Raw genomic sequence first — 72089 nt, 5'->3', positions numbered from 1 at the left:
GTAGCAAGAGGAGTCCTTGAGGTAAGCATTCAGGTAAGTCCTTAGATGCAAACGAGACCAGACAATGTGACTGTGTGTGAGTGTGTCTTAAGTAGTGCTGGTAATGAGTGTGCCGATAAGGTGCAGGTGACGGTGGTTAGTATTCCGGAGAGGGAGTGCGCTGTGATTGGAGGGTGCTGGAGCCTGGCGTGTCTGTGACATTAATAAATTTGTTATTCCTTATTCAAATTTAATCTCTGACATAATCATTGCTGGACTGCCTGGATCTCATTTTCTCAAGTTTTTGCATCAAAAAACAAATCTAATAACTGATTTACGTTGTTTGACAATGAAATTGTAAATGTAAGAAATGTAGCCTAATTTACGTCAGGTTATGGTAGCTAAAGTTAGTGAAGTGTTGGTCAGCTAGCTGCAATTACAGTCTAACTGACATTATTATCTTCCAATAAACATTAACTAAAGCTGGTTACATAAAATACAACTATTAACTAGATTCATGAAGGGTCAGTTAATGCGTTCAAATGTCAAAAATGCAGTAATTTCATCAACTTACCAGCAAGCGAACTTAAGAATCACTGAAAATGAAAGAGTTCAGTGCTGGAACTATCAGTGTTTGGACTATTGGCTCCACAACACGTGTTAAGGCTGATTTATACTTCTGTGTCGGACCTACACCAGAGCCTCTGCACCGTAGGCTATGCGTCTGTTTTCATTTATACTTCTGTGTCGTTGTCCGCGTCGACGTGCATGCAAACCACTAGTAGGCAGTGTCCGCAGTAATATTGAGTATCAAAACAAAAGCCGAAGAAGAAACAGCTTGTAATGTACGTTGTCAGAGAAGCTTACATAAAGAAACGGTTGAGAAGGGGCAAATAGGTAACGACTTTTGTTGCAGTTTGACTGCATGTGTGCCCTGAAACAGAGTGTTTTTCATCCATATGGAAGGGTTAGGTAGCAGGTAAGCAGCACCATCATCCACGATGAGAGGAAGAGGGGGTTCCTCGGCTGTGCCAGGCTCTGTGGGAACAAAAACAGAAGGATGGTGAGGTTTTAACAAAGAGACGTGGAATGTAGGGTGAATTTTATACTCAGGTGGGAGCTGGAGCTGGTAGGTGACGGGGTTGATCTGCCGAAGGATGGAGAAGGGGCCAATGAACCTGTTTCCTACAGGGCAGGTGCATCCTGATGTCTCGTGTGGACAGCCAAACCTTCTGTCCCAGCTGGTAATTTGGAGCGTTGGAGTGGCGAAGGTTGGCTGTCATCCTGCGCCTGCGTAGGGCCCGTTGGAGCTGATGGTGCACGGAGTCCAGACCCTCTTGCTCTTCCGGAACCAGTAGTCGACCGCTGTTACATCTGAGGGTTCCCCTGACCAGGGGAACAGTGGGGGTTGGTAGCCGAGTACACACTGGAATGGGGTGAGTCTGGTGGTAGGCTGCCACAGAGAGTTTTGGGCGTACTCAGCCCAACCCAGGAACTGGTTCAAAGAGCCCTGGTGGCTGTGACAGAAGGTACGGAGGAAGAGTCTGCCCATTCGTCTGTGGATGGTATCCTGAGGAGAGACTGACGGTCACACCTAGGAGTACGAAGAAGGCCTTCCAGACCCTGGAGATGAACTGTGGCCCTCTATCTGATACGATGTCCTCAGGAATTCCATAATATCTGAAGATATGGTTAAACATAAGTTTAGCAGTCTCCATGGCCGTAGGCTGTCCCCTTAAAGGAATCAGACGACATAACTTAGACAATTGTACCTGCATATTGGTGGTTGTTGACAGATTTTCTGAGGCAGGAAGATCAGTGATGAAATCCACTCCTAGGTGCGAACAAGGATGATTGGGAATGGGCAGAGGTTGGAGGGAAGATGCCGGGGACTTTTAGAGATGGTGCATTCCTTGCATCCCTGCACGTACCTCCTGACGTCCGATGCCATGTTCGGCCACCAGAAGCGTTGTTTGAGCAACGTGAGGATTTCATTGAACCGAGGGTGGCCAGTGCCCAGTAACGTGTGAGATGCGTTAATGAGGGGAGTGCGCCGTGGTCGGGTGATGTAGAGCAAACCTGGGGGGCAACCTGGCAGAGCATTTGTGGAGGCATTGAACTCGGGAAATGTTTCTTCAGACCAGGCTATGGGGTTTATGAAGAGCTTCTGTGACAGAATCGGTTCCAGTGTTTCAGGGCTCTCATCAGGACCATGGATGCGAGAAAGGGCGTCGGCTTTTATGTTCATGGATCCTGGGCGATAAGAGATGGAGAAATTAAAGCAGACTCAGGAAAATGGTCCAGGAAACAGTTGTCACCCCACTTCAGGATTTCCACAGTCTTCCACGATATGACTGGGTTGTGCTGCTCAAACCACGGGCGCCCGAAGATCACATCAGCGGTGGACTCCTCCAGAACCAGCAGATGGAGTTGCTCAACAGATTCTGGTCAGCGGAGTGAAGATAGAAATAACGGCTGGCCCTGCTGCTCTTCAAGACACGACTGTATACGAGTGGCGAACCTGATGGAGAGTTGAATGAAGTGTTCAAGCCTGATGGTATCCACGTATGCAGTGAGATGCAACCGCACGCATGGATCCAGCCCTTGACGATATGTGGTGATAAGGGCCTGCTCGTCCCATCCGCTAGCTGCAGCAAGGGTTCTGAATTGGAGAGCATAGTCGTTAACAGTCATTGAACCTTGTTTCAATTGGTATAACTGCTCACCGATGGATGTATCCCACGCGGGTCTTCCAAAGACTTCTTTGAAGTGAGCGATGAAACTGGAGAGAGACTGGGTAATGGGATTTTTCTGGGACCAGAGCAGTTCAGCCCAGCGAAGTGCCTTGCCATCTAGTTGAGAGATTATAAAAGCTACCTTAGCGTTGTCTTTGGGATAGAGGTGCGGTTGCATCTCAATGACCAGTGAACATTGCAGGAGGAATTCGTTGCATTCCACCGCCGAACCAGAGAAGGGCGCCGGTTTGGCCATGGGACTGGCAACGGAAGGTGGTAAGGAAGAAATGGCGGTAGATGTGGAAGTGCTCGCTGGTGAAGATGTGGGTGGAGTGGCAGTGAGTGCTCGGCGCAATGCGTCCACGAGCTATTGGAATGGATCCAGGGTGCTCATACTGGTGTTCAGCGGTGTTGGTCCGGTCTTCTGTTACAATAAAGAAGGGGACAACGACACAGGAATGCAGGTAATAGTGTTTATTGAACAACCAGTAGAGTGACAGAGTGCAGGTGAGTGATGGCAGGTAAATACGATGGCAGATATTGATGTGGAACTGATACTTGTCTTTGTGTTGCAGGGATGGCAGACTTGGAGCTTGGAGCAAACACAGATGAACTCACGCAGGATGAGAAGACAAAGAGGAGATGAGGGAACACACTGGAGACAGGTAAGTATCTTCAGTGGAGTCCTTGAGGTAAGCCAACAGGTAAGACCATGTGCAAACAAGACTGGACAGTGACTGAGTGAGTGCGTGAGCCTTTTGTGCTGCTGCTGATGAAGGTGCTGATGGGCTGCAGGTATGCATTAAAACTCCCGTGATTAAAACTCCGGTGATGACATGTGCTGTGTCTGTGTGAGGGTAGAGCCTGGTGTTTCTGTGACAATTATGTCATGATATTTAGTTTTTCAGGCGTTCACTTACGATTTTTTCCCCTATTTGTACATGAATCAGAAAGTTTCTACTTCCCGGCTAACTCAGAAGTCCTAAGAGAAATGTATTCCAATCTGAATATGTCTGAGATTCATTTTCATTAGTTTTTGGTGAGCTGATTTTCCGACTGCCCGCTCCAATTTCATCATGGATAAAGGTCTTTTTGTCATCTGACGAAACATTAACATTAAATCAATAAGAAGATCCTGATCACAGAAAATAATAGCAGAGTTAGGTAAGAATCTAAATATATTTCTTGATTACTAACACATTATAAGTGATTCAGTTGGCCTTAACACGTATAAGCTTGTACAAAATGCAGCAGCTAGAGTTCTTACTAGAACTAGGAAGTATGACCATATTAGCCCAGTTCTGTCATCACTGCATTGCCTTCAGTTTAAACATTGTATAGATTTTAAAATCTTGATAATTACTTACAAAGCACTAAATGGTTTAGCTCCCCAGTACCTGAGTGAGCTCTTAATACATTATAGTCCTTCACATTTATTGCAATCTCAGAATTCAGTCAAGTCAAGTCAAGTCACCCTTATTTATATAGCGCTTTTTACAGTGCACATTGTGTCAAAGCAGCTTTACATTGATAATTGGTATATAATTTTTCCTTTTATAGAATAGTGTCAATGCAGGCAGATCAAAAGCACTGTTGAATAAATGTCATGGATACTGTTGAATATCAAATGTCAAGTCAAATTAAATTAAATTAGGGCTGCATGATTAATTGTATTTTATCACGATAACGATATCTGCTTCTCTCGATTTGATTTTAAATAATCATCACGATATTGGCCCGCTCTATGAAAATGAACATAATTTGTAAATATTGGAAGTAATATTAGGAATTTCGCTGTTTTATCTTTTGAAGTTCCTAAAGGTTTTACCAGTTTTCATAATGTTGATCAACTAGAAATGATTTTTCTTTGCTTTACGAATTTGTCGGGCAATTTGAATCTGGTTTGTCTTATTGTGTTGCTTTAAAATCTAATGTGAATACATATTACAAAGCGTTCACCAAAACCATGTTTTGTATTGATTTACCATCGGGCCAATAAACTCACATTGAGATGTAGAACATAAATGTCCCTCAACAAGGGTTTCCAAGATGAAAGCATGGAGAGAACAAACACTCTCAGCTAATGGGTATCTGTTACTCACACTTCCTCTTTCTTTTTACTCTCTAGCCAAGAGAAATCACCCTGATAATGACTCCAGACCTGCCAACATGTACGCATTTTGTGTAGCGGGTACGCATTTTGACCTCAAAGTATGCTGGTACGATTTGTCACTCTATACTACGCAAAAACCGGTGACTCCTCTGTGCATGCGTAGTACTCAAATCAAGCAAAAGAAAGAGTTCGACCAATCATAGCGCTGAGTTCATTTCCCCAAATAGCAAGCAGGATGATTGTCAAATGCATACGGCCTATCAATAAAAAGAGACTGCAAATCAACAGCAACACAAAATCCCACTTAATCCCTCCTTCCACTCCCGCCGTCTGACAGTGACTGAAATCTCAAGCGAGGACAGTAATGTTACAGTAGTCACGGTACTTCTGACTCCTTAAGGTAAACGGGTATAAAATGCTCAAGTTATGTTGAACAACAAATCTAAATAAAACTGAAATCTCTATATGGCTTAGTGATTATAAAAATGTTGTGATGTGTGACTGACTGATAAGCGTGAGTCTGAAGAAACAGGTGTTTATTTATTTATATGCTTTACTTAACACAACCTCTCATTACATGTCGGACTAACTTCTTGATATTCTTGAATACTCGATTTGTTTTGCTCTTATTGGTCCTTTCTATTCATTGTCAACTGTTTTCTATAAATATGTTTGTATTGGCTAACCTTTATTCAGCAAATTTTTGTCTTGTTTATAATTCAAAGACAGCATGTTACTGTCACAGATCCCTTGTTTCCCTGGACTCCATATCCCATGATCCTCCTGTTCTCCACACCTGCACTCATCTCCCCATCATCATGGATCACCTGCACCTGGACTCTATTATCTGCACTCCCTTTATAATGCACTCACTCCCTGCACTCCTTGTCCGTTCTCTGTTTATGTTAAATGTATGTTTGGTGTTCCTGCCCTTGTTTATATTAAAGTCTCTTACTATTGTGGAAATCCGTATCTGCCTCGTCTCTCTACACCAGCATCCTTAACAGTTACAAATAGAAACACATTTTTTTCTGTGGGATTTAGTATCATATTTGGATATTGGAATAATAAATTAAGTATTTTAACCCTCAGGGGTCTGAGGATTTTTGGGACCCTGGAGAAGTTTTGACTTGCCCTGACATTTGTGCTTTTTTCAGTTGTTCATAAACATATTAATGGAAATAGTGTCATTACACTGTATTCAGCATAAACTTGGCTACAATAATATGTGAGGAACATGTATGTACATGTTTGTGTTTTTGAAGGAATAACATTTATGCATGGTTATTGAAAAAACAAAAAGTTTAAGTCACTGAAATAAAGCCAAAAAATATATATTAAATCTTTGTTCACAAGACTTCTGGGTATTTGAGGTTGTAGACTAGAGTTTTTGCTTCAAAATGAGGTAAAAATTATGCTTCCTGCTTGTTCATATAAAACAATAGACAGATTAAAATTTTCTAAAACATCTTTGGTCAAGAAACACAGTATGTGTGGAGGCGTGAATCCTCATGTATAATGGGTGATTCTCACCTGAGAAGACAAAAGAATCACATAATAATGACCTGAAATTACTTGCATATTAATGAGGCCTTTCAGTCAGGTAGGCTATGAAAAAAAAACTCTGTAAAAATGTCTCAGCTCATCATAAACAGCAATACTGTGAAATATTATTACAATTTAAAATAATGGTATTCTATTATATTCTTTAAAATATAATGTATTTCTGTGATGCAAAGTGTCTGAACATTTATGTTACCTCTGTGGAATTTCATATAGGCTTTTAGCTTAAAAGCATGCACATTTGGAGAAATATTGATGGATTCTCATATGTTTGTCATTTTTCTATACAGAAGAATAATATTTATTAAGGATTTATTGTCATTACTATGAGTGCTGGATACTGTGTTTTTAATTCATACTTGCAGCCGGAGGGTGCTCTGTACACCTTTAGTCCACAAATGCCTGAGCATAAAGAAGAATAGGCAATCCAGGAACTAACTGAACTAACAGAGGACAGAGATCGCTAACTATGGCTATTCAAAACAATTTTCAAGACAATAAATACACGATTGAGACGATGTATGCATGTATTGACTCAGAATTTGCATCTGAATAGCGCTGGCTCCGTGGGCGTGGCCGCATTAGCGGATAATGAGCTGAATCACGGATTTCTGACATGGCTCTCTTTTCATACAGATTACATAAACACAGAATGTTGGTTCCCTTTCGTGGGAACTATCGACGCTACCTCAGATGACATGATGGGAACCCTCTGTATTTTGTGTTCGTGAAGCACCAATGCATCCAACCAATGAAAAGACGTGACGTCAGAGGCGGGTGACGTCACGGATCAGGAAGCTATAAAGCACACCTGAGCACAAAGCACGCCAGCTTCTGTTATCTTCAGCAAGCGCTCTCTGTATCTTGTGTGTCTTATTTGGTGTTGTTTGTCTTATCACATATACACAAGTCACAATCTCTTCGTCTGAGGACAAGAGTATCTCACACCAATATATATATTTATACATAAAAAAGACACGTATTATGGCGAGTGTTACCCGTGGATCGGGTCCCGCTTCTGCTGAGGCAGGGCAGAGGCTCCATTCGTGGGGTTCACAAATGGATCTGACAGAGGGGTAAGAGACGGGCGCCGCCTTTTCTCTGCCCTCACCTGCCAGGTTCAGTGCCGTCTCCCAGGTGGAAGCACGCTCTGCGGTTTCTTCCCCCGGGTTGAGGCACCGATACTCACATGTCAAGCTCTGTGGAGGTGGATATTGTGATATCGATCTGAGGATCGCCACCTCACAGTCACACACACATATCGTGTTTCAAAATCACACGTTTATAACAAATCAATCGTGAACAGCAGTTTGATTTTCCCCCTGTGCTACACTACAAAGCGAGTTGGGATACACACGATTTATGTTTGCTGGGAGTGGAGCGTGCACGTCAGCTCACAACTGACAGTGACACTGTTCATTCATAAAAATGTCCCAAAGAAACGTATGCACTAGCGGGAGTTTTGTAGCTCCACTCCTGTTGGCTTTATTCTCGAGGGAATAAAAGTCTATTGCAAAGCTCGAATCTCGATTAAGTCTGCAAGAATGAAAATACGGCTATATGTATATATTAAGGGATCTGAGTAGACGGGAGTTCCCTTTCTCTCTTTCCCTAAAATACCTTGCGAATTATTACGAGCTATAATTCTTTTTTGTATTCTAAATATATTCAGTATGTTCAAAAAATATATATTTATATAAGAACTGGCTGCATTTAATTTGAGGATCAAATGAAATATTGAATACATTAAATTCTGAGGAATTTAAAAGTCCGGAGGTAGGACGGATCTGAGGACCGTCATTATCTCTCGGAAGGCTTCAAAGAAGAGGTCCTGACATTTATAGTGCAGGATCTCTTGAGGGCAGCCCCCTACGGGGGGATTCAGATATCGGGTCCTCCTCAGTGCCCTCAGGGGACCGTTCTGTCAACCCTGCCACCAAGCGTGAGTCAGGGCACAGCGGTTTCCACCGATCCTCCGAGGAGGGTCGGCCAGCACGTGATTCGTCTGTCTGCCGGTGCGCCGTGTCAGACAGACGAGCCAAGTGCTCAAAAAACACCAGAGACCAGCCTCGAGATACTGGTTCCCTTAGTAGAATATTTGGAAGAATGGAAAAATCTCCTGAACATTTCAAAGTGGGTGCTGCTCATGATAGAACAGGGCTACAGAATTCAGTTCGGTTCGCGACTGCCAAAGTTCAAGAAGTTACGACCCTTTTGCAAAAAGGGACTATAGAAAGGGTTCCCCCTCCCAGCAAAATGTCTGGCTTTTACAGCCGCTACTTCATTGTTCCGAAGAAGGATGGAGGATTACGTCCGATCATAGATTTATGTGTGTTAAATCGATCTGTAAGGAAGTTGAAGTTCAAAATGCTTACACTCAGACAGATCATCCCTCAAATCAGGTCCGAGGACTGGTTTGTAGCGATAGATCTGAAAGACGCATACTTTCATGTATCCATCCATCCTTCTCACAGGAAGTTCCTCAGGTTTGCTTTCGGGGGCGAAGCTTACCAATAAAGGGTTCTTCCTTTTGGCCTATCCCTCTCAGCCCGCACGTTCACGAAGTGCGTGGATGCAGCGCTGGCTCCGCTGAGACTCGAGGGCATCCGCGTGCTGAACTATATCGACGATTGGTTGATACCAGCTCAAACAGAACAATTGGCAGTTCAACATCGAGATGTTGTTCTGTCGCACATGAAGAGGCTTGGGCTGAGGCTCAACGCCAAAAAGAGTGTGCTGGTCCCGAGTCAGGTTGCAAACTACTTAGGTGTAATCTGGGATTCCACCACGATGCAGGTGCAGTTGTCCCCTGCTCATGTGAGTTCCATTCTCGGGGCTGTGAAAGGGGTGAAATTAGGCCAGTCACTCACTGTAAAACAGTTTCAGAGACTGTTGGGTCTGATGGCAGCTGCGGCCTCCTGCACATGAGACCCTTACAGTGGTGGCTCAGGACCAAGGGGTTTTCCCCGAGGGGAAATCCTTTTCGCATGATCAAAGTCACGCGGCGATGCCTTCGTGCTCTGGTCATATGGAAGAAGCCTTGGTTCCTATCCCAGGGACCCGTGCTGGGGACTTCTGGTCGTCGTGTAATGCTTACGACAGATGCTTCCTCACGGGCTGGGGGGCGATCATGAGTGGTCGCTCGGCTCAGGGTCTCTGGGAGGACCATCAGCGCTCCTGGCACATAAATCGGCTGGAGATGATGGCGGTGTTTCTTGCATTAAAACATTTCCTCCCAGACCTGAGAGATCACCATGTGTTGGTCCGCACGGACAACACTGCGTGGGTCTCATACATCAACCATCAGGGGGGCTTGCAGTCTCGCCTGTTATTCAAGCTGGCCAGTCGCATCCTCCTCTGGTCCCAGGGAAAGCTCCTCTCGCTGAGAGCAGCTTACATCCCCAGCGGTTGAATGTGGGTGCGGACGCCCTGTCGAGGCAGGGCGCGAGACCGGGGGAATGGAAACTCCACACAGAGGTGGTGGAGTTGATATGGAAATCTTTCGGTCGAGCTCAAGTCGATCTATTTGCCACAGAGAAGTCAGCTCAGTGCCCTCTGTGGTACTCACTTCAGCACCCAGCACCTCTAGGGCTGGATGCCATGCTACAGACGTGGCCAAGGCTACGTCTGTATGCGTTCCCCCCAGTCTCAATGCTCTAGGGAGTTCTGGAGAAGGTTCGCCAGGAGAAGGTCGACCTAATATTGGTGGCCCCTTACTGGCCGACCAGAATATGGTTTTCAGACATAATGTCACTACTTCACGGCTCTCCTTTGGAGCTTCCCCTCAGGCAGGATATCCTGTCTCAAGCAGGTGGCACGATTCTCCATCCCCGCCCAGAAATGTGGAAACTGTGGGCCTGGCCTCTGAGGGGGCGAGGCTCATAGGAACTGGTCTCCCAACCGAGGTTGTGGAGACCATCCTTCACTCCAGATCTCCTTCCACGAGGAAGCTGTACTTATATAAATGGAAGTTGTTCTCTATGGACCCTGTCCATTCTTCTGTCTCTGACGTGCTTCAGTTCCTTCAGGAAAAGTTCTCGGAAGGTTTAACCCTCTGGAGTCTGAGGCTGATTTGGGGCCTGAAGAAGTTTTGACATGCCCTGACATTTGTGCTTTTTTCAGTTGTTCATAAACATATTAATGGAAAAAGTGTCATTACACTGTATTCAGCACAAACTAGGCTACAATAATATGTGAGGAACATGTATGTACATGTTTGTGATTTTGAAGGAATAACATTTATGCGTGGTTATTGAAAAAACAAAAAACTTAAGTCACTGAAAGAAGGCCAAAAAAAGTATAGTAAATCTGTGTTTACAATACTTTAGGGTATTGGAGGTTGTAAACTAGAGTTTTTGCTTCAAAATTATGTAAAAATTATGCTGCCTACTCCTTCATATAAAACAATATATTGATTTAGTTTTTGTAAGACACTTTTTGCCAAAAAACACAGTATGCGAGAAGGCGTGAATCACCACTGAATAATGGACAACAACAGAACAAAAACTGGAAGTGGCTGCACTCAGTGATAGATAGTTATTAATACAATGTAATGCAACAACATTAATATTAATAGTAAATAACTAGTATATAACTAGTAATAAATAGTAGTTGTGGTACCCATCGGTGCTGGATTGGAAGTAATGGCAGTAGCATTGGTAATAATAATAATGACAATAATATTAATGATAATAATGAATGGACTAGTCAGTGAAATGATTACAGACGAATCCATACCCTGCTAGGTTCAGGAGCCACCCTGCCCTCGGCGGCAAGCACAATCGACAGACCCGTCCTCACAACCATCAAAACCGCCTCTGATTCACCTTCTCTCTCCTTCACACCCCCGGATATACCAGACTCTTGTGCCAGTGTCAGGCACCTCCAGACAAGGCTCACCTAGTCTGGGTGTGACCCAACAACTGACTATTCTTATATGAATTTCTGGTGTTCAATGTATCAGTTGAGCCATTTTAAGTTATATTCTTTGGGTATAACTGCGGCGTGCCCTAGCCAGCTCCCTAGCCAGAGACACCACGTGTAACCCAATAGAGATGTTTGACCCAGATCACCGGCAGAGGTGGCGAAGGGAGGAGGTAGGCAAAAAAAACAAACAAACAAAAAAAAAAAAAAACATAATCGACAGTGCCTCTATCAACTGGATGTGCCATTCAGGCCCACCGACAGAAACAGAGCGGCCACCAAACCCAGAGTGTGTATATGTTATGTAAATTATTAAAAATTCATAATGATTGTGAAATTGTTATCATAATCATTGTAGATACAGAAGAGGCCCAATTGTTCTATAAAAAAATGAAGTATTGATAGTTCGACCAATGCTGCCACTACTAATAACCATAATCATAGTAATAATAGTACTAATATACTTAAAAAAAAAAATATATACATATATATACATATATATACACACATACATACATATATATACTTATATACATATACATACATACACATACATGCATATACAGCTATGGAAAAAATTAAGAGACCACTCCAAGTTCAGAAATCAATGTTAAGTGGTCTCTTAATTTTTTCCATAGCTGTATATGCGCACATACACATACATACATACATACATACATACATACATATACACATACGACATATTTTCGCATACAGTACAACTATATAGTCAGGTATCATATATTCATAATATAAAATTGCAGTCACTTAATACACATAATATATGTACATAAATCCCCATACACATACATCTATATACTCATACACACACAAACATATATATATATACATACATGTACATAAACATATATCCACATATAGACATATACATATAACATATAAAACATATGCATTATATTCAAATAATATATATTAGATAAAACTTTATTCATCTTTTGTTGAAGCATGATTTCTCATTTCCTATTCATCTAATTTGAAAATGCATCTATTGTATGTACCCTGAGGATTGGGGCATCAGCTCACCAGCCAGATTTAATCAATATTTAAGGATAGAAGCAGTGGGCTGAAAACTGTATTAAATCTGAATAAGTGATTTTGTGTTTCTGATGCATGTTTTTCTTGATTAATATGTTCCTTTAATAGATGTAGCCATTGTGTAATTGATATTTGGCATTTCTTTTTCCAATTAAGTAATATTGTTTTCTTGGCAATAGCTAGAGACATGAGTAAAGGTATTGGATATTTAAAAGATGGGTTAATTTGGGAGGTGTCGCCTAGGAGGCATAATGAAGGGAATTTCGGGATTTTGGTTTTGAAAAATTCTGTTAATTTGTTAGTGACATCTGTCCAGAACTGATGAACTGGAGGGCATAACCAAAGTGCATGAAAGTAAGAGTCTTGTATGTTTAAATTGCAGTTAGTACATTTGTCTGAAGTTTCTAGGCCCATTTTGAACATCTTCTGTTGTGTAATGTGTGTTCTATGTACAATCTTATACTGTATTAATTGAATATTTGTGTTAGTACTAAAGATAAAGCTATTTTTACAGACTGTTTTCCAAAATTCCTCATCTGTGTTGATATTAAGGTCTTTTTCCCATTGTTTGACTGGTGCCACTGTGTTGGTATCTATAGAAGATATTAAAGAATATAGTTTTGTGAGCATCTTTACTGAATTACTGATTGTAATAATATGTTTAATAATCGGGGAAGGTTGTGCAATATCTGTAATTCCGGTTGTGGTTTTAATAGAGTTCCTGATTTGTAAGTAGTAATAATAGTGTTCTTTACCTAAATTAAATTTCTGCGTTAATTCTGAAAAAGTGATGAAGGTGTTATCAGAGAGCAAGTGATGTATATATGTGATGCCTTCCTCTTTCCATTTAGTATTGTGAAGTGGCATATGATTAATTGTGAAATCCGGATTATTCCATATAGGTGAGTTGATGTGTGGTACAAGCTTGTGATTTATCAATGTATTCGTTTTCCACCAGGCAGTGAGAGTTGTTTTAATTGTCAAATTCTTGAAGAGATTTTGTTGTTTGATTTTACTTGTGAGTAATGGAAGATCTGAGATGATTATTTCCTTACATTCTGCTTGTTCTATCTCTAGCCATGGATATTGAGTAGTATCATTTCTGATCCATTTACAAAGATATTGTAATTGCGATGCTAGATAATACTGTTGAAAATTTGGTGCTGCTAGACCGCCTTGAGCTTTATTTTTGTGAAGTTTTTGTAGGCTTATTTTCGGATTCTTGTTTTTCCAATAGAATTTGCTTATTATTTGATTTAATAATGTAAACCATTTTTTGTTTGGTTGTATCGGAGTCATGGTGAATAAATAAAGGACTTTGGGTAGTATACACATTTTAACTGTTGCAATTCGACCTAAAATGGAAAGTGGTAGATTCATCCATCGAGTTAAGTCATCTTCTATTGTTTTTAACAGTGAAGTAAAATTAAGGTTAAATAAGTCTGCGAGGTTTGAACAGATGTGTATTCCTAAATATGTAATATTGCTTATTGTAAATGATGTGTCTTGTATACTAGTGTCCTGCGAATTCATGTTCAGTGGTAAAATTGTTGATTTAGTCCCGTTTATGGAATAATCTGAAATATTTGAGTATTTATGAATGACGTTAACTATTTCTGAAAGTGATGTTTTGGGATTTTGTAGAAAAAGTAATATGTCATCCGCATATAAGGAGATTTTATGATTTGTGTTGTTTGATAAAACTCCAGAGATATTGTCATTCTGTCTTATTGCAGTGGCCAGAGGTTCTATAAATAAAGAGAAAAGTAATGGAGATAAGGGGCACCCTTGTAGGGTCCCACGCTGAAGCTGGAATGGTGGTGATATTATGCCGTTTGTTATGACAGATGCTAAAGGTATATTATATAATGTTTTAATCCAGTGTATAAAGGATTCTCCGAACCCAAATTTTTTAAGTGTTGTATGAAGGAATTACCAGTTGACCTTATCAAAAGCTTTTTCTGCGTCCAGTGATACAATTATTGTTTTTTTCTTATTTTGTTTACATAGATTCATTATGTTGAATAATCAAAAGCTAATATCAAAAGCTTTTTCTGCGTCCAGTGATACAATTATTGTTTTTTTTCTTATTTTGTTTACATAGATGCATTATGTTGAATAATCGTCTAGTATTGTTTGATGATTGACGTCCTTTAATGAAACCGGTTTGGTCGGGGTGGATAAGGGATGAAATGACTAATTCCAGACGATTGGCCAAAGCTTTGCTTATTATTTTTAAATCTGTATTGATAAGAGATAATGGGCGATAACTAGAACATTGAGTCGGGTCTTTATTTGGTTTGAGTAGTACTGTAATTAGTGCTGTATTCATATGAGCTGGAATAGACGACATTTTTTTAATTTCTGCTGTCATTTGCATGAAAAGCGGTGATATAGTTGTCCAAAAGTGTTTATAAAATTCTGGTGGGTATCCATCTAAACCTGGAGCTTTATTGTTTGATAGTGATTCAAGAGCCTGCTTATATTCAATTTCTGATAGAGATTTATCTAATGCTTCTCTTTGCGTCAGGGTTAAACTAGGTAGAGTTATGTTGTTAAGGAATAAATTAGTATCTTTTATTTTCGGGTTTTTATCGTTACTGTACAAATGTTTGTAGAATGTTTGAAAGGTGTTGTTGATGTCTTGTAAGGTGTGGAGCGCCTTCCCTTCTGTGTTCTTAATTACTGGGATTGTTGTTTTTTCTCTATTACGTTTAATTATGTTGGCTAGATATTTATCTGATTTATTATTATGTTCAAAGTGTGTATATCTTAGACATTGTTTTTGAAATTCTATCCGTTTATTTATAATATTTTCATAATCAGTTTTTGTTTTATTAATCTCCTTTAAAGTCTGTTCATTAGGATTATGAGAGTAGCTATTATGTAACATATGTATTTTATTTTCTAGGTCTTTTTCTATTTTTTGTTCCTTTTTGTGTTTATATGCAGAGTAAGATATAATCTTTCCTCTTAATACAGCTTTAGCTGTCTCCCAGAGAATTACTGCAGAGGTACCTGGTATATTATTTGTTTCCATGAAAATTGCCCATTCTTTTTCAAAGTATTCATTAAAGTCTTTATCTTTGAGTAGAGATATATTCATCCTCCATCTAAATGATTTTTTTGTAACCACTGTATTATTAATAGTTATAATGATTGGGGCATGATCGGATATAATAATAGGATTAATTGTTGTATTTAAAATGTCTGGCATGAGGGAGTTGCTTGTTAAAAAATAACTTATGAACTGCTGAAAAATAAATGTTTTCTCGTGAAGTTGGGTTTGTAAGTCTCCAGCTATCACCAAGACCTAGGTCAGCCATGTATTGTTTAATGATTTCTGTAGATTGCCATGGTTTAAAATGCAATGGTGTATTTGATTTATCTTGAGTTGGATCGATAACTGTATTAAAATCTCCTCCTATTATGATACCTGATTGAGAAAGGTTGGCTAATGAGGAGAAGAAGTTATGAAAAAATTGGGGGTCATCTGTGTTTGGTCCATATATATTAGCAACGGTCAGTATTTTATTATTAAAGGATATGTTAATGATAACATATCGCCCTTCTGGGTCACATATAGCTGATTGATTAATAACTGTTATATTTTTATTGATTAATATAGCTATGCCTCTTTTCTTTGAGTTGTAGGATGCAGAGTATATTTGTGTTAATTGTGTATTTGTTAATTTTTTTATGTTCTGATTCCAAAAGGTGGGTTTCTTGTAATAAGCATATATCTGCCTTGAGTTTTTTAAGATGGTTTAAAATTATGGATCTTTTCACTGGTGAGTTGATGCCTCTTACATTCCAGCTTACAATTTTTAAATGTGTCATTTAATAATAAGATAGTTAACTTTATTCAGTATTTCATATATAAGTATCTGTATCCTGTTGTATAATATAAACAATAAAAGCCTACGTACATTACACATTCAATATCATACGGACATAACATAGAACAAAAAAAGCTCTTGGTTTCAAATGAATACACAGACATGTTTTGAATGTAGCCTACAGGTGTTTATTTTTTGTCTTATATTGCTTTACTGGCGATATAATATACATATGTATATATACTTTTTTCTTGCCTTTGATAACAGATTATAACCACGATATAGTCTCATTTCTATAAAGCTGACCGTCAACATATAGTCGATCGACCGTGAGGACCGCTTTCTTTCCATACTGGCGAAACTGTTTCATAATGGAGATTAGTATTCTCCGTCTGTCTTGGATGACCCGTGGATATTGATCGCTAAGTCCGAAAGAAGTTCCTCGCAATTCTTTACCCTTGCTCTTGACCAGTTCTTTCTGTTTGTAATGTTCGAATTTTGCAACAATGGGACGTGGGCGCTTTGTATCTGCGTTTTTCTTGTTGTTAGTTCCGAGGCGGTGGACACGATGAAAAGTTATGTTATTGACAGTTTCTTTTGAGAGTTTAAGAGCAGAGAGCATGAAATCTTTGATCGCTTGTTCCGGGTTGTCTTGAGTTTGTTCTTGTATACCTGAGAAGACCAGGTTGTCTCGCATACTACGACATTGAATGTCTAATATGGACTCTTTCAGTAGTTTATTTTTGGTTTTCAGACTGTCGATTGTTGTTGTGAGATTTAATACCTTTGTATGCATTTCGTTGTTTTCTTTTTGCAGCGACTCTATCTGGGACTGACTAAATTCCAGACTGGTTTTAAGGTCTTTGATATCTTGATGAAGTATTTCAAGAATTGCCAGTTTGTTGTTAATCGATTCTAGAAGACCCACCTCTATCATTGTCGTTGTAGGATCTTCCTCTGACTCTGCTGAGTATTCCCGGCACGGTTGTTTCTTTTGTGGTTGCGGCATGTTGGTCAGTCTGCAGAAGTAATCGTCTATGAACTTTTCCAAAGTTTCCACGGTGGGTTTATCCGGTTCTGGTATTGAAACGATGGATTTCGTAATCGTAGTTTAGTTATAGATGATCGGTCTGTTTTGTTTTTGTTTTTGCTGCGTTCAGTACGTAGTCTCGCGAGAGCGTCACCTGAACATTAGCTCACCGTCCCCGTCCGTGAATGAGGTATTGCTGTGAAAAAAAACTTCTGTGATGTCTCAAGCTCATTATGATATATGAAACATACAGACAAATATTATTGCAATATAAAGTAATGGTTTTATATTATACTTTAAAATATAATGTATTTCTGTGATGCAAAGAGTCTGAATATAGGCTTTTAGTTTAAAAGCATGCACATTTGGAGAAATATTGGATTCTCATATGCTTATGTCAATTTTCTATACAGAGGAGTTATTTATTTAATATTCATTGTCATTACTATGAGCGCTGGTGTTTTCAATTCATCCTTGAAGTCGGAGGGCGCTCTGTGCATAACTGAAACCAATCCTGTAGACGTGAACAAATCTGTTTTACATTTAAGTGAGGTCTCAGAGCAAGAGGTCCTGAAAATTTTACAAGGACTTAAAAATTCTAAATCACAAGATGCTTATGAGTTAGACTCTTGCTGTCATGATTGATCACAGGAAGCAAATGCGAGTTAACTGGTTTATTTATAAAGAAGACAGAATAGCACACAGTCACTGAATAGGCGGGCCTCTGGTGACGCAGGGATTGAGATGGTAGGCTGGTGATGCGTGGCTGTGATGAGAAGTGCTGGTGTGAAGTAATCCAAGGTCCAGACATAGAACGAGAACACGAAGATCACCGAACTGGAACAGGTAAAGACACGACTAGAACTCCGGGCAGGAACAGGACGGAACAGGACGGAACAGGACGGAACAGGACGGAACAGGACGGAACAGGACGGAACAGGACGGAACAGGACGGAACAGGACGGAACAGGACGGAACAGGACGGAACAGGACGGAACAGGACGGAACAGGACGGAACAGGACGGAACAGGACGGAACAGGACGGAACAACACAGCACAGTACACCAAACAACGATCTGACGGGGAAGAAGAGAATGAGGTGAGCTTATAAAGGGTGAGAGAATGAGCAGCAGCTGGTGAGGTGATGACTTGCAGCTGGTTCCACTGATGAGCCACATGGCCTGGACAGACACACGACACACATACACGCCCACTGCTGTCACAACACAGAACACGCGACAGGAAGGAAACAATGCATCTGCGAACCGTGACACTTGCATGATTAAAAGGAATGATTTCATCTTATGTGGGCCAATCACACAGTTAATAAACAGATCCTTTAAAGAAGCTGTCTTCCCTGACTGTCTAAAAGTGGCAATTATTACACTTTTGCATAAAGGAGAAGACCAGGCTGAAATTGCAAACTATAAACCAGTTAACATCCTACCTGTAATATCCAAGGTAGTAGAAAAAGTAGTAGCCAAGAAATTAATGGATCATTTAAATTATGGATGTCACACCCTGAATCCAATGCAGTTTGGATTTCGAAGTAATCATTCAACAGAAACAGCTCTTTGTTATTTTGTTGAACAGCTAAAATGTAGTTTGGATAAAGGGGGGTAGTAGGAGCCATATTTTTAGATCTTAAAAAGGCGTTTGACACAGTAAATTTGAACATTCTTTTATCAAAATTATCAGCTCATAATATCTCAGTAAAAACACTACAATGGTTTGATTCATATTTAAAGAATAGAAAACACTGTACACGAATAAAGAGCACAATATCCTCTTTTTTAGACAGCTCGGCGGGGGTGCCTCAAGGGGGTACATTTTGGGCCCCCTCTTATTCAGTGTTTATATTAATGATCTCCCTGACATATGCCCTGAGGTTAACATCCAATTGTATGCAGATGATGCCGTTATTTATGTACATGCAAATCAAAACAGAGAGCTGCATCTGTACTCAAAGGTGCTATGGAAAAAATTGCAGATTGGATGGAGCACTCATGCTTGACTACACTGCGTTCCAAATTATTATGCAATTGACATATCAGTACGATTTCAGTACAATAAACATTCAGATTTGAGTTTTTCTAAGAAAATGTTTGTTTGTTTATTTATCCATGTCTTTTTAGATAACTGGCAACAATCTCAGACAAAATAATTTGCCAGATCTATGGAAACCCTACTTACAGAAATCTTACTGATTTGTCTCTTGCATAATAATTTAAAAAAAACTGTCAGTATGTTTTTCTCCATAAGAAACAACTTTCATCCTACATCAGATATCATTATTAATGCAGAAAAGTTGCAAGAAGTAGATTCTGTTAAATATTTAGGTGTTGTTCTGGATAGTACACTGTCATTTAAAAAGCACATTTCAAAAATTGTCAAAACTGTTAAATTTAGTCTAGCTCAGTTTAGATTTATTCGTCATCAAATGAGTACGGATGCAGCCAAGCTTTTTATGCATTCTATGATCTTTTCCCATTTTACTTACTGTATAACAATTTGGGCTCAATCAAACAGCACGGCTTTACAACCACTTCAAAGTTTGTACAAGCAGGCACTCAAAATATTATATATCCTATCATTATTGTAACATTGTTAAGAAATATAAATTGTTAACACTTGATCATTTTATTCTCCTGGCTAATGTCAGTTTAATGTATAAGATTCTACATGACCTGGCACCACCACCTCTTAAAGTGTTTGTGAAATCATGTGATGAGGGCTTTCGGTCCACCAGAGCCTCCACCAGAGGAGACTGTTATGTAAATTTTAGATCAACCAAATTTGGACAGAGCTGCTTCTCGGTCAAAGCTACAGGAATGTGGAACTCTTTACCTTTAACTGTCAGAGAGTGCAATACTTTGAATAATTTTAAATTTAACGTAAAGAAATGGTTGAAGGATAATCAGGTGTGTTGTCATTAGTGCAGACTTGTTGAAGAATCTCTAATGTATCAAATGTAATGTATTTGGACTGTGTGGATTTGATCTGGGGATGGGGCTTTGTTAATGTTGGATGTGTTGGTTGTCTGTTTTTTTAAATTTTGTATATAGGTGATTATGTGATAGGCTGTTTAAATGCACTGTTAACCTGCTGTTACTTTGCTTGCCCAGGGACAACAGATGAAAATTAGCTTGTAGCTATCTCTGGTCTGTACAATATATGTATTGTGCAATGTCCCTGTTAAATAAATAAATAAATAAAAAATGTTACGGGTCCCCTAAGAGTGGGGGCCCAGCATCTAAGCAGCGGATGAGCAAGTGGGTGGTCGAGGCCATCTCACTTGCATATGAGACAGTGGGATGTCCGTGTCCCTTAGTGGTGCGCGCTCATTCCACGAGAGGTATGGCCGCGTCCAGAGCTCTCTTATCTGGAGTCTCCACGGCAACATTTGTGGTGTGGCTGGATGGTCATCCCAGCACACCTTCATCAGATTTTATAATCTTAATCTTAATATCACTCCAGGGACCAGGGTCCTACAAGATAGCAGCTAGGCACTCAGAGACACGGCGTAGTTGGGATTGTGTTCCCATCACGTCACCTGACGTAGCATCGATAGTTCCCACGAAAGGGAATGTCTCGGGTTACGAGTGTAACCCTTGTTCCCTGAGTAAGGGAACGAGACGCTACGTCACGTGGCCGTATCTCCTGCATACCTGGTGCGCTTGCTTCAGACATTTTACAGAAGCTGGCGTGCTTTGTGTTCAGGTGTGCTTCCTGATCCATGACGTCACCCGCCTCTGAAGTCACGTCTTTTCATTGGTTGGATACAGAGGTGCTTCATGAACACAAAATACAGAAGGTTCCATCACGTCATCTGACGTAGAGTCTCGTTCGCTTACTCAGGGAACAGGGGTTACACTCGTAACCCGAGACGTTTTCGATTTCACTAACACGATTTAAAACCTGACATTTCAACGTTTTTTTTATACATAAGTCTAATTTTTTTGTGATTAGTATTCACTAAGTTACAGTTCATTTTCTGAGAACTATCAGATTGGACTTCATTCAGAGGGAGACGAGAGATCACGAATCATGTTAGTTTTCTTTTTTTTACAAAAAGCACAGCATTTTGTTTTTACTCTGAGTGTACACAAATAAAAGAAGATATTCCACAGATTAAAACGGTGTATAACTCTTAATTGTATGTGCAACATTAACGGAGTATTTTGAGTCTCTTTCACACTGGTAAGAAAAAAAACACGGTGGTATCGCCGGCGATACCCTCAGACCTCAGAGTTTTAAATGAATCACATGTAAACTCATTGTTTACTGTTTTCTAAGGGTTTTTTTTTTCTGTGTAAAAGACTCGACTGTCAGGTTAGTGTTACAGATCCCGTGTTCCCCTGGACTCCATTTCCCATCATCCTCCTGTTCTCCACACCTGCACCCACTTCCCTCGTCATCTCCCCATCTTCACGGATCACCTGCACCTGGACTCTATTGTCAGCACTCCCCATATATTGCACTCACTCCCTTCACTCCTCGTCCGTTCTCTGTTGTGTTACCGTGTATGTTTGGTGTTCTTGCCCTATGTTTATTAAAGTGTACTACTTCATTGTGGAAATCCGTATCTGCCTCGTCTCTGCACCACCTACACGTAACAGTTAGTTGTATGTAAATATAGCCTACTTGAAATTGCAAACAAAAAATTTTAGTCCATATTAAATATATTATTGGGATCCACTTGTGGTTGTCAGTTGGGATAAGCACACATTATGCAATGCAATATTAATCATGCATTAAAAAAAAATGCTTTTGAGCAGATGTAGTGAAATTTTTAATTGTGTCAAACAAAAAAAAATTTACCAGTCAAAATTAGATTAATGAAGATTTGTGTGTGTGTGTGTGTGTGTGTGTGTGTGTGTGTGTGTGTGTGTGTGTGTGTGTGTGTGTGTGTGTGTGTGTGTGCTTTTGTGTATTGTATTCTCAAAAATGTAAAAAAAAACACCCCCCCCCAAAACCCTGTGTCCCATCCCATCACACTGGTACTGGAAAAAGTTTTCCAAGGTTGGCAGGTCTGTGACTCCCTAGTGCTCTCTAATGGCAGGGAGTAAAATTACAACTTACACAAAGTAAAGGCCCCTATCTACTTCAAACGAAATTGAAGAACAAACTGATGTGACATAATTTCAAACAAAATCAGGCCAAAATGAAGTTTTGTGTTCTTTTTGGAAGTTCAAAACGGCTTGCCAAAGCAAACTTTCAGGAAAAGTTTGCTCCAGCTGCAAAACACCTTCGTACTACCATTGGTCAGTGACGATAATGTAATAGGAGGTGTGTGCTTTTCAAGGCTCCGCCTTCACTCGCGTGGAACACTGCTTTGACTCATTTCATGTGTTTGAGGTAAGATCTCCGCGGGTGAAAACAGGAACATACTGGATAGCCACTTTATAGTACAAAATGAAGTTGTGCTTTGTTTGATATTGTAAAGCTGCTTGATTTTAAGCAATCTATTGAATAAAGTGCTATACAAATAAACCTTCCTGGAGTGCTAATTTGCAGAGCTCGTGCTAACATAGGCTACCCATGTTGTTATGATCAGATGCTTTTCTTATGCTTTCTATAAAAATGCTTGCTGTTTTCTCATTTTTGTTTATTTTGTTACTGAGAAGAGAGTATCATATTTATCTAACCGTTGCTTTCAGCAGTGTCGGCAGTGTCAGATGTTCGATTACATTCGTTTTACCCTAAACGAAGAACAAAAAAGAAAGACAGGCCTTAAAGAAGACAGGTAACAGTTTACTGGAACTGGAACAACATGAACTGTTATCATTTACATGAGTGGCTTGTTTCAAAGTCCATCTCTGCATATGCTGTGAGTCTGGATTGCTTTTATGCAAATGTGAAATGCAATGTGAGACATTTAATCAGACATGTAAGGTAGAGGTCTACAAAAAGGACCCGAGACCCGAGGACCCGGGACCCAACCCGGGACCTGTACGGGTTCGGGTCTATATTGTAAATGGTCAGACGGGTCCAGGTCGGGACCCAATCCGGGTCTGTTTAACATTGTGTGTATACCCGAGCTGATCTGATTCTGAGATCATCCGGCTGTGTTGAGAGTCAGTCAGCGCTGTGCGTGTGTTTTGTAACTTGCAAAGTATGAGCCGGGAAATAAGGTGAAAAAAACACGAGCAACCCCAGCCATCAGAAGCAGAGTGGGCGGAGTTAAAGCAAGTGAACGGTGATCATCGAGTTTTCCTATTCCTCTTGTGTGCAACAGTAATGCAAACGAACTTTAAATCTCGAGAACTGTTTGCAGCCTTGCGCACTCACATTTAAATTACATATTTCAAATCATTAACGAAATCTGAGATAAACTATCACATGAATGTTTTCTATGATGCTTAAAAGCTGATGTTTCAGGTTGCTCCAGCTTACGCGCATGTGTAGTCTCATGCGAGCGCACTTTCTTTCTCCTATTTTTATAATAATATTATGAATGAACCGTCTTGTTATATCTAAAGTTTTGGTCAGACCTGGCTCACGCAAATAAATAATGCTAACGTCAGCAGCTATGTCACTGAACAAGCAATCGTTATTATACAAAAGGGCAAACAGTCAAAGTTATTTTATTATATGAGTTGACTCGAATCCCGAGATACAACAAAATAATGCAAAACTGCAAAGTTGCATTTGTCATCATGACAGCAAGTGGACTATTAAAGCTGGAATAATGAGTGGATTAAGCATTTAAATCGGCAATAGAGGAATAATGGATTAACTTTCTTGGCAAGTGCATCAAAGTGATGTACAAGGGAGAAAAGCCACTAACATTAGGTAAGACAAAACGTTTTATTTTTGCAACTTGTTTATTGACTTATTAATAGCAATTTTCTGTGGAATAGACCTATGTGCCGATTGGGTCCAGTCGGGTCTGTGTCTTCCCGGTCGGGTTCGGGTCCAGCTTTCAAATAATAGACAGGTCCGGGTTGGTTCCGGGTAGTACATTTATGGCATTTTTCTCATTTCTGCACGGGTTAGGGTCCAACTTTAAGAATAATAGTCGGGCCCGGGTTTGCTCATCACGATTTCAAAATAAAAGTTTAAGTCCTCGTTTAAGTCCACATGTTCCTGTTGAAGAAATTACTGTGGTTGTAGCATTTCTGTCAAAGAAATGGCCAAATATTAAAGATTAATTGGACATTTGAAATAAATGTTGTAAGCCAATATTAAACAAGGATTAGATCATGTTGTAAAGTGTAAAAACATTCTTCAGGCCACTGGCGCCCTCTGCAGTCATTTGTTATAATGCATAAAGAACATTAGTTGTACAATTCAATACATTATCTATTTTGACATACAATTAATTGCTTTTATAAATAATAATATATAATATATTTATTTTAAGTCATATGTGTAAGTGAATGTGTTTTGTTGTGTAAGTACTAGAGATGCACCGATCGATCGGCTAGAGATCGGAATCGGCTGATTTCCCTCATGATCCCCGTTTTGTTACCAGCGGCACAGGCAATAATGTCAGCTGCGCATTCTCGCTCTCTTCTCTGTCACGGTTAAGTGACACACACCCGCGTGGACGCCTCCTCTCTCTCACTCGTCTCATTCGCTCTGGTTAAATAGTGCTTGTATAACACATCATTTTAGTAATTCCCGCAGATCTCGCGCTCACACCAAAAGTGCGCGCACCACTGATCAAAGTGAAGCGGACAAGCCGCGCTCAGTCTCAAACAGAGATGGAAGTCAAATAGAGTCACAAGTAGCAAAATAAGTGGCTTACTGTGCTCAAACTGTCAAATACATAAAAAAGTATGTCTAAACCAGCGGCACAGGCAATCTTGGCGAGTATTCAGGTAAACACAGTCAGTTTTGAATCGTTAAATAGCTAAGAAAGTGATCCATGTTGTGTGTAACAGTATAGAGTGCTTCAGGGATGACGCATTTTTGTAGGTAAAACCCGGAAGCGAGTTAGCATTTTTGGACTTCCGGTTCCAACTAGGGGTGTCGCAATTTACCGGTTTTGACGGTAACCGTGATATTCAAAGCATGAAATATCGATATCGTGTTAATTTAGGGTGTGACGATATACCGGTATTGACGATAACCACAATATTTAAAATGAATAGGACGCTTATGATATCATGACATGTAACTACTCCAGCGCCAGTACCTGGTTGAGCTCTCAGGTGGCAGTATTGCACCTTAACGCTGACACCTGTTAAACAAGAAGAAGATGCAGTGCAGCTATTTCGAGCAGGAGAGTGAGAGGCTCTGTCCACACCCAAAGAAAAGTAGATAAGCTCGACAGTATGGGAGTTTTTCGGCTCCTTAGACAGCCCAATCCGCAGGATTTGCCTAGCTACAGTCAGTGCGAAGGGTGGCAATAACATCAACCTCTTATCCACCTCCGTGTCCATCACCCTGCAGATTACACTATTTCACAGAGAGTAAGTTGCAATTATTTTACTAGTCATGGAATGGGAAATGTTATATTAACCTGTTAACAGCAATTTTCTGTGTTCATATATTTAAATAAAGGGTGATTCCTTTAATAAGCCTGTCGCATTTTCTTTACTCGTCTTATTCAGCGTGATGTAGCTATGCATGCAGTTATATGCCCTCAAAATTCAAGATATTCACTCATTAAGACAGTGACTTGCTGCCACCTACTGGCAGTTTAGTATAGTTTCATATTTAAGTTACATTTTAATTAAAGAATTAAAATTAGAAATATTTATTTAAATATACAATATTGAATTAAATTTATGTAGACAAATTGTAAATGCTGTGTAAATATATTAATGCCACTTCTCATTCTGTGTCACCTCTGTATTGCAAAGATGGATTTGGTTGATAATGATTTCATTTGATTGGTAACAGCCATAATGTATAGGCTACTATGCTAGTATTAATTTTTATTTATTCAGGTCTTAAAAAGCCTTAAATTTGACTTTAAAAAATGTGCAGCAACCCTGAAAGAGAAAAACTAAATAAACAAAGTAAAAATTATTTAGACTGATCAATTTACCCCACCTCAATTTACCCCTTTTAGCAATTTGTTGGTTGCTAACTAATTGCTAAAAGGGACTACTTCCTTTGGCGGGGACTAGACTTATGACGATATTTGGTAATGCGATATATCGCGATAATGAATATGCACAATATTTTTATAGTGGGCTTTTCAAAATACCGTAAATAATAATTTATTACCAATTATTAAAATTTTTATAATGCATTTAAGAATACTTTCCCCATCAACCATATAAAATGCACAACACCACTGTATGCTGCGTCAAAGGGACACGCGCTCAGATGTAAACAAGCCCAACGTGCACGAGAAGCACATGGCGGAACCAGTGAAGGAGACGAGCTGAATGAAAGTGCGCATTCACTCTCTGACAGCAGAGGGCGCTGATGAGACAGCAGAGTGCAACGGTTACCCCGGAAACCTCATAAACAAAGCAACTGCGCTAGTCAAGTCAAGTCAAGTCAAGTCAAGTCAAATTTATTTATATAGCGCTTTTACAATTGGTAATTGTTCAAAGCAGCTTTACATATTAGAAGCACAGAAAAAAAAGGGAAGTGGTTAAAACTGTACAAACAAGCGTGGTAATATGTAACATATACAAGATGGTGCTACATTAAGCCAATGTCGGCTGACTTCCAGGGGTGGAAAAAAACCCCTAGGAGAAAAACCCAGCGTGCTAGCACTGGGAAAAAAGTCCTAGGAGGGAAAAAACCCCTTGGAAGATATATATATGTAAATGTATATGGAGATCAAAATCTGAATTGTACATTTTATTATAGAGATTAAAAATCGATTATATATAAATATATGTAAGCGGATACGGGGATCCTGGGCTACGTTGTAGTCAGGTCCAGACGCAGGTTCTCCATCTGACCTGGATACGGCCTGGATCCAGCACCCGGCAAACCTCAGGATAAGCAGAGAGACAGATATTAGCGTAGATGCCATTCTTATTCTGATGTACAGGTATATCTAGTGTTATAGGAAATGTTCTCGGTTCCGGCCGACCTAATTATTGCAGCGTAACAATCCTTTAACGGATTTGAAAAATGTTAATGTATTGATAATGTGTTATGTGTATGCAAGAGCAAAGAGATGTGTTTTTAGTCTAGATTTAAACTGACAGAGTGTGTCTGCTTCCCGAACAATGCTAGGAAGATTGTTCCAGAGTTTAGGTGCTAAATAGGAAAAGGATCTGCCGCCTTCAGTTGATTTCGATATTCTGGGTATTATCAACTGGCCTGAATTCTGAGATCGCAATAAACGTGAAGGACTATAATGCATTAAGAGCTCACTTAGGTACTGGGGAGCTAAACCATTTAGAGCTTTATAAGTAAGTAGCAAGATTTTAAAATCTATACGATGTTTAATAGGAAGCCAATGTAATGTTGACAGAACTGGGCTAATATGGTCATACTTTCTGGTTCTAGTAAGAACTCTAGCTGCCGCATTTTGAACCAACTGTAGCTAGTGACGTTTTTAAAATGCTTCAAACATATATTTTAATCTGGACTACAAAACGCCCTCATGATTAGAAATGTTCTGATTATGTGTTATTGTTCAGTAAAACTTTGAGACATACGGCTTCATTAGTTAACATGTTAATTCATTATTACCAAACTGACATTACTAAAATCAAAATAACTTATTTAATGGACCTGAGATAAAACTAACAATGATCAGTTGTATTTCGTAACTAATATTAACCAAATATAATACTTTCTGTAACAAATGTAGTTGAGAGCAAATGAGAGCTTAACTCAGGCTCCCCGGGAAGCTCGCGACCTCGCTGTTGTGCCTTAACGCCAACACAAATAGACGCTGAATCTCCAAGGCTGTTTAGTTTCACTCTTGTGAAGTCTGAAGCTGGACACCAACTGTTGGCTCCGAAGCGAAAGAGTGCGATTGCATCTGCTTCCTATTTATATACACCTGTCAAAGGTGGTGCGCATTATGCAAATATCGCACGCCAATTCCATTGGCTTGTTTTAAATTGTTATACTGGAATATCAGTGACATATAAAGGAATCAGCAGGAAAGGAGGGAGTGATGACTGTATGTTTGGATACAATGACAAATCCTGGAGTCTGTTCTACTCTGCTGGAGGATTCACTCTCCATCACAGTAAGAACAGGACTGCTGTCTGTTCATCCTCTGATAGAGCAGGAGTGTATGTGGACGTGTCGGCTGGCACTCTGTCTTTCTACAGCGTCTCTGACATACACACACACTCACACGCTTACACACATTCAACACAACATTCACTGAATTGAACTGGATTTAGGGTTGATTCCTCAGTGTCTCTGTGTGATATTAAAGGATAGACAGACACTCTGTAAATCCTCTTTCTGATCTTCACACACACTCATCAAATCTCACTTCATTACATTTGTATTAATTCATTTTTAATTCATGTTTTTCATTGTCATCTAGAAGTTACACATCTAGATCAGACACACTGTTCTGAATCTGTAATAAACAGAGTAATAAAGCTGCTTTAATATTCATATTGTAAATTGTTCATCAGATTGAATAAAACTCGTTTAATCCTGAACTGGTTTGTGAATGACTGATTTCAACTGATGACAGTATGAATGATAATGAATGTGATTAAGATCAGCAGAATGAATAAATCCCATTGTCTCCTGATAATGTGAAGAAGAGAGAGAAAAGTGAAAGTGCAGAAACAGCTGTTTAATGTTCAAACTGAGCTGAAAATTAGCATATTTACAAAGGATTAATGGACTCTATGTTGATCCACTGCGTCCGTTGGGATTTGACACAAATGATGATAGTTCTTGGCTGATTTCAACATCTATTTCAACATCACCAACATCACTAACAGTGGTTTAGTACAGTAGCAGAGCTGCTCTATTTCTCCTCAATAATAATAGCTCTGAACTCTTTAACCCTTTAAGCCCTGAAGGCATTTCTAGAGTTGTTTTTGAGTGACACAAAAGTAAACACTCATAACTCCAAAACCATAGCAAGAAGAGTCAACAGATCAGTATTGTTTGATAGAAAATTTTCTTCTAAAAACGTGTTCTTTTAAATTTGGACATTCTCATGCTGAAAAACTGCTGATAAAAATGTAAATATATATCATTTTTATTATAATTTTACATATCTTTGTTATTTGACATGCAATAACTCAGGAAAGAAGTTCCTCTACATGTGAACTGCATCTGGATCAAATCTGACAGCATAAATTGATTGAGTTGCATTAAAAGTTGCATGAGTTTCTAAGCTTTAAAATGATACATATTCTGTGTTATTCCTGTCAGTGGTTGCTTAGAAATTGGATTATGAATTTTTTGTGGGGCTGGTGTACCGCCGGTGGAACACTTAAGGCTTAAAGGATTAGTTCACCAAAAATGAAAATTCTGTCATTTATTACTCAAACTCATGCCGTTCCACACCCGTAAGACCTTCAATCATAAGACTGCTTCAGGAATCCGGGGGGGTAATGAATCTTTTGTGTCGAATCAGCAGTTCGGAGCGCCAAAGTCACGTGATTTCAGCAGTTTGGCGGTTTGACATGTGATTCGAATCATGATTCGATATACTGATTCATTTTGCTCCAAAGCTTCCTGAAGCAGTGTTTTGAAATCGGCCATCACTATATAAGTCATTATTTTGTTTTTTTGGTGCACCAAAAAATATTCTCATCGCTTTATAATATAAATATTGAACCACTGTACTCACATGAACTGATTTAAATTTTTTCAAGGCAAGTAGAAAGAACTATTGCAATCTTTTTTAATACATGGGGAAATATGCTTTTGTTTCATGTAGTAACAGGGTAAGTATGACATTGTGGGCCTTAAATTAAAGTGCTTGTTACACTCTTATTTCATGTAGTTACAGGGTAAGTAATTAAAAAAACACAAACAATCTGATATTGCTGACCCCGAAACCTTTATTTGAAAAACAACTCTATTAAAAACAGGTCTACAACACTAATTATTCATTTATAAATTTTTTTAAATGAACTTTTCATTTCAAGATCTAAAGTCCTGACAGAAAGTAACACGTTTTGTCAGTTTTTTGTTTTTTTGGTTGTTGTTTCTCACTTGGCTTCCTCCTCCTCTTGTTCCTCAACTGATGAATCTTAAGAAAGAATCTCATTGTTATTCTGTATTATAAGAAAATATAGTACACCCAAAAATGTTCTCATGATTTAGGCTATTCATCTTTTTCGCTTCTGACCAACTGCATGAGAGTCGGCTTTGCGTTTGACAAAGCACATTGAAATGAGCAACGTGAAGCTTTCATGACATTCTCACGGGAGACTCATGTGAAACTCGCGCGAGAACTGCCATCTCTGTTATTCTGTCTTGTCAGTTTCTCATTATCATTATCTGTTATTCTGTGTATTTTGTTGTGAGCATTCATTAAAAAATCATTAAAAAAACCCTAAAAACTGACGGCATCCGACATCCACGTGACTTTTCGGCTGAGTTTCTCAGCACGCTTATGTCACGCTTAATGTTACGTCAAGCATGAACTCTTAAAGGGATACTCCACTGTTTTTTCATATTAAACTATGTTATTCCCTTAACTAAGACGAGTTGATGCATACCTCTCTCGTCTCAGTGCATGCACTAAATCGTTCTGTCTTGTGGCGAAACTTTGTTAGCACTTAGCTTAGCCCAGTTCATTCAATAGGGGCCAAGCAGAGAAGCTACCAAACACCTCCACGTTTTCCCTATTTAAATAAAGTTACTCGAGTAGTGTAACTCGACCTAGGACGGTGACACAAAACAAAACGTTGCGCTTTTCTAAGCGTGTAAAATGGATAACTATATTGTATGGCGGGATACCATAGCAAGTGCTCGGGAGCACTTTGACTTGGCGCAGTAATATCTTCCCCCGCTCCCTCTCCTGTAAAAGTCACGTTGGTTCTATTGACGGAAATGATAGGGAGGAGGTGAAATTGCTCCCAAACGTAAGATTGTTGTCTATCATAATAGTATAAGTACCCCTTAGTTCTAAAATATGTACAGTATAAATAATTAGTTATTTTTCTGGTTGTTACCTGTTTATTTTCCAAGACTTTACATATTGTTCCCCTATACTTACACATACTTACTGTATAGGTACACTATAATTATCAAAAGTTATGCTGTAAATTTGTTGTAATTATGCAGTACTTTCTGGGCTGTAATCTAAAGCCTTACCAAATATACAGAGGATTTATAACAGTTCTCATTGTTATAGCAGCATTAAATGAACAAAATCAAATTATTTCTCCAAGGAATAACATTAAATGAACACATACTTCTGTTTTGTATTTTCAATACACTTCTAACAAATTATACAATCTTATATATCTATCTCTATATTGCACCAGTTCAGTTTAAACAGGTATGATGTAAAATGATCTAAAATCTTCACACCATTAATTATTTGCTTATTTTGTTTTCACACACTAATTTTGTACTTAATATACTAAAAATTCTTCTTTAGTACTACTAAAGATAATCTTAAGAACACCCATAAGTGTACTACAAATGGTAACTAAATACATTTTAATACAGATAGTATGTTGAAAGCACATTTTAGTTCATATTCATGGTGTCTCAAAATAGCACAGTTGAGTACACTTAGATGTTCTTAAGATTATCTTAAGAAGTACTAAAGAAGATTTTTTTTTAAATAAAGCACTTGGTCCCACTTTATATTAAGTGGCCTTAACTACTATGTACTTACATTTAAATTAATCATTCGATACAATTGCACTTATTGTGTACATACATGTTTTTTACATTGTACTTATATTTTAAAAACACCTGCATGTAATTACATCTGTAATTAATTTCTGTAATTACATTTATAATTACACTGTTGACCCAACCCTTACACCATACCCCTACTCTTAAACCTATCCATACCACCAAAGCTTTCCCTAACCTTACCCGTACCCCACCTCAATAGCAGCAAATGGGTTTTGCAATTCAATATGAACCCAATAAGTACATTGTACTTATTTTTTGATGTAAGTACATAGCAGTTAAGGCCACTTAATATAAAGTGGGACCAAGCACTTTAAGTACATGATGGAAGTGTAATTGTTTCACCTGGGATGCTATATGTTTTTGACCTGTTAGACTATATTGCAAGTAGCGTACAGCAGTCTGTTTACACTAAACTCCACCTTATCTGCTGATAATTCAGTCATGTAATTCAGTAACAGGCTAGCTAACACTTAATAACCAATAATCACAAAGCAATGACATTTTAAAATATACAGGGGTTGTACACTAAGCTTACAACTGTTTAATACAATGTACTGTATGCTACTGTATAAAAAAATAAATCACTGGAGCTAACTGGCAGAAGTAGCATGGTAGCTGTATTTTCTGTTTTTTCTTACCTCTATGGCACTGTTCGGTTAATTTTACATATTTGGAAGTGTGTAAAAACTATTTATTAATATATATAAACTTACCGGCCCACATTTAAAAAAAAAAATGGTCCAGAATCAGAATTGCCAGATGGCCAGTCCGCCAATGAGCTCAGCCTTTCCTTTCCCTGATGGCATGTCAGACATAAAAATACAGGGCCCTATCATACACCTGGCGCAATGCAACACCAGGTGCGACGCAAGAGTTTTTTGCTAGTTTCATGCCAACGCAGTTATCATTTTCACATCCAGCGCCATATTGTTTAAATAGCAAATGCTCTCACACTCATCTGTTCACCCATGGGCATGCTGGTCTGAAAACGATGTGTGTTCAGGTGCATTGTTGGCACGTTGCTATTTTGAGGCAACTGTAAATGACCATTGACCAGCAAAAATTTGGTCTAAAGTCAATGGAGCAGTATTTAAAAAAAAAAAAAAAAAAAAAAATTATATATATATATATATATATATATATATATATATATATATATATATTTAAAGGGCGCGTTAGTAATATGCACTTATAGGTAGGTGCGCAAGGCGCATACGTTCAGGTTTTTACACACACAGGGATGTGCAGCATCACACAAACATTTTTAAATATTAAAAATAAAAAGATTTTCTGTCTTGCAAATTCCACCATGTAAATCCACCATGGTGCATGAGCAAATGGCTTTCAAAGGGAAATGGAGAAGGGACTCTAATTGGTTTACTTTTGGACCATGTGACTGGTGTGTCATGTATTCACATTTCTAAACAGTTTTGTTTTTAACTGCCTGTTTTTTTGTTTATTTTATTTTATTCTTTTTTTAATTTTTTTTTTTTGCTAGTTTTTTGTTGTTGTTGTTGTTTGTTTGTTTGTTTTTTGCCTTTCTAACATGACAATTACATGAAGCAGAGCGTAAAGGCCAAAGCAATTCATCACAGTAGGATAATACAATCAGATTTTATTCCTCCAGAGGATTTGCTTTTGCTTTTGTTTACAGGAAATAATGAGCCCTTCATTGCTCTGATGCAGTTAAAAGCACAGATGGTTGCTAATGTACTCTCTGATCACTGTGTTCCAGACACAAGCCACTTTTGATGAATAGCTGCTGACATTTCAATTAAAATTAAAAGATAAAAACGTACACCGTCAAATGTTACACCAGCACAAATTCTGTTACACTTCTCCTCCTTTGTGTGTGGGTGTGTGGGTGACTGGAGGAGTGAGAAAAGCCAGAAACAGAAGTCAGGTACATGCTGCACACAGTGTGTGTGCGTGGTTATGTGTGCGTGTGTTTGTGGGTGAAATGATCTGTTTAAGGTGGGTCTGCATGTTCATAGCACTTCCTCTTTTGAACAGGCATTTTGTTTTTCAGTTTAATTCAGTTGTGTTATTTTATGTGCTGCACTCTGTCTCTAGTCTTTCTATCTCACTCTCACTTTCTCTCTCCCTCCCTCCATCTGCTCTCTTCCCTATCTGTGTCCATCTCATTTAGTCTTTCTATCTGGATCTCCATTTTGTGACATGTCTTCACTTTGGTTTGGGTTTTTTTATTTCAAAATGCTGGCACCCTGAACTTTGTTTTTAATGATATTCGCAGTGACTTCTCTCTTCCTCTTTCACTCTCTCTCATGTACTTTTTACATTGTGTTGCCGCCGTCATCCAGTCACATTTGCATGAATGACGTTTGCATTTCCTCCATCAGCAGTAGAAACGGCTGTAAGAAAACTAAAGAGGGAAGAGGAACCAAGGGCCTTTTTGGTGAGAGAAGGTGCCACAGTCACATGCTATCTGTCACTCTCTTGTTCTTGTCACCTCTCAGTGTTCCAAAGGTGGATTTTTGTTTCCACATTTTGGATTTAATTGGACAATCTTTAGCCGCTGCAGTGTCACCTTTAAGTTCCAAGTTCTGGTGAGTGACCCATGATTGCACTATCCTCGAGCATGCAGATCTTTTACATCTCTTTGATAAGCTTGATAGGAATATCTTCCTTTACCGTAGTGATGTAATGAACAGAAGATCGGGCACAGATAAAGGGATGTAAACAATACAAAGAACTGTGTATTTATATTTAACCTCTGTATTTCGGCAAGTAATTAGAGATGGAAAGTAACGTTAAGGTGTATTATTTTTGGTTTATATAATTTGAAGCTTTGGCTTTCAGCCTGTTCCAAAATCATTTTAAATATATTTTCATAGTGATGTGATTTTTAAATGTACAGTTGTCTTAAATCTATTCTGTGAACAAACTAACAAGTATAATTTCAAATTTAATGAATACCTAATTATAGAACTAGTCTTTAAAATTGTTCTTATTTTTATTTTATTTTATTTACTTTTATTATTTTTTTTGAGATTACAGACAAATTATTTAGAATGAGGAGAGATTAACAAATGCATACTGTGTATAACTCATACAAACTTTCTGCAAACCTCCTAGTTTTTTTTTTTCATAGAACTGTCTTTCTCAACTCTAAAGGCTGGAATACTTCACAAGCCAAGTATCATCATAAATCTGCATTCATGTGTTAAAAAAAAGACAAAAAGATTAACAAAGTGGAGTTTGTTTAAAAAATGTCTTCACATTTTCATAAATGTGAAAATCTAGTCTAGGTAGGAGGTCCTTGATGCTATCGTTTTTCTAGAAATGAGTCATAACTTTACCACCGCCGTTTTTTGCTCATACTCCTCTGGTGCTTCTGCAATATGCAAATATTGACCATGTGTTCGCATTACATATGAGATTCTTACTAGACTTAAAATCATAGCCATCTTGAATTATCTTCACATTTTTACATTTACATGATTAACTGATCAGAGAAAAAGGCAATAGCTGTCAAATGTTAACATTCTATTGAACTGAGCAAATTCAACAACTTCTTTCTGCTTGTTTCTGCATTTTCTTTTGAAACCCAGAATAGCCAGCCTGCTCTGATACACATTTTGTAGCTTCTACCCACTCAGTCGCCTTAAATGATGGTGATTTGTAATAAGGTCTGAAATCTTAGTTTCTTTAGCTTCCTATCACCTGAATTCTAATTTGAATAAGGGGAGGAATCCTTTGATTCAGAGAAGTCCAATCCTGATGAAAAAAATAATAATAACAACACTGTTTCTTTTTTTAGGTAATTAGTGAGCTCCATCTCCCAGCATCACAAGGGTTGTGTTACCATGGCAACTAGTAAGCAGAGCTTTGTGAGAGCTACCGAGCCTCAGCGTTCAGTGTCTGCACAGAGAGAGGAGGAGACGCGTGTTAAGGGCCCTCTCACGACTATGTATGTCCACAACGTTCCTGCCCCTGGCCTGCAGCCATATCCTCAGGCCCAACCTGGAACCTTGCAGGATGCAACGGTTCTACCACTGTTCTTGCCAAGGATGTGTAGCAACTCGACTCTGCCCTCTCTGACACTGCATATTGCCAGCAGGGCTGCTTTGCAACAACAAAGGCTAATGGCTCCAGCAACCTCGGCCAGGCCTAAGCCTACTGGGAAGCATATTTGCCCACACTGCGGCAAGGACTGTCTGAAGCCCAGCGTGCTTGAGAAACATCTCCGTTGCCACACAGGAGAGCGACCGTATCCCTGCACCACCTGTGGCATTTCCTTCAAGACGCAGAGTAACCTTTATAAACACAAGCGCACACAGGCTCATGCCCGCCTTTCCAGCGAATCTGACAAAGGCACCTTCAGCAGCCAGGAGAGCATGGAGAGTTCAAAGGACAACTGTACCAGTCTAGCCTCTGAGATGAATGACGGAGATTCAGTTGATATAAAGAGAAGCAAAGAGGTTCTTCCTGTAGTGTCAGGGACAATACCAAGTCAGGAAGACACCACAGAGGCTAAGAGAGTGTCTGGCATACAATGGGCATTACACAATGCTGCCATGGTTGGAATTAGCACAACTCCAGCACTTCAAGACAAGGTAAATTCTTTGAGAAAATCTGTGGAGTTATCAGTTGGCATGCAAAATAATCCTGCTATCCAACAGACAGGTACACTGAGTGAGGCTGGATGTACATCGTCGATTCCAAATCGTACACCGCTTCAGAGGCAGGAAGCTTTATTTTCCAAACCATGGGATTCCCCCATGTCCCGGGGAAAGTCTCAAAGCCATGACAGTACAGACTCAGGCTTCAGTGACAGCAGTGAGCATCACTCATCCAGCAGTCCTGGAGCAAGTTTGCATGATCCCAGTATGGAATCATTTAAAGAAACCACTATGGAACGGCAAGAACCAGTTTCCTCCCAGACACCCTCAGAGATGAGCCCTGAGGACACCAAAAGCAAGGTGTCCATTCAGGAGAAGCAGAAGCTGGAAGAACATATTTCAAAGCTTATATATGAGAATAGTGTGTTAGTGGACAATAAACAACTGGAAAATGTGCGTCCAAGAAAGACAGTACTGTCAAAACAAGGAAGCATTGATCTTCCTGTGCCGTACACTTATAAAGACTCTTTCCATTTTGAGATAAGGAGCAGCAAGCACGTTTCAAGCTCTCAAAATCAAGACAGACGAGGTGGGGTAATTCACATCTCTGTGCCTACACAGCACTCCACTAGCACAGAGCATGCACCATTAACGCGAAGCAGTTCTTTACCCTTCACTGTGGGTGGCAAACCCACTGATGGAGCAATGAATTTAAATCTTAGCAGAAGGTGCAGTGCAGGGCATGTTTACCCATTAAGATCATCAGACCAACAAGCACAAATTCATCGCTCACTGGTTAGGCAGGTAGCGGTAGATTGTTTGCCTACTGCAGAGGGATCTCCAGTTGAAAGAGGTAGTATGAGCAGCCTTAGTTCCGATGGAGACAGCACCGATTTTGTTACAGAGCCATGTATAAAAGGAAACTACAGGAGGAAAGCCCGGAAATTTGACTACACAAAATGGCACACTTACAAAGGTGGGACATTTAGGAAACTATACGACACTGAGAAAGACTGTCTACTGAAGATGAACAAGACTGCATCGAGCTCTGAACAAGCAGAGAGCCTGGAAACTCAAATTAGCCAACAGAGAGACAATGGATCTTTGTCTCTGAGCTTTACTTCCTGTTCTGCTGTGACCTTACAAAATGACCTTAAAGTGTCATGTACCAGCTTTGAAAATAATAACGTGATGGGGGCAGACATGGAAAGAGATAAATCAGCAACACAACACATTGACTGCCATATCCCATCAGAGAGGAAGAAACAGCGCACTGGGAATGATGTGCAAATGCTCAGTATTTCAGATTCTAGAACTGGACAGGCAAATGGAAATCTGTGTGATTTAATGAGTCAATCACTTCTGTCAACTTGTCCAACACAGAGCTCCATCACAGTTCCAGCACAAAAGGTCAGCATGCAAAATCTCCACCCGCACAGTAGCCTCATACATCAGTTCTCAAATCCAAGTCAGTTCCTTGGTAATACACTTAGTCCTGCTTTTTGTTTGATCAGTGTGAGTGGGACATCTGGCACCCCGTCTGGTTCTATCCGCAGCCCTACTGTCCCTGAAGCCAAGACCAGCTTTCCTCCCAAGTACCAGCTGAAGATTCCGTGTTCCACAGATGGAGTGTCAGCTTCTTGTTCTGGATCCACTTTAGCACATAACGCTTGTTCATCCATTCCAGCTCTTAGGGAAAGCTGCCAAACTACAGTGCAGTGCCATCTTGAGAACGGTGTATTATCCTCAAACCAGAGTCAGGGTGCTTCAATAGTCGCAACCTTTGACCAGTGTAAGCAAGATGTGTTGTGTGCGACAACTTCAATGCCTATGTCATCGGTTTCCTGTTCAGGGCTTAATCAAACAAACAGTTTATCCAAAGCCTTGACACAACTTCAGTCTACCACTCCTACAACAATGTCACTCATTTCTCCTATGCTACTTCCACCAGTGCAGCATCAAGTGTCTTTGTTGCAGAGCAACGGTGCAACAGGTGCGGTGGAAAGCCAGTCACTAGTTCCCGTATCATCTGTATTGCATCAACCTCTTAAAGTTTTAACAAACTCAGAGAACACTCAGCCTGTCACATCAACGATCACAATGTCAACAGTGAGTCACTCTTCTGAATCTGGTCTACAAATCTATCCGCCTGTTACTACGACGCCTACAGTTCAAAAGCAGCCGGCCTCCCCTGTAAGTGGACCAGGAAAACCTCTTTGTCTTACAGCGGACATCAAATCCACAGTGTATGAGAATACTCTAAACAGCACTGCCTCTATAATTACCACAGGTGACTTTCAAGGGTCCCAGTCAGAAGGAAAAGTGATAGTACTAAATGGCTCAGCACAATCTCAGAATATGTTTTATGTACGAACAGCTGACCTCCAGATTGTCATGCAGCTCATTTCTGATGAACAGTTAGCACTGATAGAGCCTCATATTGAAACACCAACTTCAATCACTTTAACAAACCATACATCGCTTTCACAGGAGGTATATAGCAATGATGTGACTAATGTGTGTGTGGCACAGGAAATGGTAAATAACGGTGAGATGAGAAAAAAGAACACTTCCAATCGTTCTGAATCTGCAAGTTCAGTAAATAAAGCAGAAACTTTAAACTCTCAAAATGCTAAAAATTCTGCAAATGGCAGCCCTCGGTGTGTTTCATCTTTGTCACATCCACAGACAAAGTTTCATATTACAGCTTCAGTGGATTACAACAAAAATTCAACTGGAGAATTATATGAACCACAGAAGATACCTGAGAATTCCCAGGAGAGAAAATCTGCTGAGTTTGAGGTTACCGCTGGGTCACACCACAAACCAGTGGCTGGAGTCGAACCTCATTTAGTGGACAAGAGCTATTCTAAACGAGAAAATGACAAAGAGCCCAAAAACTGTTCTGTCCATAAACCAGATTTGGTCAGCTCTCCTGAGGAACAAAAATTCACAGAGATAACCAGTCTAAAAGAGCCAAATCACATTCAAACTATGCCAGTGGAGCCAGATGAAACAGACCTCATGTCAGTCACATTATCAGAAAATGGTGAGAGGATTGAAACAATGACAACTACACAGCTCGGAACTTGTATTTGTAAGAAAAAGACCTCTAATGCAGAATCACAGCAGATGCAAAAACTGATAAACTCCACAAAACAGCCCAGTCAGAACAAGCCATACAGGGCTGTATGTGGAAGCTCAAATTTAAATACAAGAGAAATTAGAGCATGTGACACAGGTAAACTGAGCTGCAAGCATGGGACCATGGCAACTGAAATGTGTGGTCCAGGACAAACACCTACACAGGATGAATCCCATCAGGCCTTTGCTCTTGGTCCAGATGACTTTGGGAGTGACACTTATAATAAAAAAAAACCAGCATGCCCAATGGTGAACAGGACATGTGACATTCTTGAAGACAGCACCAAAAGTGGAGATGGGCATTCACGCCATGCCAATCTGGAAATATTTACAGGTGGGACCAAATAAGAATTATATAACTCTGCAAAGCAATATTGTCATGTCATTTACAGTGCATGTGATAAAGAAACCATAGCTAGACCCCAGCTAACAGGGAATGTTTGGATAATGTTCTGGAAATGTTCTCTAAAAATTATGAACAAATGTTCTTCAGGTAACATTAATAGAATGTTTGTTCAAAGATATATGGTCTTTAATAATGTTCTAAATACGTTAGCACAAAAACATTATCTATACATTGTTCATGGAACGTTTCTCTGAAACATTTTAATTAGATGTTCATCTTTGAAAAAAAAATAAAAATAATATATATATAAATATATAACAAATGTTCCAGTAATGTTTGCAGAACGGAAGGTTCCCTTAACGTTCACTAAGAATTAACTAAGAATTTTTTAAGCATTTAACGAGAACATTCGGAAATAACATTTTCATGACTTAATGGGACTGTTGACAAAACATTTTTGGAATAAATTCTTGTCAGCTGGGACATTATACATCATAAACACTGATTTCAATGGGTGTCATAACATTTTCTCTCCCCAAGGTGGCGACAAGATATCATAACTTCCCATCTCTCTATGACAATGCTTTATGGCAATGCAGACTTCCTTTTTATTTTTCTAATGATCTCATGCACTCCATACAAGTGGGCTCTATGAATTACCTCAGTGAAAATAACTTGTGATTTCTCTCTAACATGAAAGAACATTGTCCAGTGTTAATCTTGGCCTCTGTGAGCAAATGTGTGCCCATGTGTGTCATTGCAGATTACAGCAGCACAACAGTTAACTGTAATATTCTTATGTTACTGTTGTAACATAAGAATATTACCAAAATCGTTCAATCCTTTGAGAAACGTTGAAGAATTGAAAGTGGATAAGTACAGAAAAACCTTGCTATTAAAGTATTCAGTCATAAACAGTCATAAAAATACTATTTACAGAATGAAGAAAACTTCAGAAAAGGATGCTGGCATGATAGAAAACTGATTAGTCAATTTATTTTCACACCTATAGATCGTTTGTTTTGTTCCGAAACAGGGACTTAATTTGTTACAATGTTGCATTTTCTTCTTGGTTCAGATTGCTTTCACATGCCGACATTTCAAAGTGTACCAAAATGTGTTTAGGCAAATCACATGCAAGTAAAACGGTCCTCTTATTGGTCAGAGTTTCCCCTGCATCATCCATCAAGATGACTGACAAGTTTGCTCCACAAGCTTATTGTAACTTTAGTTGTGACTGTTGAGACACGCAAACACTATACAAATGTAGCCATCGTTCCAGCTGTTAAAATAGTATTAAATAGTATTAATGATGCTGTATATTCTAACAGGCTCTTTTTGGACCTCACAGCACTGTCTAGGCTTTCATACACACACTATACGAATGTTATAATGCAGCTGGAACAGGAATCAAGGCTTCTTCATCAGGACAGCATTTTTGCAAGGAGAAGCGCAATTACACAACATTTTAAGATGAAGAGGCGCTCTTTGGTTTTTGACTGCAGGAATTAATGTGCTCACTTCCACAATCAAACACTGCTGTGTTTTATATAAAACATTTCCCATTTTGGATTATGATATTGTTTAGTTCGTTGGTCCATTGGGTCGGATTGCAATCAGGTCGGATTGCAATCATTGCAGAGACCACCTCATTCATGTGACTGTTTTGGTACGGGTCGAAGCGTGATTGCCAGGTTTACATATGCCTGAACAAACTGAACCAAGGGAGAAAACGCACCAGGTTCCTAAACAAACACTCAGGTGTGAAAGAACCCTTAGGCCCTGTCCACACGAACACAAGTATTTTAAAACCACAGTTTTTCTATGAGGTTAGGCCGTTCGGCCACACGCAAACGCAAACCCAACTTTTTTGAAAACTGGAGATTTCTAGAAACGGTTACAGCATTATCGTGTAAATGGTGAAACCGGAGATTTTGACCAGTGACATCGGAGTGTGCGCTGTTAAGGCAGGAACACGCCAAGCCGACGGTTGGCCGGCAGGCAGTTTTTCTTTGTCGGCCGACTAAGTTTCCTCTGTGTGTTCTGCACCGTCGGCTGAAGTTGGTCCACGTCGGCTTTGTTTCGGCCGATTCGACATGTTGAATCGGTGTTGGACCTTGTCGGGCCGTCGGGCCATCTGATCATTCTGATTGGCTGTTCAGCTACTGCCGCCTGCTGGTTCGGAAAGGCATTTCATCTCACGCAGACGCAGAACTCATGTGCTATTTGGCCGTCGGCTGTTTAGCGTCGGTTTGGTGTGTCAGGGCAACTTTGGACACAGACGCTGTCGACGTGAGCAAACCCCGCAGTCTGCTTTCATCGCCACTAGTTCGTCGGCGTCGGCTTGGTGTGTTCTGGCCTTTATCTCCTTTGGTTGACGTCAGATTGTGCGCCGCTATCTCCTTGGTTTACGCGAGGCAAGTCGGTAACACTTTACAATAAGGCTCATTAGTTAAACATTAGTTAATGTATTAAAGCTGCAGTCCACGATTTTTGGCCCTCTAGCAGTTAATAAACAGAACTGCACGCGGCTACTTTTCTCCGTGTGTGTCTGTGGCGAGTCACGCAGTTTCTGTGAAACTCTGCAGCGGGTCCTACAAGTCCGGTCTGAAATAGTCCGAATATAAACACTTAATATAAGTGTACCATAATGATTCAGGGTAAGACAAAAACACGGTTTGGAAAATGCATTCATGTTGTACATTCTCATATAATTTTTGTAAATTTTGAACACAAAAAAACGTTACGGACAGCAACTTTAACTGACATGAACTAACCATGAGCAATACAATTGTTACTGTATTCACTCATCTTCATTAACGTTAGTTAAAGAAAGTACAGTTGTTCATTGTTTGTTCATGTTAGTTCACAGTGCATTAACTAATGTTTACAAGATTTTAATAATGTATTATTAAATGTTGAAATTAACATTAACAAAGTTTAATAAATGCTGTATAAGTGCAGTTCATTATTAGATCATGTTAACTAATGTAGTTAACTAATTTCAACTAATGAAGCTTATTGTTTAAGTGTTACCGGCAAGTCTGTGCAATGAAGGATGTAGCTAAAATATTGCTGCTAATATCTGTGCTAACAGGGCTTATAACATGTATACAGATACATGCACAGTTCTCCCATTATATTGCGGAACAGAGGCATCAGAATGTAATACTACACAGGTCACTGCTTATGAAAAACAATGTTTTTTTTTATTGTACTGTCTCATTGTAATGTTCTGGTTTATGGAATTAATAATAATAATAATAATAATAATAATAATAATAGTAATAGTAATAAAATACTTAATAAAATGACTATGTTGTTAGCCTACCGTAACTGGTAATAAACTTTTTTCCAGGCTTCTGATTGGCCGACATGGCTTTGTAGTGTGTTTTTGCATTTTCATGTGGAGGTGATTTTTTTATTTTAAAACAAAGGAGGAAAACTCTTTATAAAAATACCCGTGTACATGTGGACTAGGCCTTAGGTCACACATTTAGTACTGGCCATAGAAATCCCATAAACTCCAATTACTGTTGCGTTAAAAGTGTTGTTTCCCGTGAGGCATGCCAAAGACAGATTGGGATGCAAAATTACATATGATTATAATTATGTGAAAAAAGGGCAAAGCTGTTGAATGATTCTGTCTTGCATACTCAAGTTGTACAGCGATAACAGTTCACAAGCTGAATCTGTTTTGAATTCAGTAGGATCACCAAGATTTTAGTGTGAGAGGGTGAATCTGAGGTGAACATCATTAAGTTGTCATCACATTCTACGCAGCTTTTTCCTGTCCTAACCTTTGTAATTCCACTGTATTCCTTCACTGACCTGATGTTTCTCTTATTAGAGTCACTTGTTAGAGGGAAACATTTGATCCTTGAGTAATACTTTACAATAAGCTTCATTAGTTAACATTAATTAACTACATTAGTTAACATGATCTAATAATGAACTGCACTTATACAGCATTTATTAAACTTTGTTAATGTTAATTTCAACATTTAATAATACATTGTTAAAATCTTGTAAACATTAGTTAATGCACTGTGAACTAACATGAACAGACAATGAACAACTGTACTTTTATTAACTAACGTTAACGAAGATTAGTATATACAGTAACAAATATATTGCTCATCGTTAGTTCATGTGAGTTAATACATTAATGTTTAACTAATGAACATTATTGTAAAGTGTTACCGATCCATGCAGTCTTTACGGTGTATATAGCACTCTTAAGAGATTCCCTTTCATTAGTTCACAGGTTACCAACAATTAGACATAGTAACAAATATGAAGAAGGTCAAGGGTCAATCGGTGGCTTAGAATAAACAAAGCATACATACCTTTCTAATAAGCTTTTTTGTAAAAACATTCTTTTCACAACGCTAAAGGAAATGCTGATGAAAAAGCTTGTAAAAAGTATGGGTGCTTTAAGTATTTAAGTGAATTGTCGACCCACTGTTTGAGATAAAATAGATGATCAACAGCAATCTTAACTAATCCCAACTAGTCTTGACTGAAATGGATTTGATTGATCAGATGTGTTCAGGGAATAGACAGGGTGCTCACTAGAGGTCTGGAAGATGGTCCCCACAGGGACCCACCAGAGTAAAGACCCAGAGGTTATGCATGTCTCTACTCCAGACAGCTGACAAGCAACCTAAAAGCCAAATGTAGCCTCCTTTTCTGAGCAATGCTGCACAGAGGCGTGCGCAAGAGTTCAGCCAAACCAGCTCCACCCCAGAGAATCTGACCGATTGTTTTTCATCAGGACAATCGTTTTTATATCTCCACCACCATAATATATAGTAGCATATGTTGGTCGGTGTGCCTTGATATACAATGTGAACCTGTCATGTTGTTTTTTCTTCATTTGGCTGACATTTGGGTTGCGATGAGGCATATGTTCCAGGATTCTGAACAGCAAGAATCTGCACATCAATTACATATATATTCTGGCTATAACATTTGTATCCAGAAAATTTTTATGCTTTAAGTTTTATGTTCAGTTTAAAAGAGATTACTGTAAACAGTTTAGTAGTTCTGGACAAAACGTTTTTAGTTGCGATAAAACCTTAAGCTTATAAAAAGTTTGCAAAAACAGCTGGGCATGTGTGCACCTATTTAATGAATGTTAATGTCAAAAATAACATATTAAAAGTACCCTCCCATACTCTAGTCAAGTGAATTTGTCAATACTTCAAACTGCGCTCATATGAATTTAAATACAATCAAATTCTGAAGAACCAAAAGAAGAAGCAGAGATCCAGCTTCACGGAGAGACTCTAATATACTGTATGCTGCATTTATTAATTCAGCTATTGTTCTTCCCTCAGGGCCTGGCGAGGATGGTGCCCTCAAAAGCTTGAGGTTTCACAGGGAGCCTGGGACAAAGAGCAAGGAATCAATCCCCAAAGAACCTGAGAGTGGAGTTGGAGAAGGGGAGAGACCGAGCACAGAGGTGGCTGGCATGAACAACACAGACAACCTCACATGCCAAAGCTGTGAAGACAATGGAAAACAAGACAAAAGCAAGGTGAGAGTAAAGAAAGGTAAGACTTATAGAGAATGAGAGTCATGATACAAACTGACATCAAAGAACTGGTGGCTACAAATGCCGACTGCGTTGTCGCCTTGCATCGCCGACGTCTAGCCCAAAAGGTCTGGGTCAACTAGCATATATGTTCTGTGCCTGCTTGAGAGGAAATAATTATCTATATTCATCATTCAAAAAGGGCAATCAAAACTAGGACTGTGGACTGCGGACAACCCGTAAACAAAGCAGCACTTGCTTACCATTTTAAATATGAATCATGTTGATTAGTTGGTCTTAAATTTCTTCATTTCAGACGTCATGTCATTAAGAAAATATTTGCATACTGGATTGCATAAGAAGATGTAAAATTAGAACATCCTTCTGTGTGTGTCCACTGGAATCCATAATTTGCTCACTTTCATTACTTTTGCTATTCTTCTTGTACACTGGTTCGCTAAGCTGAACAGCCAATCACAATGATCTGTCTCACCCACTGCACAATGGCGGTTCAACATCCTCAACTGGCCTAAAAGCCACTGACAGGGTTTGACTTGTGCAGAGGGTGCAGAATACACCACAAGAAAATGAGCTGACTGACACTCACTGAAGACTCGATTATGGCTGATGGCCGACCATCGGTTTGGTGTGTCCCAGCCTATAAGTAAAGTCCTGCAAAAACCATTCAAAGCCTAGAAAAGATGTGGAATGTGTCTAGAATAACACTGAGGGCAATGGTGTGACTAAAACCAAATTTCACACTGTGGAAGGCAAATAAGTCCCTGTAGTTGAATTTGTGGTAAACCTCTGTGGATAATGGCTGTATGTTTTTTCTTAAGCTGACATTTTACTAATCCATATAACATATATTTTAGTGTTTTATTTTGATTAATTACTTAATTGTTCATTGCATAAACAAAGTTCACACAGCTAATACAACCCTTAAAATGGATCTTTCCAAAGTGTTCGTCGTGTATTCATGCTTGCATACATCGGATTATGTGAGTACAGTATTTATTTGTATGTTTACATTTGATTCTGAATGATTTTGAGGTTACGCTCCGTGGCTAACGGCTAATGCTAGACTGTTGGAGAGATTTATAAAGAAAGTTGTGTTTATGAATTATACAGACTGCAAGTGTTTAAAATGAAAATAGCGACGGCTCTTGTCTCCGTGAATACAGTAAGAAACGATGGTAACTTTAACCACATTTATCAGTACATTAGCAACTTGCTAACGAAACATTTAGAAAGACAATTTACAAATATCACTAAAAAAATCATTATATCATGGATCATGTCAGTTATTATTGCTCCATCTGCCATTTTTCGCTGTTGTTCTTGCTTGCTTACCTAGTCTGATGATTCAGCTGTGCACAGATCCAGACGTTAATACTGGCTGCCCTTGTGTAATGACTCGAACATGGGCTGGCATATGCAAATATTGGGGGCGTACATATTAATGATCCCGACTGTTACGTAACAGTCTGTGTTATGTTGAGATTCGCCTGTTCTTCAGAGGTCTTTTAAACAAATGAGATTTATATAAGAAGGAGGAAACAATGGAGTTTGAGACTCACTGCATGTCAATTCCATTCAATACTGCCACCTATTGTACTCTGGGATGTCAACCACGTGCTGGCACTGGATTATTTATGTGTCATATTATCATATGTGTATTATTCATTTGAAATATTACAGTTATTGCCAATACCGGTATACTGTCACACCCTTAATTAACACGAGAAAGATATTTCATGATTTTAATATCACGGTTATCGTCAATATCGACAGACCCTCGATTTGTACTTTTCTACTCAATATGTGGATTTCAGGCAGATGCATAAACCACAATGCATAACGATTTTGATGTCACAGCAGATCACGTTTACCCCCCCCATACACAAATCTAGTGTATGATATTTGCATTATCTTGACATTTAACGGCATTTAATACTTTTAGCTACCTTAAGCTGTTTTTTACACAGTTATAGTTTTATGTATTGTTATAATTTTAGTTTGGGTATTTTTTTATATTTTATATTTAATATAAATATATTAATATTTAATATTTGTTTATATTACATTTTTTAAGTCTAAGCATACAAACATATGGTGGCCGAGAGAGCTCAATGTGCTGCAACTGAAGAAAACATCCACATGAGTTTGACAACACATGTGATGCAAAAGTTCACAACACACCCAAATACAAAAACGTGCTGCAAAAGTTCACAACCAAATACAAAAGTGCACTGCAAATAGGCCTGCTCACAATGCACATAAAAAAATAAAAATAAAATAAACAAAAAATAAACAAAAAACTCACCTTCCAGGTGCACACCACTGAAGAGTAAACATTAAACAATTAGCGGTCACAGCCGTCAGTTGTTTGTGACCCCTTGTTCTGGTCGGTGCCAGTCACGGAGCCAGGACAATTGGGGGGACTTGCGTAAAAAATATTATTATTAATAAATGATTAATAGCCTAATAAATAATTTTTTTTAAAATAATTTACTTGATTTCAAATCCCAGTCAATTATTCACTGCAGAAAGTGAAACTCAGTGATGAAAGCTCTACTTTAACATGTTCTTATAATGGTATTTAGCCTTCATTTATTGTCTTAATATTTATCTTGTGGCCCATATGTAGTGAAAAAATGAGAAGAGATGTAGGCTATTTTGTGTTAAACAAGTTTTTTTTTTTTTTTTTAAATGAGGAGTTAGCTAATCTTTAGAACTCATTTCAAGGGTTCCGGCAGTAGTGGGTGCTCATGCAATGTAAGCAATGACTTACATCTGAGTGAATGAGATGGGGGAATTTATGGGGCATTGATGGACGCATAAAACTTTCGACTTAAACGCAGCCTCAGAAGGCGTGTGTACAGTACATGAATACCATTCTGGTGACACTCTAAAAACTGAAGTATACTTTGGGTTTGCCACAGTAATATGTAGTAATTGTATGTTTCTTTTGACAACAGGAAGAGGTAATGTCTTATGAAGAACATCAGACATCTGCTCAAGCTCACCAGGAGGTGTCCCTCAACATTTCAGAACCACTTCAGAATGAACAATTCAGAGATTCAAACAATCCAGATGCATCTGTTTGCACAAACATCCTTTCACAAACATGTCAACATGAAGGTCAAGGGGAATGTAACACCAGCACCAGAAAAGACAGCATGGGTGAATATTTGTGGAACAGCTCTTCTCGAGAGACAATCCAACGGGAGACATGCTCACTGACTGTGGCAAAAAATTCCAGTCAAACATCAGGACATCTTTTGGTACAGCCACTCTCAGTGAATACCATGCAAAATGAATTCCAAAAGGAGATGCAGACAAGGGGTTCAATGAGCTATTGGATTTACTCAAAAAGCACCCAAGTTCAGATGCACCCATCACAACACAAAACAAGTGGCACACCTGTATTAGCCAGCATTTCGCAAAATAACTGTGGTGCTTCAAAGATTGAGACCGCCAACACAAGTATTACATCCAGTGCTGGGCCCAGTTCTTGCAATGCCTCAAATCAAATATCTAGTCAAGAACTGCAAATATGTCCCCCAGCCATACAGAGCAACTCAACAGAGCCTAAACTGTTCTATTTAGGCAATAATAGTTACACTGAACATGAGGACAGTAACAGCAGCAGTGATGATGAGCAAAAACTAGTCATTGAACTTGAATAAGGTGTAAGTACACACAAGCAAGGCAAATCAACCCATTCTCACTTCCAAGGTGTCCAGTACTGCCACTTGTCCAAGAGCTCCATGCATAACTATACAGATGGCAAAAGAATCCTTTAGCGGCTTGCAATGAGAAACCTTTGATACCAATAGGCTATGTCAGATAAATAATAATTTATTCAGAAAATGGCAAATATTCTTATGCATTTATTTTGTCTTCCTGTAGTCCAAACTGTAGGTCATGGGCTTGATTCCCAAGGAAAGTGAGAACTGATCAAAAGCATACATTGAATGCAGTGTAAATCACTTTGGATAAAAGCCAAATGCATAAATCTTTTTTTATGTTTTATATTGTGGAAAACTGGTGAGGTTTAGGGTAGATGTGTGGTTAGATGTTCAAAATGTATATATTATAAATACTTTTCTAGATACAGGGACAACTGACTAAATGTGTAGAATTAAATGCATAATCAGTATATAATACATCTTTCTGTGGAAATAAAGAACACACTTGTGGACACATTTTAGCAAGAAAAATGATAAGGTTATTTTGAGAAACCATCTTTGTGGTCGTTAAAAGATAATTCCTTTTCACCACTGTGGAAGTACATTGAAAGATGTCTCGTTGCAGCTATGGGCTATGGACTGCATCAGTAAACATGCAAAAAAGACGCTTTTGGCACCTGTATCATGCACAGAGCTCTTGGACAAGCTGTGGTATTGGATGCCTTGGGAGTGAGAATGTGATGGAATATAAAAACAACAAAAATGTGTGGTTTTTACATCATGTTAGGATTATTGAATTATTGATGAAACAAATTGTGTAATTACTACATTTTGTCTGTAATTCAAGGTCTATATTATGGAACAGGTCAGATGAGTTAGTATGGAAGGTGGGCCTTTAGCGCATAGAGTGCCAGCAGATAACTGGGAATCGTGGGCCCCTCGTGCATACTGTGTGCTAAACACTAGAGCCATTAAGCCCCTTTCATATGGCACCAGATAACCACTAATGCCCCCAGGTTCCTTAATGCATAGAGCACATTCTGACCACTAGGGCACAGAACAAGTGGTCTGTGACTATAGTGGCAGAAGGACCTCGAAAGTATCCTCACAGGAACATGATCAGACCATGCTAACTTCTAAATTAGCATGTTCTCAATTAGCAATTCTAGGCAGTTGTGCCCTAATGGTTAGAGAGTCAGATTTGTAATGTGAAGGAGCAAGGCACCTAACCCCCAATCACTCCCTGAGCCACGCAGCAAAAAAAACATCTGCCCACTGCTCTAGGTGGGCGTTCACAGTGTGCATGTGTTCAATACTCACTTGGATGGGTGAAATGCAAAGCACAAATTCTGAGTATGAGACACCATACTTGGCCACACTTCACTAAATCTGCCAATATATATAAAATTGTCCTGTAACACGTAATTTAACTGGTTTATCTATGTCAAAATATGATTTTATATTAATTAATTGACCTGAGTTTTGGGTACACAAACAAAAGTAAAAAAAAGTAATTCTTTAGTCATTCTTTAATACTTATAAACAGACCAAGAAATACATTTTTTTTCTGAACTGCTGATTTTCACTTTTTAAAGTGTATGAAGCAGTTTTCATCATAGGGACCACACAATGTAGGTTTTAGGTGGACATTTTGTCCTAAAAAAGATAGCAAACCTTTTCTCAAACACACACAGGCAATCTTCATTAATTTGTTCGTGCCCACATGTGCATCCAGGTGCATTTTATGTAAACACTGCTGTGCTGTGATTCACACTGCATTTCACAGCCCTGGGAGATTCAGCTTTTACTTTGTAAAGGCACCTGGAGAAAGCACGAAGCGGGACACACACGTTTTTCTCGAGAGTGATTCACCATGTCTGAATAAGCATAAAGCCTTGGCCCAAGAGTAAATTCTCACAATGGAGTTCCACAGAGATCAGTCATCGGACCATCAGTAAATGCAGTGATGGCAGTGAGTCAGCCAGTGGGAGGCCAATGGCAATGTGACTAAAAAGACTTTTACTCATCATAGACTTTAACCTTTGTGCACTGTCATCAGTACTACTTGGCTGAATGCCATTTGCTGCTTTAGACAAAGGCATTTAATAGACACTGGCTGTATAATGATCCTTATGTAACCATAAATGTATATTCAGGTGTTTTAAAATGTTTTTTTTTTTTAATTGAGCTACTGTTAAAAAAAAAAAAAAAAAAAAGCAAATTAACTTTTTTCATGCTGATATACTGTGCATTGTGTGCTTTTTGATGATTTGTATTGTATTGTATTGTATATATATATATATATATATATATATATATATATATATAATGTTTACTGTACATCCTCAAAATGATGTAATCCAGCATTTGCCATATAAGAGACAAAAAGTCAAACAAGCTCCATGATTCATCTCTGCTTAGTGCACAACAACATTCAACAATGCTGTAGCAAGGTGGCCATGTTTGCTGTAATATAATATTATAAAAAAAAAAAAGTGATTACCCTGCGACACCTTAAAAAACACATATTACAGCACAAATCCTTTGAAAAAGTAAGTAATTACTGGAGAAGCTTTACCATTTTGAAAACAGTTGAACAAATATACACTACTAAATAATGTTAAAAATAATGTAAAAAATAATAAGTTAATAACAATAAGTAAATCCTACCTATTAATATTTGATTAATAACATCATTATTTAATAAACTTGATAGTTTTTTACAATTTTTACTTCCTGACAAGTGAAACAAATGACTTTTTGTGTTTTATAACTTAAAACCACTGAGCCATCTGATTCAACCCTCAAGCCAATTTTCCTATTTTAAAACAGTCCAAAATCAGTAAAAGTAATGGTTTTCCTCTAGAAAATTGCTACAACATAGTTTAAATGTAGGACAATGTGTTCAGTAAGAAGTTTGATACATAAATCAAAATGTTAAAATGTCCTAATTGAATCTCCTATGTAATGCATTGTACTTGCATTGAAAGTACTGTATCACTGCACACACAACAGTCTGAGAATACTTGTGACAATGCTTATTTTCATATTACAATACATATAATATGAAAATTCATATTTTCATTATTATTATTATTATTATTATTATTACATTGTCAGTACAACATTATAATATAGTAACACCTTATTTTAAGGTCATTTAACTAGTTGCTCATTAGCATGCATATTACTAGAATATTGGCTGTTTATTAGTACTTATTAAGCACATATTAATGCCTTATTTTGCATGACCTTATTCTACATTCTTAATCTTACCCAATACCTAAACTTAACAACTAACTTACTAACTATTAATAAGTAGTAAATTAGTAGTTTATTGAGTGAAAAGTTAATAGTGAATATGTGTTCCCTATACTAAAGTGTTACCTTTAATATTTAGTATGTGATATGTTTTGCTGTAATGACATCAGCAATCGAGCTGACATGAACAAAACCTGATGATCATTATCCAGCATAATTTGAGAATGTCCCAAAGTGTATCTTGTGCTTCAATGGATGCAAGACAATCTGTACAAAGTTCACTTGCTCAGTGTCATAACTTCATTATTTGATTAGTAACTTAGAAATCTTAAATATTTGTGCAAATCATCTATAATGTTTTTTTCTATTGTTATTATTGTTACAATATTCTAAAACTGAAAATTTTGGCAAAAAAAAAAAAAAAATGGAAAAAAAAAATTCTAGATTATAAAAACAAATATTTGAGTGGCTGATTGTTAGTTTGGTCTCAGACATTTGGACCCACCTGTATATCATACATGTTGGCGATTCACCAACAAATAAACCATGTAAATTATTTAGATGATAATGACTAAACCTGTTACTTTACAAAGACAATTTTGTTCAACATTTTCTGGCAAATTAAGTCAGATACTTAAGTTGGCTAGGATAGAGCTTGCTAGAAGAATACCCTAAAACAGATTTGGTTACACTTTAAGTCAGTAGAATGTCTAATGTTGAAGCTACATGTCACAAACTGCTCCGAGACCAAGCTTACTTTCCTGAGGGTAATCCACAATTGTAATCCATATAACAGGCATAGGGTCAAAACCACAGGGCAAACAATCCAGATAATAACAGAGTCCAAGACACAGGCAAACAGGGAAATCCTGGGAGACAAGAAGTCTAAAACCATGACAAAGGAAACCAGATCTAGCACCCAGAAATGCAGTGTAACACATACAAGACTTCACAAAGAATGAGTGAATATACAGGGCTTAAATAGGCACGAGTAAGTGAGATAACAACACACAGGTGGACATAATCAGAACATGATTAGTCCGGGCAATGGGTTATGGGAAATGTAGTGAGATAAAGGAGACAGGAGGAGTGCCCTCCGGTTGGCAGGCATGACATGTCAGCTAACTCTTGTTAGAGTATTTGTTGAGTATTACTAGACTGTTATGTTAGGGGTCGGCTTAGTAGAATAAGTTGACATGTAGTTGCAAAGTTACTCATAGTCAGTAGAATGTCTGTTGGGGAGCATCAAAATAAAGTGCTAGCAGATATACTTTCTACTAATACTGTAATGACTGCTAGTTATTAGAATGTCTAAAGTGGACCATCAAAATAAAGTGTAATCACATATTTTTATTCAAAAGATGAAGCAAGGCATTCCAAATGGAGTTTGTGGCATTAGGCAGATAAAAATAAGCTATTGTTTTTCCCTCTCATTATTTGGACAAACATAATCATCATTATATATTTTGTGCTACTGGTGAATAAATAAGGAATACTTACTATTTTTTAAATAGCATAATTTAATTTGAATTAAAATTAAATTATTATTTAATTAAGGTTATTTATTGATTTCTTTTTAATGCAATTCCATGATGGTAAAGACTTTTATTTAGGAATTTAAATCTCAAAGTGTTTTCAGAGACCATGTACATTATTATGATGACACAGGGTGCCTAATACAGTATAAAAACTACAGAACAATGGAACCTCTGTCGCAAAAATGGGTTTTCATAAAGCAGTGTGAGGAACATGAGGCAGTGAGTTTGAAAATGAGAAACTTACTTTGATTTATCCTATTTTTTCTATCTCCACTAAAGAACATATGTTTTTGTTTATTTCCTTATCCTGCGGTGAAAGATAAACTGAGATGGTGAATTATTTTGTCAGGCTACCACTGAGGAGTTAAAATAACTTCCAAAAAACCGCCAAACCAAAATGCTCGCTGCACTGTTCCCTGTGTGGCAGTGCAGGAAACATCCAGGGAAATTCCTGAGAAAACAGAAAAAACCGAGCTCGTAGAAGAACGAAATCTGAATCACACTGGTGAGTTTATCAGCAGCCGGTCCAAAACCACAGTCTTAGGTATTAGGAGTACAGAGAACTGGGCAGCAAATAGGCCAAGCTACAGTATGTGTCTCTGGAACAAATTAATTCAGATGAGCTTATAATCATCACAATCACAATTTAGTCAGAGCTTGGGGCAAAATATTTGTCAGGGTTCTGTCACTTCGGTCTTGTTTATTTCTTGGTTTTGTGACAGAGCTCTGACACTCCCGTTCTTGTCGTGTTTTTGTGTGAGCGTACGGTCTCGAGTGTTCTCGGGGCTGTGCGCTCTCTTGTCTGCGTGCCTTGTTTCATGTTGGGAGCGTGGCGTTCGGATCCCGGCACTCGTGTCTAGTTTGGTTTCGGTTTCGTGTCGGGATTCGGACACTCGCGCTCCCAGTCCTGTCTTTATTGTGAGCGCACGGTTTGTGTGTATGTTCACTTGCCGTGCGCTCTTGTCTCATGTTTTGTGTAGCACGCGGTGATTTCCACCTGCCGCGTGCTTTCATGTTGTGGTGTTGTCTTGTGCAGCACGCAGTCTGTGTTTCACGGGCTGCGTGCTCTCATGTTGTCTTGTTTTGTGTGAACACGTGGCTTATGAGTTTTCATAGTCACGTGTTCATGTCTCGTCTTGTGTAAGCACATGGCTTGTGATTTGTCTTCATTGGCCATGTGCTTGTGTCTTTGTTTTGTTTTGGTGTGAGCACATGGCTTGTCATGTGTTTCTTTGTGCCATGTGCTCTCATGTCTATTGTCTTGACCCCGCCCACCTTGTTACCTCATTATTGGTTGATTTGCCCCACCTGTCCTCCCTCATTACCAGCCTTGTTTGCTCTCCTATTTATTCTCTTTGTGTTTGCAGTCCTGTGCTGGTTCGTTGTCGTTTATTCTGTCGTATTTCTCCTTGTGTGTCTTCAAGCCTAGCCTAGTCAAGTCAAGTCCCTGTCAAGTCAAGTCAAGTTTAAGTTAGTCTGTTTTCCCCCTCGGGGTTGTTTTTGTTGTGTTTTTGTTTTATTTTTTATTATAAATAAAAGCCCTCTTCCCTGCAATTGAGTCCTCGTCCTTCCATACCTGACAGAACGAACCAGCCAATTGAGGACTCAGCAGAAGGATGGGTATCTTCCTTTTCCCATCTCCCAGCCCCTCCGCTCAGCTGATGGTGGATCAGCACAGCAAGCTCCTTTCTCTTCAGCAAGGGGGAGCCAGCGTGAAGGAGTTTGCTCACCTGTTCGTGTTCACAGCGGAGGGGCTCAACATCAACGACGCAGCGCTCAAGGACATTTTCAACAGCAGCCTTAATGAGCCCGTCAGCGCCTGGGAGATGGGAATGCTGGGGATTTTGTCTTTCTGGCAGTTTGTGGGGTATGTATACAATCGCGGAGAAGAAGGTGGCCTTCCCCCTCTTGGTCCACCTCCCATTCCCCTCACAAGCTGCCAGGTCCCCAGTCCTCCAATGACCTCTTCGGGGAGAGGGAGGAGGAGGAAGAACAGGTCAGCCTCATCTGCCACCTGCCCAGAGGTGGCTGAACCCACTGCAGCCACTCCAGTGGTTGCTGTGACCGCTGCAGCACCCCCAGAGCTGACCAAGGAAGCTGCAGTGCCCACAGAGGAGGTAGGCACAGTGCCACCTCCTCGCCCACGTAAACGGAGGAAGAGGAAGAAGCCTTCCTCCAACCCTCAAGGCCCGGAGGCCTTCCCAGAGCCCGCTGTAGGCCCGGAGGCCTTCCCAGAGCCCGCTGTAGGCCCGGAGGCCTTCCCAGAGCCCGCTGTAGGCCCGGAGGCCTTCCCAGAGCCCGCTGTAGGCCCGGAGGCCTTCCCAGAGCCCGCTGTAGGCCCGGAGGCCTTCCCAGAGCCCGCTGTAGGCCCGGAGGCCTTCCCAGAGCCCGCTGTAGGCCCGGAGGCCTTTCCAGAGCCCGCTGTAGGCCCGGAGGCCTTCCCAGAGCCCGCTCCAGCCCGTGAGTCCGCTCCAGAGCCCGCTCCAGCCCGTGAGTCCGCTCCAACCCCAGAGGCCATTCTTGTGCCGCCCAAGCGCCTTGCCCTGCCGGCGCCACCCCAGCGCCTTGCCTTGCCGGCGCCTCCCCAGCGCCTTGCCCTGCCGGCGCCACCCGAGCGCCTTGCCCTGCCGGCGCCACCCGAGCGCCTTGCCCTGCCGGCTCCTCCCCAGCGCCTTGCCCTGCCGGCGCCACCCGAGCGCCTTGCCCTGCCACCGCCTGCCGAGCTGTCTGCCCTGCTGGAGCCTGCCTGGATGGTCCCTCCAGTACCGCCCTGGTCCTTAGCCAGGAACCCTGTCCCGCCGGTCCCGCCCTGGTCTGTCCCGCCGGTCCCGCCCTGGTCGGTCCCGCCCTGGTCTGTCCCTCCAGCTCCTCCCTGGCCCTCAGCTGGGACCCCAGACCTGCCTGAGCCTCCCTGGCTCAACCCTCCCGTCCCTCCCTGGTTTCCTTAAGACATTCTGTTTTTGTTTAGTTGACTGACTTGGCTCCCCTCCCTCCCTCCCCTCTTTGTCTTTGTGTTCTGATGTTCTGTCATGTTGTCTTGTTGGTGTGTTTTTTGTCTTGTCTTGTGTCGTGTATGTTGTCATGTTTGTCTTGTGTCCCTCGTAGAGGGGGGGTAGTGTCAGGGTTCTGTCACTTCGGTCTTGTTTATTTCTTGGTTTTGTGACAGAGCTCTGACACTCCCGTTCTTGTCGTGTTTTTGTGTGAGCGTACGGTCTCGAGTGTTCTCGGGGCTGTGCGCTCTCTTGTCTGCGTGCCTTGTTTCATGTTGGGAGCGTGGCGTTCGGATCCCGGCACTCGTGTCTAGTTTGGTTTCGGTTTCGTGTCGGGATTCGGACACTCGCGCTCCCAGTCCTGTCTTTATTGTGAGCGCACGGTTTGTGTGTATGTTCACTTGCCGTGCGCTCTTGTCTCATGTTTTGTGTAGCACGCGGTGATTTCCACCTGCCGCATGCTTTCATGTTGTGGTGTTGTCTTGTGCAGCACGCAGTCTGTGTTTCACGGGCTGCGTGCTCTCATGTTGTCTTGTTTTGTGTGAACACGTGGCTTATGAGTTTTCATAGTCACGTGTTCATGTCTCGTCTTGTGTAAGCACATGGCTTGTGATTTGTCTTCATTGGCCATGTGCTTGTGTCTTTGTTTTGTTTTGGTGTGAGCACATGGCACAAAGAAACACATGACAAGCCATGTGCTCACACCAAAACAAAACAAAGACACAAGCACATGGCCAATGAAGACAAATCACAAGCCATCTCATGTCTATTGTCTTGACCCCGCCCACCTTGTTACCTCATTATTGGTTGATTTGCCCCACCTGTCCTCCCTCATTACCAGCCTTGTTTGCTCTCCTATTTATTCTCCTTGTGTTTGCAGTCCTGTGCTGGTTCGTTGTCGTTTATTCTGTCGTATTTCTCCTTGTGTGTCTTCAAGCCTAGCCTAGTCAAGTCAAGTCCCTGTCAAGTCAAGTCAAGCTTAAGTTAGTCTGTTTTCCCCCTCGGGGTTGTTTTTGTTGTGTTTTTGTTTTATTTTTTATTATAAATAAAAGCCCTCTTCCCTGCAATTGAGTCCTCGTCCTTCCATACCTGACAATATTATTATAATGCAGGTGTAAATTTTTAGATCTCATAGTAAGTGTTATTACCAATAATTGGTACTTTTAAGTGTTGTGTACTTTGTCAGTCTCTTTTGAAAGCCAATTAATAGTCATTTTTTTTAAAAACTTTGCACTGCTTACAGCTGGTATTAAGATCCTTCGCAGTTAGTCTGAAACAGAGAGCACTAAATACAAGTGTCAACAGAATCCAAACATTTTGTGATCTAACTACTGAAACCAGATACACAGGTACTGTGGTACTGTTTAATGGTTTTACAAGCAGGATTGTAAATCAAACCAGCTGAGGTCAAATCTTGCCCTTCAGCCGATTTCATTGGTCAGCTCAATCATGCAGTCACCTGTTAAGAAAAGTTCAGTTCTCAGATTCAGTTCAGAGTTCAGAAAAATCATTGATGGATCATATTGTGACAACTAATGCTAACTATCAGGATGTACTACTGACACTATACTAAAGTTAAAGGTGCCCTAGAATCAAATTTAATTTACCTCAGCATAGTTGAATAACAAGAGTTCAGTACATGGAAATGGCGTACAGTGAGTCTCAAACTCCATTGTTTCCTCCTTCTTATATAAATCTCATTTGTTTAAAAGACCTCCGAAGAACAGGCGAATCTCAACATAACACTGACTGTTATGTAACAGTCGGGATCATTAATATGTACGCCCCCAATATTTGCATATTCAGCTCATGTTCAAGGCATTACACAAGGGCAGCCAGTATTAACGTCTGGATCTGTGCACAGCTGAATCATCAGACTAGGTAAGCAAGCAAGAACAATAGTGAAAAATGGCAGATGGAGCAATAATAACTGACATGATCCATGATAACATGATATTTTTAGTGATATTTGTAAATCGATGCATAGTTAATGATGCCCCAAAATAGGCAGTTAACTCCCTAAGGTCTGATAACGCACCGGCGCGTTTTGTAGGATTTTTTTCACATTGCAGCAAAACAGACTTAAATTACTCCGTCATTTCTTGTCATAGAGACATAAGTAATATATCAATTGAAACTATAGAATGTCTTCTTTTATTTGTGTACACTCAGAGTAAAAACGTCTCGGTTACGTATGTAATCCTCGTTCCCTGAAGGAGGGAACGGAGACTGAACCCTATCCACGAAGAATTTGGAGCCATTTAACCACAAAATTAAATTGATAGTTTCGCTTAAGGAGAAACAAAAAATAGGTTCATCAAAACGGATAGTGTCGTCATCCAATCCATCCAAAAACAGGGAGATCAAAACTGCTTCAGACCAGTCAGACAAATAAGCAAGCTCAACGAACTCCTCCACATACCTCTCCAGCGAACGTCCTACCTGCAGGAGCCCGATAAGGCGATCGCTGGCTGTCAGGGTGAGAGGCGTTGGAGGAGCTGGATCCAGGGAGCTGGGGAAAGTCTCCATTTTGATGATTTGATAAGTTTAGATAATTCTTCTTCACCTATAGTGGCAAATGATTCTAGTTTTACCTCAGGGACACTACAGTGCACTGTCTGAAGCGAAACTGTAGACGGTTGCATGTTTTTAATTTTCTCTCTAATATTATCAATCTTGCAAGTAAAGAAGTTCATAAAGTCATTACTGCTGTGCTCTATGGAAACGCCAGCAGTTGAATCTCTGTTTCTAGTTAATTTAGCCACTGTGTCAAATAAATACCTAGGATTATGTTTGTTTTCTATTCAGAGATTTGAAAAATAAGTAGATCTAGCATTTCTTATAGCCGTTCTGTACTCAATCATTTTTTATTTCCACGAAAGGCGAAAAACTTCTAGTTTTGTTTTCTTCCAACTACGTTCAGCTTTTCTAACAGCTCGTTTTAGAGCCCGAGTGTGCTCATCATACCACGGCGTTGGATTAGTTTCCTTAATCTTCTTTAGACGTAAAGGAGCGACTGCATCTAATGTGCTGGAAAAGAGAGAGCCAGTAGTTTCTGTTGCAGCATCGAGTTCTTCTAAGTTGTCAGGTATACTAAGGCGATGAAACTGCTCGGGGAGATTATTTATAAAGCAATCTTTAGTGGTAGAAGTGATGGTTCTACCATATTTATGGCTGGGTGGTGGTTTTGCAGCCTTGGCTAATTGTATTATACACGAGACTAGATAATGATCTGATATATCATCGCTCTGCTGTAGAATTTCAACAGCATCAATATCAATTCCATGCGACAGTATTAGATCTAGGGTATGATTACGACAATGAGTGGGTCCTGACACGTGTTGTCTGACTCCAATAGAGTTTAAAATGTCTGCAAATGCCAATCCAAATGCGTCTTTATTATTATCTACATGGATATTAAAATCACCAACAACAAGGACTTTATCCGCAGCCAGTACTAACTCTGATAGGAAATCAGCAAATTCTTTGATAAAGTCAGGATGGTGCCCTGGTGGCCCGTATACAGTAGCCAGCACAAATGTCAACTTACATAATGTTACATAAAGCACCATCACCTCAAAGGAATTATATTTGAAATTCTTTTGAGTGATTCTGAATATATTACTATAAATTACAGCAACACCTCTTTGCGTTTCTGTCGAGGATTGTGTCGATAATCATAACCTTGAGGACTAGATTCATTTAAAGTAATGTAATCGTCTGGTTTTAGCCAGGTTTCTGTCAAACACAGCAAGTCTAGTTTATTGTCTGTGATAATTTCATTTACAATAAGTGCTTTTGAAGAAATAGATCTAATATTCAGTAACCCAAGCTTTATCATTTGTTTATCTGATTTATCTGTGATTTTCATTTTTTGAACATCAATTAAATTTTTACCCTTAAAAGGTTTCAGAAGTTTTTTGTATTTACTAGTTCGAGGTACAGACACAGTCTCTATGTGATAATATCTAGGTGAAAGAGTTTCTATGTGCTGTGAATTATTTGAATTATTTGAGTTCTGTGACGTGAGGCGGCTAGCAGACGGTCGGTTTAGTCAGTTTGTCTGCGTCCTGATCTGGGCCCTGGTTTGTCATGTTTCAGCTCTAAGACTATTTGCCAAATTTCTAGATAGAAGAGCAACACCATCCCGGGAGGGATGAATACCATCTCTTTTCAACAGATCAGGTCTGCCCCAAAAGCTTTTCCAATTGTCTATGAAACCTATATTATTCTGCGCACACCACTTAGACAGCCAGCCATTGAGTGATGATAACCTGCTAACTATCTCATCACTCCGACGAACAGGAAGAGGGCCAGAACAAATTACTTTTGCTGACATTGAATTTGCGAGTTCACACACCTCTTTAATGTTAATTTTAGTGATCTCCGACTGGCGAAGTCGAACATCATTTGTGCCGACGTGGATAATGATTTTAGAATATTTACGTTTAGCATTAGCCAGCACTTTTAAATTTGCTTTGATGTCAGGTGCTCTGGCCCCCGGCAAACATGTGACTATGGTGGCTGGTGTCTCTATTTTCACGTTCCGTGTAATAGAATCGCCAATTACTAGGGCACTTTCAACAGGATTCTCAGTGGGTGCGTCACTGAGTGGGGAGAACCTGTTTGATGTTCTAATCGGAACGGAAGAGTGGTGTTTGTTCTTGCCATTATGCCGCCTCACAGTCACCCAGTTAGCCTGCTGCGTGGCTTCTACAACCAGAACCGAATGTGCAGTGTTTACTAGGCTAGTCGCATCCAAAGCAGTATCTAAGGCCCTTTCATTCTCACTATCCTCAATTAAAGTTTGGATGCGTGTCTCTAATTCTGAGATTCTCTCTGTCAGCCTGACAATATCCCTGCATTTATCACATGTGTAAGTCTCACTGCTGACAGAAAGAGCTAAGCTGTACATGTTGCATTTACTACACATGATAATCGTCGGACATGACTGACCGTGTGTTTGATGAACGCCGTCCGAAAAACTGCAACGCACACGGGACTCGCTGGCTGGATGTCTCGGTCGCTTGCCGGGGATGTGCGGGACGCTGTGCCTCGCAGTGGATCGATGAATGCCGGGCAGCAACGTCTCCACAGCTTCCCGATCTGGCGAGGACAGATCAGAATAACATACATCGGATAAATCCGACAGTATTTAGACAGTAGACAGTAGCTAGCAGGCTAGCGGGCTATGGCTAACAATAGGTGATTACGCTGGTGGATTGCTAGTAATAAATCGTTCCGTTTAGTAATGCTATGCAATAGGTTAAGTAATCTAGTGAAAATAAGAAAGTTATATTATGTGAATAGGAATAAAGAGAAGGATTTAGGATAAATTCCACGAAGCTCCGAGCGTAGATCAGACAGCAGACAGGCAGCAGCGTTGAACCGGAAGTGTCCCTAAAGGTGTACAGAGAGCGCCCTCCGGCTGCAAGTATGAATTAAAAACACCATTCCTGAAATGTCCTCTTCTTCATTAGAATCATTTGTGGACTAAATGTGCACAGAGAGCGCCCTCTGGCTACAAGTATGAATCAAAAACACAGTATCCAGCACTCAAAGTGATGACAAAAATATTACTTCTAAGTATAGAAATTTGACATAAATATATAAGAATCCATCAATATTTCTCCAAATGTGCATGCTTTTAAGCTAAAAGCCTATATGAAATGCCATAGAGGTAACACATAATTGTTCAGACACTTTGCATCACAGAAATACATTATATTTTAAAGAATATAATAGAATACCATTATTTTAAATTGTAATAATATTTCACAGTATTGCTGTTTATGATGAGCTGAGACATTATTACAGAGGAGTTTTTTTCACAGCCTACCTGACTGAAAGGCCTCATTAATATGCAAGTCATTTCAGGTCATTATTATGTGATTATTTTGTCTTCTCAGGTGTAAATGGCCCATTATTTATGCAGATTCACGCCTCCTCGCATACTGTGTTTCTTGACAAAAAGTGTCTTACAAAATTTAAATCTCTCTATTGTTTTATATAAAAGAGTAGTCAGCATAATTTTTACATAATTCTGAAGCAAAAACTCTAGTCTACAACCTCCAATACCCAGAAGTCTTGTGAACACAGATTTAATATACTTTTTCAATATACCTTATTTCAGCGACTTAAGTTTTTTGTTTTTTCAATAACCACGCATAAACATTATTCCTTCAAAAATACAAACATGTACATACATGTTCCTCACATGTTATTGTAGCCTAGTTTGTGCTGAATACAGTGTAATGACACTTTTTCCATTAATATGTTTATGAACAACTGAAAAAAGCACAAATGTCAGAGCATGTCAAAACTTCTCCAAGCCCCAAATCAGCCTCAGACTCCAGAGGGTTAAAAAATTAATTTAAAAAAATCTATGGGATATTTTGAGCTGAAACTTCACAGACACATTCAGGTGACACATTAGACTTATATTACATCTTTTGAAAAGACATTCTACGGCACCTTTAAGGTTGAGGTTAGGGGTCAGTAGATGTACAGTATTTGTTTCAGTGTTGTGCAGGCAATCAGCTCTGTGACTGACGTGACCAAGTGAAATCTTTAGAGTCAGCTACAGGGAGGGTTTTGGGGTTTTATGAGGCTAGTAATGTAAGTGTAAGTGAACTACCCTAAAATAGGTTTAAATGAGTAAATACAGACATAAATTAAAGCTGCAAGCAGCGATGAAAGGGCCCTCGCACCCGGGCTCACCGCCACCCGGTGGCCTTAGAAAAACAGCGAACAGTGGGCATCATGTATGTAAGTGAGTGAATACAGAAGAATTATGCCAAAGTAATTTCGAAATGCCACACTTCCTGCTGTCAACAGATGGCGCTTTGACCGTAACTGAATATTGCTATGTTGATGTTTTCAGGCCAGGACTTTTATCGAACGTGAAGTTTGGAGCAGATTGGACATTGTATGCCTGAGTTACAACAACTTCCTGTTTCTTTAGTGGCGTTAATCGCATAAATTAGCCAAATGTTGCATGATTTAACGTGTTTCTAGCATGTTTGGTACTTCGTGGCATAATGAAATGTGAATCTGGTAGTGAATTACAGTGTAAAGCATGCCATTTCCTGTTGCCAGCAGGTGGCGCTATGACTAACTGAATATTGTCATATAGATGTCTTTAGGCCAGGACTCTTATCACACATGTGAAGTTTGGAGCAGATCAGATATAGTATGCCTCAGCTACAACAGCTTCATCGTTCATGGTGAAACATCGAACTTTGCCAGGCCACCACAAACACACCATTCAGCAAAAACTCTAGATCTTCGCAATTAAACATCTCAAAGGCCTTTAGATTAGACTGACCAAATATGATGTTGATCTGATTAAAGCTCTAGGAGGGGTTCGTTAAAGTACAACATGTGGAAATGGCAAAAACTTTTCAAAATATTCAAAATATCTCACTTCCTGTTTTGTTTACAAACTTTGCACCCTGGGCTTTTTGTAGGTATTGGGCTGTTACATCTGCCTACCGAATTTCATAACTGTACGTGAAACGTAGCACAAGGGGGGCTTAATTGAAATATTGTAGGTGGCGCTATCGAGCCATTTTGCCACCCCTAATTCTGAAACCCATATCAGATGTAAATTTTCACCCCTTCTGATGAGTGTGCAAAGTTTCATGAGTTTTTGAGAACGTTTAGGCCCTCAAAAATGCGATTCATTTTGGAGAAGAAGAAGAATTGGCTGAGCAATTCCAATAGGGTCCTCACACCATCGGTGCTGTGGCGGCTGCAGAGAACTTGTTATAGACCACTTTGTAAAGACAGGATAGAATGCACCATGAGAAAAAAAGAATTCTTTTCCCCACCAACGACAAGATTTTTCATCATTTATGACACAATGCTTCCCTGCCATTTAATTTTTCTGGCAATCATTTTCCCACGGTACACTATTACACATCTTCTGAAATAGTACAACATCTGAAGATCCAAAAACAAGTGAAGAAGATCAGAGTAATCCAGGAGCGGATAGAAGTTGCTTACGCACATATAAAATAACGCATTAATGTAACATTCAACAGCATATAAATCAAAACTGCCTAACGTTAATGAATATAATGTCGAACCCATGAAGCTTTGGGGGTGTTGATGGAAGCGATCTACTCCATCTGTTTTTTGATCATCGTTTGAATCCCATCTTTGACAAAAATGAGATTCTCTCAGCTTTTTGTTTGAAATGTGTGTGTGTTTTTTAATTAATAGACAAAATATTCTGGGGGGGCCATGAAAGGTTTGTGAATACGATAAAAAATGCTGGCATTGGCAGGAAACTTTTTTAGAAAATGCTGGTGAAGAAGGAGTTAAGAACTATTCAGTGAAAGATTCTTTGGGGAACCCAAAATGGTTCTTCTATGGCATCACTGCAAAAATTATCTTTTGGAACCTATATATTTTTTAAAGTTTATGTTATTGATGTTGGACCTTTTTTGGCTCGTGAAATTAGTGAAAAATAACACTAATGTGACCGCACCTTTATTCTGTCACACCCTGTTGTTTTGTGTCTATTCTGTTGTGTTGTTCACAAATACACTTTGGAAGAACTTTAATTAGATTGTCCACTTTAGACATTCTTCTAACTAGAAGTAACTTTGCAACTACATGTCAACTTATTCTACTAACCTGAACCCCTATCCTAACAATCTAGTAACTCTAATGAGAGTTAGATGACAAGTAGTTGCAAATGAATGAGTGTTATTTGACTTGACATGTAGTTGTAAAGTTACTTATAGTATGTCTAAAGTGGGCTATCGAAATAAGGTGTAACCTACACTTGAATGACTTTAATGGACAAGGTCATGTTTAATGGCTTACAAACAATCTACGAATAAAGAAGATAAAGAGGGTATTTTTTGTTCCACGCAGCAATGTTTGAATACCTTATTTTGGTCTGCTTCCTCATGACATTCCTTAAACACATGCCTTCTAATTGGATCAGACATGTCAGTCATGGATTAACCCTCAGGCAAAGAGGGGGTCAAATACGTCACCTTATCTGTTCACGATTGAGTAGAGTGAAATTTTTGGCTAAGTTGCCTTTCATATTTATTTCCTTGTAGTTATAGTCAAAAAAGAGGCCCCATCTGTTCATGGGAAAGACAAATCCTGGTTAGAATAGTCATCACTTCTGTGGGAAAATTAAGAGAAAAATCCAAAATATTTAACTATTTTTGAAAGAAAAATATCAATTTGAGCACAAAAAAAGAAGCCAGAAAGTCAAATAAATTAAGCTAAAACAAGACTCACGACACCTCCAGAGGGCTCATCAGAGACAAGTGGCGTCCCAGTTGTGCCCCCCTCTGCTTTTATCCGATCCTGTGCTCCAACTGTTATAAGGCCCAACCGATGTCCCTCCTCTTAATCCAGAGCCATCGGCTCACTTGTTCAGGAGCACTGGAGAGGGCCTTAACAGCTTGCCCTTGGGCTTGGCCTCTGATTCCTAAGTCCTTAATTATTTTGATGACAGATTTACCAACAAAGCCTCAACTGGACTCTGTCAGTGTCATTTCCAGCCTCACTTTGGAGCATTACAACTCTTCAACAAGACTGGATGCAAGATGCCTTTTCCATATAGTGCTATGTTGCTCATGCACCTGGGAAGGCCTAGCCATTTTTTAACAAATGAACTAATCACCCTTTCCAGTTTTTCAACTTTCAAGACTCGGACCTCGTAGATGGTCAGAATCCACATCAGCCACGGTAGGAGGCCGAATTGGAAACACCAGAGCTGTAACCTGCCAGGGAGCAAGGACTTATTATACCAGTGTCCCGCAGGCTCTTAACTGGTTTCTCCATCACTGTCGGCATGGGATCTTCCTCAATGAAGAACTGATGGTCTGACAGTGACAGCAGATTAACAACTTAAATCATTGACAATGTTCAATAACTCCATATACTGGTGTGGGGAAAACAATCCCATCAATTAAATGTATTTTACTTGTTATGAAATGCAGAATTCAGATGGTCAAAAGGTTGACTGCTTTAGGAGAAATATGGATGAACAGCTGTGAAAAAAAGGTTAGAGAGATGGGCTAGCAAGAAATACATTACATAAATTATGATCATGTGATAGTCGTGCGATACACTGTCTTGCCCGCCTGTTCAGCTTTTGAAAAAGGAGCTATGGTTAAACCACCTGTTTGGTAAGATCCTCCTCAAGTCAAGAGAGAACTTCAAGAGTTGATTTCTTTCATCGTCATCCACTTTGTGAAACCCTGATTTATAGTTGCATTTAATATCTATTTAAAGAAAAAAGGGCTGGTATATAAATTTGATTCTAACAAATGGCACCTAAAGGAGAATACTATTGTAGGAAAGCTTTGATTATGTAAATGAAATTAATGAATGGTTTTCTATTTTTTTTTTTAAAGGTGTTTTAAAACAAACAATTACAATAATCGATGATACACAAATGTTTTCAAACATTTCAAACATGTTTATTTGTTCACTATCCTTGTATACATGCATTGCAAAAGATAAAATGTATTATTTTTTAAAATGCAGTTGTACTTTTCTTAAACTCTATACTAATTTAGATCTACTGTAGAGTATATTCCAGTTTTCACTCTCCACATTTCTCATAGACCATGTGAAAATGATCTTTTCAGACAGAGACAGAACTCTTCTCATATAATTTGCACCTTTTTAAGCATAACTTTTGGGAATAGTTTGCACCTCTTCCTTTGTCAAGTATGAATGCTGTCTGAATACATCTGTCACAATGTTAACATTGTCATGTGATTTCCCTGCCATTCACGACTCCTCTCCCATGGTCTATGGATAGTAAAGTGTCCAATGGATGTGAACTTCAGAATTGGAGTAGTAGGTCATCTGGGTACTTTTATTGCCTACTGTTCTATTAATACTGTGAATTCAGACATACTCTTTTCACCTATATAATAGGGAGATATGCGTATTCAGACACAGGATTGGTGTCTGAGACAAATTATTAGCTCAGAGTAAAAAAAGTCAACAGATTTTTTTAAGTAATCCATAAAGTTTAAAAAAATATTATTGACAAAAATGTATCCAAAAATACTGTCAAAATTCCACAGGAATTGAATATGACCAAGAATTATGAAAATGACATTGATGAGGGTCAGAAACAAGTTTTTGTTGTTGTTGTTGTTGTTGTTTTGAAGATTTCATGGAATGTAAAATACATAAATGTTTTCATTTATAAAATATTTTAAAAATCACAGAATGCTGGTCAATTTTACCCTCTTTTAACATTCTAGAGTTAATTATGATTTCTTATAAGATAATCTTGTTTTGGCCAAATTCTAAGGTCTGCCTGTATCATGATCTTGTCTTGTTTAGTTTAATAAGTTCTTTGTCATGTTTTGGTTAGTTTGCATGGTTTTCCCTGTTTGCCTGAGTTCTCATCTTTGTGGATTTAAACTACATACAACCGTGATAACCTGCAGGATGAGGCAATGCCAGAATTCATTGCAACAAGCTCAGTGAAAAGGTTCACTCAAGGCTGCAGCAATGTTATTTAAATATCGCTGGTATACTGTTATATATATATATTGTTAATATTTTGAATGTTTTTTTTTTCTGTTTTAATTTAAATTTCAGTTAAAGTTTGACATTTTTGTTGTGTATTTTTGTAGTTGTTATTAGTCCTTGTGTGTTTTTTAATGTCGATATTGTTTTCGTTTTAGTTTATTTAGTTTTAGTTTTTAGCACTTCAACTCGAACTAAACAAAAGAGAACATGAGAAATTTTGCTTTGCAACTAGCTTATATAAAATAAGTATTCTATTTTTATTTAAAAATACAAGTTTTTAATTTAATTTTTTTTATTAATAAAATGTTTGTAACTTATTTTTTTTTAACAATAATAACCCTGGACTCTAGATACAAGGTTTAAATGTAAATTTGGTTAATTTCAATACTGAATATTGATTTATCTTCACATTACAAAATGTGAACTCCTGAACTCCATTTCCCATGATCCTCCTTTTTCCACACCTGCACTCACTTCCCTGGTTATCTCCCCATCAGCACTCATCACCTGCACCTGGACTTCATCATCAGCACTCCCTTTATAATGAACTCACTCCCTGTTCGATCTTGTTGTTGTTAAATGTGTATACTGAGTGTTTCTCCTGCGTTTCTCATTAAATACCTTTATTGTGGATATCTGTTTACGTCTCGTCTCTACAACACCTTCATACCGTAACAGAAGATCGGACCAAAACCACTGGATATCCACAGGTATACAATAGGTATCTTCCTTGTCCCCGTACCTCCAAAGAAGTATGGAGGTAAGCTCTCGGTGGAAGATCGGCTCTGGACTATTCGTCAGGACGGCCGCCCGCTGGAGAAATATGTGGAGGAATTTGCTGAGCTGTCTTTTAAGGTAAGCTGACCAGATGCTATTTTGAATTCCTGCTTTCTGAGGGGTCTAGACGAGGATACGATCTGCTATTGTGAACCTGAGTGCCTCTATTCCTTAGTCGAATCTATTAATCTGGTTCTGTTCCTCAGTGGTTCCGAGTATGTAATTGAAGAGGTTCATAGCCAATCGTATTCTCCTCGTCCAGCTCCCTCAGAAACAACGGTGGCCTGGCCAGCTCACCAGCCATCAACTTCCTCCACCTATCGCTCCAGTGGGTGTACACCAGGGCTCCAGCCTGATGCCACGCCCAAGCCGTCAAAGAGAAGGGCCACCAAGAGGTCCAGACGGTCTAAGTGGCCAGTCTTCGCCGAGCCCACTCCAGTCTTCGCCGTGCCCGCTCCAGTACCAGTGGGGCTCTTAATAGTATATGAGGGCATGTCCTGGACCCCATCTCCAGGCCCCTCTCCAGGCTTCCACGAGCCCGCTCCCATGGGTGGGGAACTCCTGGGCAGGGTTCTGACGGTGTCAAGGCCTGCTAAGGCTCCTGACCCGCCATGGCCTGCTAAGGCTCCTGACTCGCCATGGCTTGCTAAGGCTCCTGACTCGACATGGCCTTCTAAGGCTCCTGACTCGCCATGGCCTCCTAAGGCTCCTGACCCGCCATGGCCTGCTAAGGCTCCTGACGCGCCATGACCTGGTAAGGCTCCTGACCCGCCATGACCTGCTAAGGCTCCTGACTCGCCATGGCTTGCCAAGGCTCCTGACTCGACATGGCCTTCTAAGGCTCCTGACTCGCCATGGCCTGCTAAGGCTCCTGACCCGCCATGGCCTGGTAAGGCTCCTGACCCGCCATGACCTGGTAAGGCTCCTGACTCGCCATGGCCTCCTAAGGCTCCTGACCCGCCATGGCCTGGTAAGGCTCCTGACTCGCCATGACCTGGTAAGGCTCCTGACTCGCCATGACCTGGTAAGGCTCCTGACTCGCCATGACCTGGTAAGGCTCCTGACCCGCCATGACCTGGTAAGGCTCCTGACTCGCCATGACCTGGTAAGGCTCCTGACCCGCCATGGCCTGGTAAGGCTCCTGACTCGCCATGACCTGGTAAGGCTCCTGACTCGCCATGACCTGGTAAGGCTCCTAACTCGCCATGGCCTGCTAAGGCTCCTGACTCGCCATGACCTGGTAAGGCTCCTGACTCGCCATGGCCTGGTAAGGCTCCTGACTCGCCATGACCTGGTAAGGCTCCTGACTCGCCATGGCCTGGTAAGGCTCCTGACTCGCCATGGCCTGGTAAGGCTCCTGACTCGCTATGGCCTGCTAAGGCTCCTGACTCGCCATGAACTGGTAAGGCTCCTGACCCGCCATGGCCTGCTAAGGCTCCTGACTCGCCATGGCCTTCTAAGGCTCCTGACTCGCCATGACCTGGGTAAGGCTCCTGACCCGCCATGGCCTGCTAAGGCTCCTGACTCGCCGTGGCCTGCTAAGGCTCCTGACTCGCCATGACCTGGGTAAGGCTCCTGACCCGCCATGGCCGCCTGGACGCCTGATCCTCCTGATCCTCCTGATCCTCCTGATTCCACACCTGCACTCACTTCCCTCGTTACATCCCCATCAGCACTCATCACCTGCACCTGGACTTGATCATCAGCACTCCCTTTATAATGGACTCACTCCCTTCACTCCCTGTCCAATCTTGATGTTGTTTAATGTGTATACTGAGTGTTTCTCCTGCGCTTCTCATTAAATACCTTTATTGTGGATATCTGTTTGTCTCGTCTCTACAACACCAGCATACCGTAACAGAAGTAAGTAAATCATGCATATTTCAAATAAATTTGTTTTATGATGCAAATTGTATTCCAAGTCGACGTGTAAATCTTTCACTTACTTGCCATTTTACCTTTTTTTTTTTTTTTTTTTAAAGGGTAACCTACTGTTAATCCAGAGACAGTCCTTCTCAGGTTAAACGAATAGTTCCCCTTCCAAAATTAGAAGGTTTTCATTATTTATACTTGTCTGCCTAATAAAATCTGTGTTATTTTCATTGTTCCACTGAGAAGGTGAACTTTTATGTGAATACCTAGCTCCTTTTTTTTCATACAAAAGTGAATAAGGACTGTCAAACTCTAAAATTACACAAATGTCATACAATTAGCCAGCTAACTAATAAAAGTTCTAAGAACATTTTGCTAACGTTCTCATTAGGTTATTTAAAACATTATTTCTGAAAATTCTCTGAAAGTTCAAAACGTTTTTTTTGTTGTTGTTGTTTTTAAGTGTTCCAAAAACGTTATTTCTGGTTATAGAAATGTTAAGGGAACATTCCATTTTATTATTTTGCAAACATGGGGATGTAACTTTTAAATGTTCTCTGAACATTCTGAAACCTTTTAAAATGACTAAAACCTTTCAGGGGAGAAAAAAAAAATCCAGTTTGGTTTTAGGGTTAGTTGCATGTAATTATGTGTAATTTATTGTTATTTCTACAGTAAGTACATGCAACATATGTAACAAGGACACTGAAAAATACAGTGTTCATTTTGTTCTGCTAACATTTTGAGAACATTATTAATGACCAGATAACTTTGAAAGAACATTCTATTAATGTTACTGGCAAAACATTTGTTCATAACTTTTATAAAACCTTGC

General features: G+C 39.6%; 1 protein-coding gene across 1 annotated transcript; it reads left to right on the top strand.

Annotated features, from left to right (window-relative positions):
- The first annotated feature begins 33952 nt into the window (after positions 1-33952).
- znf831 (zinc finger protein 831) lies at positions 33953-52707 on the top strand. The gene is made up of 4 exons (XM_067388804.1): positions 33953-34544; positions 35759-40038; positions 45393-45592; positions 48571-52707. Exons 2-4 carry the CDS (start codon positions 35805-35807, stop codon positions 49279-49281), a joined length of 5145 nt encoding a protein of 1714 aa, XP_067244905.1. The 5' UTR covers positions 33953-34544; positions 35759-35804; the 3' UTR covers positions 49282-52707.
- The last annotated feature ends 19382 nt before the right edge of the window (positions 52708-72089 follow it).

This window comes from Chanodichthys erythropterus, chromosome 6 (assembly GCF_024489055.1).
Source record: "Chanodichthys erythropterus isolate Z2021 chromosome 6, ASM2448905v1, whole genome shotgun sequence".
NCBI classification, from domain to species: domain Eukaryota; kingdom Metazoa; phylum Chordata; class Actinopteri; order Cypriniformes; family Xenocyprididae; genus Chanodichthys; species Chanodichthys erythropterus.
This window is presented reverse-complemented; position numbering and strand designations above follow the sequence as displayed.

Coding starts and splice junctions, on each gene's coding strand:
- znf831 (XM_067388804.1), top strand. CDS start 35,805: ATGGCAACTAGTAAGCAGAGCTTTGTGAGAGCTACCGAGCCTCAGCGT. Junction 40,039..45,392: donor CAATCTGGAAATATTTACAG/GTGGGACCAAAT, acceptor TTCTTCCCTCAG/GGCCTGGCGAGGATGGTGCC. Junction 45,593..48,570: donor GAAAACAAGACAAAAGCAAG/GTGAGAGTAAAG, acceptor TTTTGACAACAG/GAAGAGGTAATGTCTTATGA.